The sequence below is a fragment of the Nomascus leucogenys genome, chromosome 5, assembly GCF_006542625.1.
Source record: "Nomascus leucogenys isolate Asia chromosome 5, Asia_NLE_v1, whole genome shotgun sequence".
In the NCBI taxonomy this organism is placed as follows: domain Eukaryota; kingdom Metazoa; phylum Chordata; class Mammalia; order Primates; family Hylobatidae; genus Nomascus; species Nomascus leucogenys.
In genome coordinates, this window is record NC_044385.1 from 70603470 (window position 1) to 70675298 (window position 71829).

Genomic DNA, 71829 nt, shown 5'->3' on the forward strand with positions numbered 1-71829 from the left:
GCAAAGCTCCGTCTGTACTAAAAATACAAAAATTAGCTGGGCGTTCTGGCAGGCACCTCCAATCCCAGCTACTTGGGGGACAGAGGCACCAGAATCATCTGAACCTAGGAGGTAGAAGTTTCAGTGAGCTGAGATCATGCCACTGCACTCCAGCCTGGGTGACAGAGTGAGACTATGTCTCAAAAAAAAAAAAAAAAAAAAAAAGTAGGTAGAGCCTGGAAGGTGAGTTTCTTACCAGGAATGTAGGAATGTCTGTAGGAAATTAGGAAATGGGCTCTTCTCTTCCAACTACTTCTTTAATCATCAAGCCATGATTAGTACTGTATTTGTTTTGTTTTTTTTCAGAAAGGATGGTCTTATGTCACCCAGGCTAGCCTCAAACTCCTGGGCTCAAGCAATGGTCTCACCCCAGCCTCCTGAGTAGCTGGGACTATTAGTACTTTCTCTAGGTTTGGGCAAAAGAGAGTGTGCTTGTTGCTCCTCAGTTTGCCAGATTTAGCAAATAAACCACAGTTACTAATTAAGAATAATTAATTCTTAATTTCAGATAATGAACAATTTTTTAGTATAAGTATGTCCCATGCATTATTTGGGATGTACTTATATTTTAAAAGTTTCATCATTTATCTCAAATTCACATTTAACTACGTATCCTGTACTTTATTTGTTCCATGCTTTAGAGGGCTTTACATAATATAAATGCACTTAAGACAAGAAAATAATAAATATAGTAAAAAAAAAAAAATACAGGGCACTCTGGTATTTGTCATGCATGTCTGGTGTTCATCAGTGGCACAGCATAACTTGTAACCCTAAACATTCTCTTTTATAACTAAAACATTCCCATGGCTAACACTGTTCAGGCTCCACAGAATCACCTGTCCACCCCTCTTGCACTTTTGTCCTTGAGCTAAAAAAGAATTTCGTCCAAATGCCATGACGGCTTATGGGTTGGGCCACTGCCAAGGTCCGAGGCAGATATGGCTTCAAAGTACTGGGAATTTTTGAGTGATCTTCCTTTCAGATAACATGGGTGACATAGACTCTGACAAAGTTAAATATAGTTTCACTGTAGTGCTGAGTGACCTATTTGTGCTCAAGAGCGTGGTTCTGGAGGTAGAGTCAGTACCCATGGATCCCATATTCATGTATTCAACCGACCATGGATAGAAAGTAGGAAAAAAATAAAAAAACACAACAGTATAAAATAATACCAATAGGAAAATAATACAGTATAACAACTGTTTACATAGCATTTATATTGTATTAGGTATTATAAATAATCTAGAGATGATTTAAAGTATACGGGAGGATGTACCTAGGTTAGATGCAAATACTATATCATTTTATATCAGGAACTTGAGCATCCACTAATTTTGATATCTATCATGGTACTGGGACCAATCCCATGCAATTACTGAGGAATGAATGTACTTGTAAATTAGTGGAGCATTTGTGACATTATGACAGGAAAACATTTTGCAATATTAAACAAATTTGTATATTTATAAATACATGTATGACTGCATAAAACATGATAGCAATTCTTTATGTTGGCAACTAGATATGTGTTTAATGCTGGAAATGCAGATAGATTTATTTTTATGAAATATTTAATAGGATTTAAATATTTGCAAAACTAAATCATTTTAAATCATCAGCTGTATTTAGATAATTTTGATCTAAAAGTTTGGTATTCATTAACTGTTGTCAGTAACTTGCCTTTTAACTTTAAAAGGTAATTTTGACTATTTTAGGAGAAAAATAAATGGCTTAAAATGTATATAAAATAATTCTAATTTTTCACATTTACATTAATTCACCTTTTAAGTATAGTTTAAATAAAAATATATTTGTAAGTATTTTTAATCTTTTATATCACTATTATGAAGTGAGCATAAATGATGTGAAAATCTTGATTAGAATAAAATAGCGACCAAGCTAAAATAGGTGAGAAAAATAAAATGTATGTAGTGATTATATAAGAATCATTATTTAAGCCTCTATTTATTATTTATGTAAACATTGCCAGTTCATCAAAAGATGACCTAGACATGTACAATGATAATTAAATTCAGTAGTGTGTAATATTTTGCCAATTATTAGTCAAGTAAAAACAACAGCTTAACACATATTTTTAAATTTTGTTGCTATTTTGCACGCTAGGCAGACAGTACATTTTATTCACCAGTTTGTTAGCTCCATTAATAAGTTTTCCATGCTTAGACAAAAGGGCTATGCTTCTTCTTTGGAACTCTTGCTCTGGAACAGCCTAGATTGCCCAGGTGAGGAAGGGAGCCGGCCCAATACTTTTATCTTCCCTGAAGGGAGAAAAAAAAAGACATACCAGCGGGCTCCTGCACTTTGTCGTCGAGGAAGTCTAACTCTTGCTGCCTCATAAGACCAAAGACTCCTCTAGACTCTGCTGAAGAGGCAAGGTCAAGGTGGCGAGCATGGGATTGGAAGGAAACATGGAAGGGCAGGGAGAGAGCCTGCTGAGTCCTGGGATGCTCAGAGAGGCAGCGCTTTCTTCAGAGGGGCCTGGAATCTCTCCTAGGAATAGAGTTAGAGGGACATGTGTCTGGAGTACTCTGCAAATGAGGCTGATGAGGCCCTGCACGGCAGAAATCCTGGCTGAGGATGAGCCCAAGGCCGGGTGAGGAAATGTGATTGGAAGAGCAAGTGGAAGGCTGTGAGAAATCACCTACACTAGGTCTAGGTTGGCATAAAAAAGCACTTTGCAGTGAAAAAGGTCCAAATATCCCTTCCTTGGGTGGCGGCCCTTCACCTCCATCAGCAGGCCCAAGTGCCTCACCCCACAGGCCTGCCCTGGACACTAGCCTCCCAGCTTCTCTGCCTGGGGCCCACTGAACCCTGCAACTACATTGGGTAGTGGGCAGGGGGTGCTGCCAGGGGTTCCCCATGCTGTTTCTCAAGCACATGCTCTTCTCTCTGCCTACACCCACTCCTTGACACCCCCTTTCTGTTTCTGGTGGACCCCCATGCACCTTCAAGACCTAGCACAGTGCCACCTCTCACCCACTGCCATCCCAGAGCAGGATGATGGCCTTCCCTGGGCTCCCCTGGGGTCACACAGAACGGATTCTACCCCAGTGTTCGGTCATCCTTTAGTATGGAACACATTACACATTAAAGGTTCTGTCTCCAGGAAACTGTGAGTGTTTGAGGCTCAAGGACCCTTTCATCCCTTGTTCCCAGTATCTGTCATATGTTCCTGGCATGTAATCGACAATAAATGTCTATTGCCTGAATTGATCATAATCTTCCTTGATCCTCATTATACCAAGTAGAAATTGGCATATTATAATATCATCTCATTTGTGTAGGTGAAAACGAAGAAGTTAAGTTCATTGACCAAGGATCTCAGTGCTGTATTCTGGCTTCTAAGGCCACAGTACAGGACTTTCTACTAAATTGTGGGTATTAAATTAAATGGTGCTTTTTTTTTTTTTTTTAATTTAAGGAGACTCTGTTAGCTGTGAATTCTGTTTGAAGAACAAAGGTAACAAGTGGTTCTCACCTTGAAGCTGTGGAGCAATAGACATACACTTTGAAGCATTCCTTCACCAATGAGAATTGGTTTTGAGCCTTACCTTTTGCCTAAGGTTGAGTTGGTATCATTAGTTGGGAAATAATTACACAGTGCGGAACATTCATCCTACGAGAGTCTTTGTTTTGTTTTTTTAGTCAACCCTTTACAGGAAGTTGGTTTTCACCCAGGTAACTGCTGCAAAATATTTATCCAGGTAAGAGAAACATTCCTCAGCCAATCAGAGACATTTCTTCTGTGTGACTTCACCCACCTCATTACCGTTTACTACTCCGGCCTTGTAATTACCTTCAGAAGGGAACACATCCTGTTTCTGCTTGCTCAAACTCTTTGACTGACATTTTCTCTGACTTTCCAGAACTGTGCTGAGAAGTCTCGGTCAGACAGGTAATGAGGAGGCCTGGCTCTTTCAGTCAAAATGCGCCTCAAAACATGTGGGAGCACAGGGAAACTTAAAGCCATCCCTGAAGAGTCAGACCTACTCCTCAGTTGGGAATGACCCTCAGTCCTTAGGGGCATAAACACAGGGATGGGCAAGGAGACGACTACCCGGGGAGAGGCTCCAACCGGACATGGTAAATAATACCCTGAGGCGCACACATGTGCACCCTTCTCGCCCCAGGAGCAGATCTGAAAATCAGTAACACTGACGCAACATTTACATGGAACCTCAGCTGGAATGGTCATTCAAATCTCTGATAAGCTGCTTTTCTATCCATTGGTACAATGTAATAAGTGAAAAATCGGTTAGGAGTTTTAAAGGGCCAGCCTCAAATACCAGCTCTGCGTCTTTGTAGCAGTGACCTTGGGCAAGTTACTCAACTCACCAAACATGTTTCACTGTCCGTAACATGGGAATGACAGTATTTGTCTCACAGCTAGTGTGAAGATTCAATAACACAGGGTATGAAATGTGCAGAGCACAACTGTCTAGCACTGGAGCTGGCCGCCACCAAATATTAGTGTTCTTTCCTCTTTTGCCCTCTGTCCCTGGAGGAGGACATTGTAAGGACCTACCTGCTCAAGGAATGCTATTAACAGTTAATCATCAAGGAAGAGCCAGCAGTCACAAAAAGCAGGAGCTGCAAATTCAGCTTCCCATGAGGGCCAGGAAGGGGGCCCAGTTTGTGTGCAGGGGGCTACGACAAGTAGGAGAGAACATGCCCTTTAAAGATGCTTCTCAGGATTATTTTAAATACGTAGACATCTGGCCTGATGTTAGCTGAGCTTCGATTTTTTAAGAGAAGCAAAACTTCAAGATACTTACTTGCGAGTTGCCAGTTTTTAAAAGTTGAATCAAATTAAAATGAAAATGAATATTTTGTAAGCCAAATAAAACACATTCCCACAGGCTACCTGTTTGCAATCTCTATACAAGGTAACAATGCAAATGGTACAATACATTACATAGGGGACTGAACTTGAAAACCAGTGCAAACCTTGTTGTACTTGCATCATTTACTGTGATCTGTAATACCATACACAAATCAGATATGTGTTACACAGATAGCTGACATCTAATGAGCTCTTCCTGTGTGTCTGCATTACCTTATTTAATCCTAGCAATCCTATAGGGCAGCTGTTATTATGCTCACCATTTTACCGATGTGGTTTAGAGATAACTCTCCCAAGATCATCTATTTGTTAAGAGGTGGAGCTGAGATCAGCTATCTTGTGTACTCCAAATCCCAGGTTCCTCCACGCCACCCAGTGCCTAATGCTTACGTGACCTTGAAGAGTAAGGGAGCGAGGCCCAGGGAGAATCTCAATCAACAAGTTATTACCACCATGTCTCCTTGGCATAAATTTTTAAAGTGAGATGTTGCTGTTATCTTGGAGCAGAACATTTTCTGCTAAGGGTTGTTGCCTGGAGGTGTTTTCTATACTGCGTGCTCACCCAGAAGACTGGCTTTAAATATGCCCAACCAATAAACAGAGAGAAGCCTACACTTAAGAAAATTGGAGTCAATATTTGTTATGGCCCTGTAGTCCTGCAGACTAACAGGATGTGGGCACAGAAGCAGTCATTGGTCATGGAGTATGACACAGCTCCCACACACAGACTGCCAGCACCCTGGCCCACCCACCACCCCTGTCTGCTTCAGACACTTCAAGCGAGGATACAGAGTGGATTGTAGATGCAGCTCCTAGGAGGCTGAGACCTGTGGTGTGTGGGCACAGTCCACATTCCCACAAGCTTTAACACATGTCAAAAATAAAATATCACCAGTCAATGAAAACAACAGAGCTACCATTTTCCACCCAACCAATTGGCAAAATTTGAAAATACCAATTCTTCGTATCGTCAAACATGTGGGGGAAACGAGAATTCTTGCACATGGCTGATAGTATAAATTAGTTCAGAAAACATTTGGTATATTGAAAATGCGTGTGGCCTATCACCCAGCTATACCATTTCTAGCTATATATTTCTGGAGGAAATGTCCCATATGTGCACAAGGAGATGTGTGTAAGAAGGTTCACTGTAACATTCCATGTGATGTCCAAAGATAGAGGGATTAATAGATTTTGTGGCCCATTCACACTGGGGAACACTGTGCAGAAGTTGAAATGAATGAATTAGATTATCATAAATCCACATGGTTACATCCTGGGAACATAATGTTAAGTGAAAAAAACAAAGTCACAGAATGATAAATATAGCATGTCACCATCTCTGTGGGTGTTTTTAAAATACACTATTATGATATGTTATATAAGGAAAGAAAAAATGGCATAAATTGAAAGATGCACAATACATTTGTGATAGCAGTGACCCCTGGGGAAGGAAGAAGTGGAATGGGACTGGGAAGGAGAGCAAAGGGGACTTGGACTTTCTCTGAAGCAAGTACAATGAAACATGCACATCTGCTCCTTCTGGCTAGTGGGCACAGGGCATTTGTTACATTCTCTATTGTTTCTGTACTTACATACTTGTCCAAAATAAAAAGGAGAATGGTATCCTGAAAAAAGCACCGCTCTGGAAAGCAGTTTGCTCACCACGTTGGCTGCGCCATCTTAGCTCCCCCTAACTCTGGTGCAGGCAGCTTCCTTCCCAATCAGGGCGTACATCGCCTGTCTTCTGGTAAGGACCTGAGCAAGTATTGGGTCCAGCCCAATTCTGGGGTCAGTTATTCAGTGAAAGTCAAGTGTAACTTGAGGTTTTAAAAGGAGGAAAGTAGGCCGGGCGCAGTGGCTCACGCCTGTAATCCCAGCACTTTGGGAGGCCGAGGTGGGCGGATCACAAGGTCAGGAGATCGAGACCATCCTGGCAAACACAGCGAAACCCGGTCTCTACTGAAAATACAAAAAATTAGCCAGATGTGGTGGCGGACACCTATAGTCCCAGCTACTCAGGAGGCTGAGGCAGGAGAATGGCGTGAACCCGGGAGGCAGAACTTGCAGTGAACCCGGGAGGCGGAACTTGCAGTGAGCCGAGATCACGCCACTGCACTCCAGCCTGGGCAACAGAGCGAGACTCTGTCTCAAAAAAAAAAAAAAAAAAAAGGGAGGAAAGTCTAGCTAGGATGTAGAACATTCTCAGCTGTATTTTAAGAAAGTTTTCTGCCGGGTGCGGTGGCTCACGCTTGTAATCCCAGCACTTTGGGAGGCCGAGGCGGGCGGATCACGAGGTCAGGAGATCGAGACCATGGTGAAACCCCGTCTCTACTAAAAAATACAAAAAATTAGCCGGGCATGGTGGCGGGCGCCTGTAGTCCCAGCTACTCGGAGAGGCTGAAGCAGGAGAATGGCGTGAACCTGGGAGGCGGAGCTTGCAGTGAGCCGAGATTGCCCCACTGCACCCCAGCCTGGGCGATAGAGCAAGACTCCGTCTCAAAAAAAAAAAAAAAAAAAAAAGAAAGTTTTCTAAGTTCTCTAATCTTAAAATACAGTCAGAGAAAGAGTAAAACTTCCTGATAAGTCAATATACAATAAATCCCAACATGGTGTGATAGAGTTAGGAATCAGACAGACCTGGACTTAAATTCCAGGATCATTATTTACTTGTTTTGAATCATTTGGCAGAGAAACATATTTGCATCTCAGTCTCCTTCACCATAAAATACGGAAAGGAATCTCTTCCTCATGGCTCTGTTGTGGGAACTTCACGAATGAATAAGGTCTGTCCTTATTCATTCCTCAGGCAAGATAGACACGTATAATCCTGACCATATTTCATTACCTCTAAGTCACACAGTTTCTTCCATTGAAGAATCTGTGAAATCAGGACCTACTTATAATCTATAGTATCTTAAAATTATAATTGGTGGAATTTTTTCTTATTTCTTACCACGAACAACACAAAAATATGTCTTATAATTAGTGAGGTTTCAATTCTATTAAATATAGTAGTTCTGATTTTCATCTTTCATATAGTAGGTATGTGTAAATCTAGATTAATCAGTAATGTTATTAGGCTATTATCTAATCTGTGTTGCCAACCCTGAGAAGAGCACTCATTAGAACTTGCCTCATTTTAATCAGTCATACCAGCCTTCCTAGAGAAAAAAAATAAAAGGGGTTCCCTCCACAGTGGAAGCGTTGGCCCTAGACAGGATGTATCCCTAAAATCAATCATCATAACTTCAACATGTTTTATGGTTCTCCTGAAAGACTGAAGGTAGGCAAGATAGGCATATCTGAAGAAAGCATTAAGTACAAAATAAAGCTGTAAAGAAGCCCCAAGCTCATCTTCAGATCTAGTTTCTTAATAAGCAACAGAAGTATTAGCTAAGCATTTTTGAGAAATGAGGAACAATTTGAATAACTTTTGAAACATAAAAATTGTAACTTGAAAATAAGTTATAAGTCCCAGAAAATGTATATAATAAGAACACATTATGCTTTATATTTATTGAAGATTTTTTCATCTATTTTATTTGATAGATTATCACAAAAATTTCATGAATTAAAAGAATAAATATTATTCTCTTTCTACACATCAGACAAATTAGGCGTGGAAGTAAGTGGTTTGTTAAGATCACATAGCTAGTAGAAATAGGAGTAGAACCCAGATGTTCAAATTCTCATTCTTTTTTTGTTTGTTTGTTTTGTTTTGTTTTATTTTGCTCTAACAGCAACCAAGGAAAAAAAAAACACAAAGGTTTTATTTGTGTCCTCTTATGGGCTTGCACACCAAATATTTTATTTATCTTGCTTTTCTGCTCACCCTTTCAACCTATCTCATAAGCAACAGCCCTGAATTTCTCTTTTTCTTTCCTTCCAATGTATGGACCCATAAAATCATTCCTTTAAAAAAATCTGACAATCTGCTGTGACAGTAAAAGCCAATGTATTCACTTTTGTCATATCCCAGCCTGGCAATTTGCCTGTATCTTCTGGCATATTCTAATGAAATTACTGCTCAACTTACAGTGTACTTCCTTACAGCCCTGAGTGAATTCCCCTGCCCCATTAATCTGTATTTTCATCTATCCAAGATGTCAACTTGATATCTTATTTTCCATTCTGCCTAACTCGCTAGTAACACAGTCTGTGAAACAACACATCCAATGGAAATTGCTCTGAGAAAATGTGGTCATAAACATATGTCAAGTTTATCATGTGCTAGGACTTTTTTTTATACAGTTCAGATAGGATTAGGATATATGTAATCAAAAACACATTTGTGTTTTTATTTTCAAACCAAGAGAGATTCCCAGAACTCTTTAAAGTAGTGGTTTATATCTTTAGCAAACTTGTTGTGGCCCATTGCTAGTCATTTATCCATTATTTTCTTATATAGAAATGACATAAGAGGATTAATTTGTATCCTGTGGAACCTCCAGCCAAAACAGTTGGTCAATAATAATTGCTACTTTTCATTGAATGCCTAATTTGCACCAAGTGTTATGCATTACTTGAGGAGATTATTATTAAACTGGTGTTACAAGTGATGAAGTTGAGATTTAGAGAAGTCAAGTAATTGTCTTAAGTCACCTAGCTAATAAGTAGAAAGTCAGGATTTGAACTCAAAACCTATACCCTTAACCACTCTGATATGAGTTTAATTTGATCTGAATTTCTATCTTTAAAAAAGGGATTGAAGGCCAGGTGCTGTGGCTCACACTTGTAATCCCAGCACTCTGGGAGGCCGAGGCGGGTGGATCATGAGGTCAGGAGATTGAGACCATCCTGGCTAGCACAGTGAAACCCCGTCTCTACTAAAAATACAAAAAATTAGCCAGGCGCGGTGGCGGGCGCCTGTAGTCCCAGCTGCTCAGAAGGCTGAGGCAGGAGAATGGTGTGAAGCTGGGAGGCGGAGCTTGCAGTGAGCCAAGATCACACCACTGCACTGCAGCCTGGGCAACAGAGCAAGACTCCATCTCAAAAAAAAAAGGGGCGGGGGGATTGAAGATTTAGAAATCTGGAATTCTGACTGAATGTTGAGTAGCTCTTTAATCTTACCAATGTTAGTGTGTTTTGGTTTTTATATATTCAATCAATTGGTACCATTTTTCTTTATTCTGCTTGGTCCTGGGGATAACATAGTGAGTAAAAGCTGATAAGGTATCCATCCTTATGGAGTTTACAGCCCAGAGGAGACACCAACACTAATCAAATCACACAAAAAAAGGTAAAATTACACTTTGGCCGGGAGCAGTGGCTCACATCTGTAATCCCAGCAGTTTGGGACGCTGAGGCAGGTGGATCACTTGAACTTAGGAGTTCAAGACCACCCTGGGCAACATAGAACTTGTCTACAAAAAATACAAAAATCAGCCAGTCATGGTGGTATGTGCCAGTAGTCCCAGCTACTGGAGAGGCTGAGGTGAGAAGACCACTTGTTCCTGGGAGGTGGAGGTTGCAGTGAGCTGAGATCATGCCACTGCACTCCAGCCTGTGTGACAGAGTGAGAACCTGTCAAAAAAAAAAAAATAAAATATATATATATACATTTTAACATCCTATACCACATTTAATCCTATGAAGGAGACATCTGGTACCTGTTCAGGGACCCTGACTGAGACCTGGAGGTCAAGACAAAGCTTTCAGAGTAGGAAATGTTGTGACCCACAATCCATGGAGCAAAGCCTTGGTTGCTGTTTCTAAAGCTGAGGAAACAACAAGAATAAGGATCTCCTACTGAGTCTGTGGTCAGTTCTTTTGAACGGAATCCAGTGCGTCCCCCACTGACTTGGTCTCATAGTAATTTTCTTATCACGAAAGACACTGTCTCCATCCCTTTTGGCTAAGCCTAAGTATGTTTGCAATAGCACACATCCCATTGATGGCTTGGACATGAAGGATGGTAGGGAGAATAGAGTCAAAGATAACTGTGGGCATAAACACGTGGGGATAAACATGGGCAACTAAGAACTGAGGACCATCCCTCACTAGCAGTAGTAGAGCTGAGCAGCAGAAAAGGTTTGGGGGAAACTTGGATTGCAATAATAGGATCCACTTTAGACATAGAGATTTAAATGATGGTAAAATATCAGTAGAAACACTTTGCAAGCCTGGGCAACATAGGGAGACCCTGTCCCTACACAAAGTAAAAAACAATTAGCTGGGCATGGTAGCACATGCCTACAGTCTCAGCTACTACTACAGAGGCAGAAGCAGGAGGATCACTTGAGCCCTGGAGTTCAAGGCTGTAATGAGCTGTGATTGCAGCACTGCACCCCAGCCTGAGTAACAGAGCAAGACCCTGGAAAGAAAGAGAGAGACAGAGAGAAAGGAAAGGAAAAGAGGAGAGGAGAGGAGAGGAGAGGAGAGGAGACAAAAAGGAAGGAAGGGAGGGAGGGAGGGAGAGAAGGAAGGGGAAGAGAAGAAGGAAAGAAGAAAAGGACCTTGCAGATTGAGGGGAAAAAGTATGATAAAATATAAAAATGGGGATACAATTGGAATTTATCTGCAGCCTGTAATAATAACCCTTTATAATTGCATCATCGTCGTCATTTCACATGGTGCTTACTATAAGTCTACACACATGTTAACTGTTGAAATCTCAGAACAAGCCTGTGAGGTGAGTATTGTTAACATCCCCATTGAATGGATCAGGAATCTGAGACCCAGAGTGTCTGTGGCACAGCCACAGCAATAATGCTGAGTTGGATCCAAACCCAGGCAAGCTGGTGCCCAAAGCCACATCCCTAACCACCCTAGTGCCTCCCTACATATCATGAGAGAGTACAACTCACTTTGACATCTTATTCCACACTTCATCCTCCCAGCAGCACCATGGAGGGAAAACTGTTAACCCATCTCTATAGATAGAACAACAAGGCCTTCCCAAGTCACAGAGTTCCAGATCCCAAACCCATGATTTCTGCTTCCAAATTCAGCATTTTTTCTGCTCTACCTCAGCTGCCCCTAAAAGCTAAAGAGCTCCTGCTTTAGGTAGCATGGAGGGAAAAGAAGGAATTTGCACAAGTGTTGAGGGGAAAAGAGGTGATGGTAAAGAATGAAAACTCAGAAGAAAAAAAAAATCCCAGAGAGCTTAAAACAGATATTTTCCTTGCTAGTAACAATCTGGTCAAATGATAACTGACCACCTTCTGTGGGCAGAACTAAGTTTGGTTTGGTGTTTGATGTTTGCTGAAGGGCAGGTACAAAGATAATGCTGATTAGACCTGATTCTTCCTCTAGATGAATTTATAATCTTATTGAGGCATAAGTTAGACCCTAAACAAAGATAAGCATTTTCCAGGGCAATGTGTGTCTCAGCCGGAGAACTCAAAAAGAGAGCAGCAGGATGTCAGCAGAGGCAGAAGTCCCAGCTGAACTGTCAGAAGAGCCTTCGGGAGGGCAGTGCGGCCCGAGTATTCTATTAAGAGAAGCATTTTGTGCTCTTGCCCTTCTGTTTATGTATACATAATATTTATAAGGCTCCTGAAGCCTTTTCTGACAATTCAGCCTGGGACTTCTGCCTCTGCACATTTACCTTGATCCTTTCTAGACCAAGATGGGAGAAAACTAATTCAAATCCTTCCCTCCCTCCTACTTTTCACCCTCCAAAATATGAAAGATAATGACAATGCCATGTGCTCATGTCTGTGATCCCAACACTTTGGGAGGCTGAGGCAGGAGGATCTCTTGAGCCCAGGAATTTGAGACCAGCCTGGGCAACACAGGGAGACCCTGTTTCTACAAAAAAATTAAAAATTAGCCAGGCGTGGTGGCACACACCTGTAGTCCCAGCTACTCCAGAGGCTAAGGCCGGAGGATAGCTTGGGCCCAGGAAGTCAAGGCTTCAGTGAGCTAAGACTGCACCACTGCACTTCAGCCTGGGTGGCAGAGCTAGACTGTGTCTCAAAAAAATAAAAAAGAGAGATAACAACAAATCATCTAACCACAACACTGAGACGGTTACTTGAGTGGCCTGCCCCAGAGTTTGAAAGTCCTTTGAATGAGTCCAGGGGCCCACACTCCAACTGTTAAACTAAGTCACAGAGTCCCTCAAGGAAATAACCTCCCTTTTAGGACTCAGCACACCTTGGCTGCAGTTAAAGAAACATTAGCCCATCCATGTGATTCCTGTTTCCCAAGAAGAAACTAACCCAACATGGACAACATCTGTAAAAGTGGTTTCCTTATCATGTTACAGGAATCACCAAAAGCTCATCTATAATCAGGAACCTTGGGTTTTATTTATTTTTATTTTTAAATTTTTGTTGTTGTTGTTTTCGTTTTTTAGAGGCAGTGTGGCTCTGTCACCCAGGCTGGAGTGCAGTGACTCAATCATAGCTCACTGCAACCTTGACCACCTGGGCTCCAGTCATCCTCCCACCTCAGCCTCCCAGGTAGCTGGGATCACAGGTGCATGCCACTGCACCCAGCTAATTTTTTATTTTTATTTGGTAAAGACAGGATATCACTATGTTAACCAGGCTGGTCTTGAACTCCTGACCTCAAGTGATCCTCCCAAAGTTCTGGGATTACAGACTACAGTCATCATGCCCAGCCTGAACCTTGGGGTTTTAAAATTCTGCCTACAAGTCCAACTGTATCAAAATATATGCCTGAAGTAAAGGCCATAAGTTTTACCAGTTCTTCTTCCCTGGATGTGGAATCCTATTTCTGCTATTGAATGGGATTTGTATACATTGAGTTCATTAAAGGGAATTATATAAGGGACCTAGAATAGGCAAATTCATAGAGACACCAAGTAGAATAGGGGTTGCCAGGGATGGGAGCAGGGGAATATTGGGAGTTAGTGCTCACTGAGTATGGAGGTTCAGTATGGGATGATGGGAAAGTTCTGGAGATGAATGTTGGTGGTGGTTGTATAACAATGTGAATGTACTTAATGCCACAGAGCGGTATGCCTAAAACTGGTTAAAATAGTAAATTTTACATTGTGTATATTCACACAATTTCTTTTAAAGAGTGGAATGAAGAGAATTTGTTTCTAAACCAGTTACTAAAATCATCTCCTAAGGGCCATAACAAGACAACTTTTTATGACAGACAAATTTTTTAGTAAACTTTTAGAAAATTCCCATAAGGAAGGGAAAGAAGAAATGATGGCTTTGTGCATAACATGAAAAAAAGTCAAACTGTTTGCTAGGAGGCATAGTATGAGTAATTCAGGTGAATCATGGCTGTTTCCTGGATTACTTAGGGAAAAACTCAGTTCCCAGAATGGTCACTCAGCAGCCTAACAGAAGTGCCTTGAGGCTTCCAGCCAATTGCTATGAGTTTAAGAAACCCGAGTCTTCAAAACTATTAGGTTGGTGCCAACGTAATCGCGGTTTTTGCCATTACTTTTTTTTTTTTTTTTTTTGACACGGAGTTTCACTCTTGTTACCCGGACTGGAGTGCAATGGCCTGATGTCACTCACTCTCACTCACTGCAGTCTCCGTCTCCCAGATTCAAGCCATTCTCCTGCCTCAGCCTCCCGAGTAGCTGAGATTACAGGTGCTCACCTCCACACCCAGCTAACCTTTTGTATTTTTAGTAGAGATGGGATTTTGCCATTTTGGCCAGGCTCATCTCAAACTCCTGGCCTCAGGTGATCCAACCGCCTCGGCCTCCCAAAGTGCTGGGATTACAGGCATGAACCACCACGCTCAGCCTTTGCCATTACTTTTAGTGGCAAAAATCACTAATGGCAAAAACTGCGATTACTTTTGTACCAACCAAATACATTTCGGTACCTAGAACAGGCAACTTCATAGAGACAGAAGTAGAATAGAGGTTACTAAGGGATGGGGGGATATTGTCTACTGGGTGCAGAGTTTTCCTTTGGGATAATGAGAAAGTTCTGGAAATAGTGGTGATGGTCACATAGCACTGTGAATGTACTTAACGCCACTGAATTGTATACTTTAAAATGGTTACATTTTATGTTATGTATATTTTACCATAGCTTTTTAAAAAAGGTAGACCACTTCAGCTATTTGCAACAATAAAATAAAGATCCCTTCTGGAAAAAAGAAAAAGTGAATCCTAAGGAAAAAGACCAATAAAGTATTGGCAGCTGGCCAGGCACGGTGGCTCAAGCCTGTAATCCCAGCACTTTGGGAGGCCAAAGCGGGTGGATCACGAAGTCAGGAATTCGAGACCAGCCTGACCAACATGGTAAAACTCCGTCTCTACTAAAAATACAAAAATTAGCTGGGTGTGGTAGCGCACGACTGTAATCCCAGCTACTCAGGGGGCTGAAGCAGGAGAATCGCTTGAACCCGGGAGGTAGAAGTTGCAGTGAGCCAAGATGGCACCATTGCACTCCAGCCTGGGCGACAGAGTGAGACACTGTCTCAAAAAAAAAAAAAAAAAAAGAATTGGCAGACATTGGTGGGGCAGGGGAGGGAGGGCATTATATTTCACAAAACACGTTATTACGGACATGAGGCAGCATTTAGCCAGTCAACTCTGCAGACATGTGTCCCAGGCAACCGACTGGCCCTTGTCAGCCAGAAGTTTTCCAAGTGGCCCAGTCCCTCTCTCGTTGGCCTCCTGTCCCCTTCCTCTTCCTCCTCCTGAACTCTTTAGAGTCCTAACTGATCATTTTCTGCCTTTTATTTTGGCAACCACCCACGTTGAATAAACAAAATACACAGGATGGAGGGGGATGGTGAGGAGGAGGCACATTTCAGAGTTAAGAAAACAAATAGCCAGCAAAGCACAGAAGACCACAACTTGATTTAGACAGGTTTAGCTATGGAAATAAGTGTCAGATGAGTTGATTGTTTCCAGACCTCAACAGGCCAGAGATGGAGAGAGCAAACCATACCATTTATCACAGCAAGTTCACATGGGGTGGAGTCAAGGTTAAGGAAATGGATGGGAAGAAACAAGAAGGGGAGTTAAGGTCCCTTTTCATTAAGTTGTCACTGAGAAGCCAAGTGTGTAATAAAGCTCTGCTGGGTACTGATTAGACTCTGTGGGTTTGGGCAGGGAAGGAAAAAGGAAAACCCAGAGTGCCCAGAGAACCGCAGGAACTGTGAAAGGGTGACGTAATACCAATCATGACGATTCTTGATGGAGCAGAGCAGAAAGGGTTGACCCAAACCAAACCCAGAGGCCCACGGAGCCACACAGCCACTCACGGAGACGTTCCCATGGGCTGCCCGGATGGGAGCATCTCCGGAGGGATGAAGAAGCAAGAGGAAATGTGGACCTTGGGGAAGGTAAACAGGCTCTTGCTCTTTGGCCCTCTTGGCCATCAAGAGGTAAAGAAAGACCCAAATGGACCTTGTCTTTCCATGAGCTCTTCACGGTGGCACGAGCACAAAGACAACCAGAGCCTTTAAAAAAAAAAACAAAAAAAAAACCAGCTGTGGCTGGCTGTATGTAGAAGGAATTCATGAAGGACTTGTTTTCCAAGTCAGATTATTATAACAGAGCTGCAGAATGAGCTACATGCATTGTAAGTCAAGTCTTCCCTTTTGAGAGCTATCCATATAAACATTAAGCTCTTTCTTATTGCATGGGGTCAAAATGCTAGATGTGCATTCAGGCAACACCATTCTTAATCTAGGACAACTTTGCCAATCAAAAGGCCACATGCCTAAGCGTCCTGGCCTTTGAAAGGTCTGTTAAACACTGTGAAAAGTGCCATAGGGACCATAGTCAGAGAAAGAGAGGGCAGACCAAGCAAATACAAACCAAGTGAACACACTCATGGAGTACCAATTAGGACAAAGGAATAAAGCCCAAAATGAGCCCCAAATTGCTAAAGCAAAACAAAGTTTAAAGGGAATCAAAAATGGGAGCTTCCTGGAGAACCAGGTTTACAAGGAAAATTGTGAACATCTGTTATTAAACCAGTAACACTAACATCATTAGCCACCATCAAGCTGAAAGAAACATATTTTTGCTACTTCAGAGCAAAGGAACAAAATACCTTCAGCTGAACCAGTCAGTTTTTTTCCTTCTAGACTTTGTTCCTTTAACTGCCAAACTCTGTGTACGATTTTTACTGGAGGATTATAATTAACTGTGTTAAAATGAAGACATTTTATTTTAACTTTTTGTGTCCTACATATTATCAAAACGATCGGGAAAGCAGCAGAAAATGAGTCCCCCTTCCTCACATACACACACACACACCCCACACACACATGCGCTCACACTTCTCAAGTTCATTGAGTACAGTTTTTGCATATGGAAATCATCATTCTCAGTTACCAAGCAACTGCCATGATTCTTGTTTCTATCTTCTGATGGTTCCTTTGTGTCGCCTTTAATGGAGAATTGGACTGGTTAGTGTACAAGGTCCTTTTCAACACCAAGATGCCGTGAGTCTATGAAGGAGGTGGGGTCATACACTGCCAAACAAAGAGCAGAGGGGCCAGACAACTCTCACCCTCACCCAATGCTAACACTGGTAGGGCCCTTAGGCAATCATGGTGCCAATTCTGCAGTGACAGGAAGGGACTGGGCATAGTTGAGGTTTACTTAATTTTATTTAAAAAAAAAAATGCTCTGCAAACACAACTTCAAGACATATTCCAGCCACTGTCCACCCTGCCCCACTTCTTAGCAGACTGTTGTCCCTAAGGTCCTCCTATATAGATACTCTGTAGCGGTCACCATCTGTATGCTAGTTTCTCAGCTGTAAACTTGGAATAATGATAACACCGACCTCTCTCTCCCAGTAGCAGTGGTGTGGGGATTGACTAATTAAGCCCTGTGAAATGCCTTGAAAAGTAGACAATAGGATTCTCTCCCTGTCAGAAAGAATTCACACTATTCCCCCAATGCTTGACCCGAGGGTGGCGGCTGTAGCTCATGTCACCCTTTGCTGATATTTTGTCACACTTGGACAAAGGGCTCTGGAATCAAAGGGCAGCTTAAACCACACACCCAATATCATGCCTAGAGGAATTCCTGGGAACTGGTTTGGTGTTGACAATTGCCCTCTGCTCTGAATCACTTCCTTTCTTCCTGCAGATTGACTCTTTTCCTAATTTTTGCTCCCAGACAAACTGGGTGTGCATGTCTGTTGCAGGAGAGGGACCATCGCTCTGGCCCCAGGCTTGTATTTCAGATGACATGAGGCCTCCAATGCTTTTTTCTACTGTGCACCAGGTAGCGATCCTTTCAGAGCTTCCTCTTCCTGCCCCTCACCTATTTCCTAATCTTGGCTCAGGTTTCATTGTGATATTGATCAACCTTAAGGAAATCCTTGACTAGCAAGCAGTTCCACCAAGATGAAGCCGGAGAAACCAGAGTGGCTCAGTGCTCACCACCTACATAATTACCCAGGAATGTTGTGTGATTAATAAGTTGCTGTGGTCTTGGTGCAAACAGGTCCCTGAAAACATCTGGGCTTTCCGCAGATGGTTTACTAATCCACATACATCACTGACAATAAGCTCTTTACAAAACCCTCTTAAAGTATATTGGATGTGACAGGTTTCCAGAATTTTTAGAAGCAGGGATCCTAGGTTTAATGTGCTGATGTTCGGAAAGGCTGGTGGCACTCCGAGCATCTGCATAGCTTCTTCTGAGTAACCTGGTGATGAAGTTATTGCAAAGGTGTGGACTTTTTTAAAATTTGATGTGACAGAGATTAAAAAAAAAAACTATGATGAGGAATAAGTTAATGGAGTCTATTAAACATGTATGTTCATGTATTTAAAATGGTAATCTAACTTTTCATTTCGATCAAAGGAAAATAACATAGTCAATTAAATGAGGGCTTAAATTATCTATTTTAGATGGCTGTGTCACAGCTTGCAGTATGAACCTGCTTTGTGTATCTAACACAAGTTGACATGTTCTCTAAATGAATGAAATGCAAATTATATAAACCACTGAATAGATATTTAGTGTAATGAATACCTGAATCCCCCTAATCCTTTCAATCTTTAGGTCATGATGCTAGTCTGTGGGGATACCATGATGAACACACATGGTCTAGGAAGAAGCTACCAGTGCAATGCCTATCTGTCCATTTTCTCCTCTGGTTCCTATTGTGACTCACAGACTGTGGAAAGAAGTGACCTTGATTAAGGATACGGCAAATGAATTGACTACTTAGCACACAAATTCATGACCTTGGCCTCATAAACATAGCATTCAATCAAACTAGTAAAGTCTATAAACAGAAAGAAGTAATGCTACTTACCCAGAATTGCTTGTCCAATGTCACATAACTATAAAAAAAACTAGCCTGAACATACTCATGTACATTATGGAGGGAATATAAAGTGATAAACCTCTCAACTGGAGAAAGTGAGGATAATCTGGCAATGTCCGTCACTTCTATGCACGTAAATTTTGACCCAGTGAATTACACTTCTAAGAAGTCCTCCAACAGGACTTTCCATACACATGCGTGTTTGCAAAAACACATATACAAGGCTGCCAATTTATAGCAGCAAAAAACTACAACAATCTAAATATTCATCCATAGCGAATTGGTTGAATCAATTACAGTATCATCACACAATGCAACACTATGTGGTCATTTTTAAAGAATGAAATAGATCTAAATGTAATGACATGGATCATCTTTTTTGTTTTTTCTGGGTCTTGCTCTGTCACCCAGGCTGGAGTGCAGTGGTGCAATCTCGGCTCACTGCAACCTCCAACTCCCAGGTTCAAGCAATTTTCCTGCCTCAGCCTCCTGAGTAGCTGGGACTACAGGTGCTCTCCACCACGCCCAGCTAATTTTTGTATTTTTAGTAGAGATGGGGTTTCACCATGTTGGACAGGCTGGTCTTGAACTCCTGACCTCATGATCTGTCTGCCTTGGCCTCTCAAAGTGCTGGGATTACAGGCATGAGCCACCACGCCCACCCTGGATCAATCTTTCTGAAGTATTATTAAATGAAAAAAAAGCAAAAATATGGTGCAGGTTATAATGAATAACACGATACCATTGAGATTTTTAAAGGGATTAAAAGAATTTTTTAAAATATACACAAATGAGCTTTTAAAAAAATAATGTTTTTAAAAATATATGATGCACAAATGAGCATATAATATATGCACATACATCACAAATATATTATGCATGCATGCTTGAATATACATAGACACCTGCAGAAGTAGTAACAGAGGTTGCTTTGAATTTAGTGTCAGGGATAACAAGAATCTACTTTTCTCTATATTCCTTTGGTATGGTAATGCTTGAATTTTTTTTTCTCCAGAATTTTAGAATAATTAACAAGATAAAAATGACCTGAAAACCTTTGTCCCCATGTCCTGTCTGCCACTTCAGTGGCTCCTGGTGCTCATCTGTGCCTACAACACCCAGTATGTTTGAGTGCCTCAAATGGACTCCAAACTACTTGAGGGCAGGGACTATGGCTCATTTGTTTGGACTTTCCTTGGTCAAGCTCTGTAACTTCTGTAAACCTGTTTTCTCAATGGTAAAATGGAAATGATCCTAATAGTGGTCGCTGATATTTATTAAGTAACTAGCATGGGTCCAGGCTGTGTGCTTAGTGCTTTTAATGTGGATTATTTTATCCAATCTCAAAACAACCCTGATTAGTTTTGCTATCATCCCCATTTTATAGATGATAAAAGAGACTTTTTATTTTTATTTTTTATTTTTATCCTCTCACCTCAGCCTCCCTCCCACCCCCCTCTTCCCAAGTAGCTGGGACTAGAGGCATGTACCGCCATGCCTGGCTAATTTTTTTTAAATTTTGTGTACAGACAGGGTCTCATTATATTATGCAGGCTGCTCTTGAACTCTGGCCTCAAAGATCCTCCTGCTTCAGCCTCCCAAATCACTGGGGTTACAGGTGAGCCACCACACCTGGACAGGAAGAAAACCTGTGTCATCAAACTAACAAGTGGAAGTGTCAGGAAGATGTGTCTGTTTCCAGGATGCATGTACATTTATAGGGCTGTGGTAAGAAGTGAGAAAGTGCAGGTGAAGTGTCTGGCCCTCAGTAGGTGTTTAGGAAATGCTAGATATGATTGCTGATGTTATTCCTGCCCTACCAGGAAACTCGTCCAGCCATTAAAACCATGCACCTGATTGAATAGAAATAAAGTGGCTTTATCCTGAAATAACTGATGAAATTATAGCAGACACATGGCCACAGCTTGGGCTCAAACATGTGGAAGCATCTCTCCTCTCTTCAGTTGTGAGTGAATTGCCATAGGAGGTCATTAGGGAAAGTACTGTAGCAGGGTGTGTTTTTTTTCCTTCGGGATATGATGGTTTTACTGCTATTAATAACAGATGTGGTCAGGCAATTACAGACTTAAGATGGTTGATCACATCTTGCATTTTAAAGCTTAATCTGATCACCTCCAGGGTCAAGGAATTACATAGCTATCATAATGGATAAAGTCTGTCTTGTGCCACCACTTGTGGACCAAAGTTCAAGGCTTTGAGGTATGAAATATAGTTTATCTTTGTTCTGCAGTGTGTGGGGGAGGTGGGGGTGGCGGGGCGGGGTGAGGGAGAAAGAGAGAGAGACAGAAAGAGAGGAGATTTATTTTCTGTGCATGTATAAGCTGAGAGAGAGAGAGACAGGGAGAGAGAGATTTATTTTCTGTGCATGTATAAGCTGCTCCAAAGCTCAGCTATGAGGGTGCCCTGTTACCCTGGCTCCCATTCAAGTTTAGCTAGTAAAGCTACTTTTGGGAAAAATGAGAAGTCAGGAGGCCACAATTCTGCCTTCAGGTCTGCTACAATTCCCTTTGCAATTCTGAGGCTTTTACTCATTTGTGAAATTTGGACAATCTCACGACATTTACTTGTCCTCTCCACAAAACCTAGAGCTCTCTAAAGCAGACACTCTTCTAGCAACCATTGAATTCTCAGTGTCTAAAATAGTGTCTGGTATATAGCAGACACTCAATAAACACTAAACAAATGAATAAATGACTGTCTGGGTTTCCTTCCAGTTACAACATAACATGATTCCATAAAATCATAATCTGGTGCATTGAGTTGACTCCAATGCATGTGGCAGATAACATTTGCTGTCAGCTTTCTTGTTTTTCTCTGCCCACTGTTGAGACATCTTCATGAACATTTCCACCAGAATGTAAGTAACATGTACAAAAGGAGATGATCTGAGATTTGCCAAATTTTCCTCTTCTCTAGCAGTACTGAAAATGGTTTGGAAAAAGAAGAAAGTATTCATTTGAAGTGTCGGTGATCTGCTGGTTTTATTTACACAGGGTGTGCCTGTCAACCACTCCCATCTATAATTGAGACCAGCCACCCACAGCACCTGTTGCCAAGGCCTCTATACTCCGTTCCCCTTATTGAGAGAAGGTGAAGAGAGACCACTAGCTAACAATGTGTGAAAGCTTCAAGTGACATGACAGTCACTCCATATCTGGAAGGGGAAATGACAAGGGAAGACATTCTGGTTTTTTGTTTGTTTTCATGTACATGAGTCAGTGTTCTTGGTTGTAAATAAGACAAACTCACTCTGGCTGATTGAAGCAGAAGAATTTATTGTAAGGATTTCAGGTACCATGGAATAAAAAGGATACTATCACTGGTTCCACCATGACTGCTAGGTACTACCAGTCTCTAGAAACTCGACCACCAAGATGAATTTTAACGTGTCTCTGTCTTTGCACCACTTGATCAAGATTCACAGTTCCCAAAAGGAGAATCTCATTGGCCAGATCACACGCTACCCTAGCTGTGAGGGATTGGGAGACCAAGTATGTGGCCCCCTTATGGTCCACGGTGGGAAAGAAGGTCCTAAGACTCTCACAGTGATGGAGTGCCCCAAATATAAAGAATGTTTGCATGCTGGTCAGCCACAGAAAAATGAGAGATGTCCAATGCATCACAGTTTAATAGTGTAGCATCATTTATAAAGATGGGTAAAACTCAGTCTGTACAGCCACACATCCAGTGCCCTAAGTGGGGCAGATTTATGATTAATGGACATAGGCTTGTTAGGGTTTCTTGCTCTAAAGGCTGAAAATTGGCTGGGCATGGTGGCTTACACCTGTAATCCCTGCATTTTGGGAGGCTGAGGTGGGCAGATCACTTGAGGACAGGAGTTCAAGACCACCCTGGCCAATATGGTGAAACCCCATCTCTGCTAAAAATATAAAACTTAGCCAGGCATGGTGGTGCATGCCTGTAATCCCAGCTACTCAGGAGGCTAAGGCAGGAGGATCGCTTGAACCCGGGAGGCAGAGGTTGCAGTGAGCCAAGATTGCGCCACTGCATCCCAGCCTGGGCGACAGAGTGAGACTCTGTCTCAAAAATAAAAATAAAAAAATAAAGGCTGAAAATTTTACCAGCCAAAATTAAATTTTAACCAGTTAGCAGTTTCCTGGTACTTTGCCCATAACAATTTTAAAAGTTGTGGTTGAGCACTGCATGCTAGTGGCATATTACAAAACTCCATGCTGCCACCATAGATGAACCCAGGGGAAGTTCTCCTTAATCAAGTTTCCATTTTCCCCTCCTAAGTCCTCGAAAGAGCAAGACGACTCCGTGCTTTGCTCCTTCCTAGTCTAGTAGTGACTCTGGAACTCCAGGAACACAGCTTATAGACTTTAGCCCCAGCTCCCCACAGAAGGGTTTGGAGGCTGAGTTTAAGAAGGGCCAGGATCCATGCTGGGAAACTGCTTGGTCCATGATGGTGATCCTCAAGGCAATAAACAGGACTGAGACCTGCAGAGGAGCTGGCCTGACTGCAGAGGACAAAAACAGGGGTGTGAGTAGATAAAGTGGAGGTCACAGCACGAGGCTTCTTCATGCAACCAAGGACATAAAAAGTTGCAGCAATTTCACTTGCAGGAATCTAATTCCAGTGTTGTGATATAGGAGAAACCAAAGTGTTGTCTCCCACTCTCACACAGCCAGCACACTTTTAACACCAGATGTGTGGGGGATGTTTCCCCACACACCAAGCATTTCTGCAACAGTCACCGGCTGGGTGTCCTTTAATTCAATTCAATTCTGGCACTATATACCTGGAAATAGCAGGGGCTCAGGGTTTGATCCTATGAGACTGCCCCCCATTTCAGATGCCATTCCCAGGTAGTAGGTTGTCTCCTGTACCTATGACTGCCCAGCTATAAACTGGAGTTTCCCCAACCCACTCCTTGTTTGGACTAATTTGCTAGAGTGGATCACAGAACTCAGTGAAACACTTTACTTCTGTTTGCCCATTTATGAGGAAGGATATTACAAAACATATAGATGAACAGTGAGATGGAAGAGATGCACAGGGCAAGAAATGTGGGAAGGGCTGTGGTGCTTCCATATCCTCTCTGGGCACGCCACCCTCTAGGAACCTGATATTCCGCTCTCCAGAAGTCAACAAACCCTATCCTATGGGTTTTTATACAGGCTTCATTGCATATGTCTGATTGATTACATCACTGGTCACTGGTGATCGACTTAACCTTCAGCCCCTCTCCTCTCTGTGGAGGTCTGGAGGGACCGGGTGGGACTAAAAGTCCCAACCCTCTAATCCTGCCTTGGTCTTTCTGGTGACCAGTGCCTATCCTGAAGCTATCTAGGGGCTCCAAGTCACCAACCATCTCATTAGCATACAAAAGGTAAGGTATTTTCATCACTCTGGAGATTCCAAGGAATTTAAGAGTTTTAGGTCAGGAAACAGGGACTACAATCAAATACATATTTCACAATATCACACGCAGATGTACCTGCACAAGTACATACTGACCTATGTACAGGGATATTCACTGAAGCATTGTTGGCAACCACAAAAAAAAAAAAACTGGAAATAATAATCCATGGTTATATCAGTTCAATATATTACTGTATAATCATACTATGAGACATAACACAACTACAAGAAAGAGGTCATATATAAGTGATATGATAATGTTGATACATTAAGTTAGAAGAGCACGTGGCAGAACAGTTTGCATACTACTATTCCATTTTTTTTTAGAAGGGAATATACAAATAGTCTTGTATATACTAGAAGGGCAACCTAGGAACCGTGGGAACTTTTGGGGGAGGGTGGCAAAGAAAGAGACCTTTACTTTTCATTTTCTATCCTATTTCTGTTTGACTATTTACTGTGTGTATGCAGTCTACTCATAATTAAAACAAACTAATTTAAAATGCTGGAAAAGTGAAGCATAGCAGGAAAAAGGAGTCAAGGGTAAAGAAAAATTTTCCCCAAAAGGGGCTTCTCTCAGTTAAGAACACTTCTTAACTGTACTCACTGAATGTGAAGACCCAAAGAGAAAATAGTCTCTGTCTGTATCTTTTCCTTAATGTCGCTCAGAGCCAGGCCTCTACTCACCTGGTGAGGACCCCGGTCAGTCTCCTGCCCTGGCATTTGGATGTGATCTGAGAAGAGTGAGTCAGGTAAAGGAACCTTCTGGACCACAGACAACAGCCAGGCTCAGCAGGGATCACTGAGGTAGGAATCCCCCCACCCAAACCCCTAAAAAAGAGCCAGCAGTTATTAAAAACATGGGACTAGAGTGGGACGCAGACTGAGTTTATGGTCGTGTTACAACAGTGGTGATGCTAACAGTTAAAAGGCCATGGAAGCTTGTTTCAAATTAATTGGCCTGTAGAGTAGAGAAAAAAAAATGACCCTACTAATGATCCTAGGTAATTCTGTCTTCTAGGTTACAGCAAGCAGCCCCCAGAATGGCCTTTATTGAAGCCTGAGTGACAAGAAGCCTGTAGCGGGGTGAGGGGGACCTGCTTGGAGAAAGGCCCCAAAAGAGATGAGCTCTCCCTAACTCTCCAATGACATGAGAAAATTTTACTCACACAAAATTTCCTGGAAACCCAGCCACCTCCCGCTGCAAGAGAAGGCCTAGAGATGCAGTGGCCAGAGCCAGCCTCAGGCCTTCTTCCCCATGCTGGGGGTGCTGCTGCTTGCCTTCACCTCGACCCTGTATCCCCACTTCCCACTGCCCCAGATCTCCCAGGCTGAATGTCCCCTCTTCGCCTCCACTCTTCTGAGCTTCTAAGAGCTAACTCCAAGTGAGGAACTGAACCCCTTCCACCCCTACCTCCCTAGGCAATCTGTAGAGCTCTTGAGCCCTAATACCGTGTCTGGGAGGCACGTAAACGCTTCCATTTTTATCCTTCCACTGCAGAAAATGCCCAGTTTAGTCTGGGAGACACTCAGACCCCTCGGGACAAGGGTGGCTAGAGAGAGGTCCAAGCTGCCCTGGGTGGGTGGGGAGTCAAGGCAGGCCAAAGCTTCAGATTTAGACAGTAACCACCAAATCCGACCTGGGCTGCAGGTCCAAGGCCTCTTCCTCTTTCCTGCATGCTTCCCTCTGCCGCTGGCCCATCTTCCACTGTAACCCCTACAACTACCAAAGCAAAAAGGCCTGTCCCAACTCCATCCTCACCGCCCGATCCCCAACCCTCAGGGGATCCCGCTTCATGTCTCCTCTTTATTTTACAACACGGCCCTCCTTGCAGCCCTCACGAAAAGTTCTGCAGTGGGGTCCCCCAGCGTGGGGCCCTTCCCGAGACCCTTGAAGAGAACGCTCGTTTGGTGGACCACACTCGGGCAGCGCGGGCCCGGGCTTGGCCTGGTTCTACTTGTGTCCTGAGGTCCCTGACCACCGCCTTGGGTCCAGCCCTCGTCCAGGGGGCGGCGGTGCAGGGGAGACCGCTCGGCCCGGCCTGAAGCGCGGCCGCCCTCATCCCTTCCCCGGGGCTGGGGTGTGTCACCGGCCGACAAACTCAGAAGGGGCCGTGCCCCCGTCCCCGACGCGCTCACAAACGCCGTGGTCGCCCGAACCTTCGGCCCCGCAGCATTCGGCTACAGGACCGCGACACTGCAGGGCCCCGGCTCTGCGCGCTGCGCTCCGGCCGCTCAGCGCGGGAGGACGCGCGGTCGCGCCTGCCTCGGTGGCCGCGCGGGGTAGGTAGCTGCGGGGACCGGAAGGATGGCGAGGAAGTCGGAGAGGGTTTCCTGAGATGAGAGATTACTTCCGTCCGGGCTGCGGCCTCTCTCTGGAGTCGGCTAGCCGGGGCTCGGGGAGCGGGGTGCGCGGGGCTCGGGGCCGCGCCTTGCCACCTGCAGCGCCCGGGTGGGCCGCGGGGGCCTCGGCAGGACGCGCTCGGCCCTGTCGCAGGAGCTAACGCGGGGGGAATCCTTGCAGGTGGGAGCATTTCAGAGCGCCCAAGCCATGGTGGCCAAACAGCGGATCCGGATGGCTAACGAGAAGCACAGCAAAAACATCACCCAGAGGGGGAACGTAGCCAAAACCCTGGTAAGGCGGGGTCGGCGCCGGCCGGGCAGAGCCGGGCAGCGGGGCGGGGTGGGGGCGGAGGTGGGGGCGGGGCCGGGCGGGTAGCGGCGCAGGGTCCGGCCTCCCGGCTCCCGGCCCGCCCCTTCTGCGGGGTCCTGCAGAGTCGGGGCTGAGAGCTGGGTTCAGGGCGGCGCGGTCCGCTTGGCGTCCTCGTGGGCGGAGAGGGCCCTGGTTGGTCGTGGCCCCTCTGGGAGTGGCCGCCTGGGCTACCAGGGAGGCGCAGAGGAGCCCTCCTTCCCCCCCCCGCCCCCCGCCCCTCCCCCCGGGAGACAGCTGGGCCTTGTCCCGGGGAAAGACGGAAAGCCTCATCCTTAGGGGCCAGTTAAGTCAACTGCATGACACAGAGCCTGGAACCTAGTATGTTCTAGAACTTTTGTTGATTTGTTGAATGACTGAATGAATGAATCAATGGCTAAATGGAGGCCACTTGTCATCTCCTCCTCCCAGACTCCACCTGTCTTCCCTCCCCAACAGATTTGCACCAGGACCAAGTTTTCTTTCCAGCCCCTTTGTGAGGGTTTCCCTGGAGATGTTGAAAGGGCTTAAAATGGGGAGTGATATTTGGACCCACATTCCCTCCAGCCTCCTTTTTCTCTTTTACCTCTCTTCCAGTGAGACCTCCCTCAGCCCCTAGGCAAAAGTCTAAGGGCAGCATTACTATTCTTTCCACTCGGTGAATTCAGACTCATTCTCATGGTATAACTTTAGAGACCAGTTTATTGTCAGGCATTCGGTGTCCCTAGAACTGTAAATTGAAGCTTTGTAACTGGACTTTTAAGTAAAACCTGTGCCTTACACTCAGGAGTTTCTTTTAGCAAAGCAGATTATCGTCAACAGAAAATGCGAGGCCTGTGACTTTGGACATTCAGAGGCATGAGTCGCATGGGTAGTTTGGTGAAGTTGGTCTCCAAGTATGTGAGCAAAGGCCCCTGGGATCTGTTACCCCATACAGTTAAGTGGAAACCAGCTGAAGCTTGGAGTTTGGCTGGGAAAGCTTGCAGATTTGATGAATCAATTCCTTTTAGCCAAAGAAACTATACTGGTTTGATTAACTAAGCAAAAAGCTAGATCTGTAATCATCACACCAGAATTCTTGCAAAACCAAGCAGTATTATGGCACAGAAACTCTAGGATCAAACTCAACTCTACTCAGAGCTTTATATACAAGTCTAAGTATAACTCATCTCTACTCAGAGCTTTATACACAAGACCTAAGTAATCCTTAAAATTCTCTCATTTAGGAATTAGATCACTTAGTTGTGATTAGGGCAGCAAAATGCCAAGATGCCATCAAATTGGAACCATTTTGTCACATTGATTTATGTTTTCCTTATTTTTACTGAGGAAAAAAAAATGGCTGCCCAGGTTGACATTGAGAAGCAACTTATAATTGATGTTAAGGCATGCAGGGTTTTATATCCCTAAGAGATCAATTCTTCCTTCTCAAGAGATCAGATCTGCTAACTGACACAGTGAAAAATAACTAGTCATGTGGCTCTTTTTCATGAACTAAAAAACCAGAGTTCAGTTGTCAGATCTCAGTTGACAGCTTATCTGATTACAAAAGAAGAAAACAAGAACTAATTTCTAAGGCTATTTTATCTATTAGGTTCTGCAGACTCAGTGTCTGCCACCTCAAGTTTTTCAAGAAGACTGGAAAATGTTTGGGACCCAAAACAAAAATTATTGGCTCCAAAATAAAATAGGAAAATGGAAAAATTGGGAAAACACTGTTTAAATACCTAGGAAAGGTACCAGTCACCTGCAGTTCAACTCAGTGTTCAGAGCTACATTTAAATTATATTTAATGTACAGTATGAGTTCATTTTAATATGCTCTGATATGTCATGGGGTGGCCCCCAAGAAACTCTCATAGTGCCTTGCGCCTATAAGAGTTTTTAAACGGCCCAGCTGAATTTGTAATGAAAGATTTCCAGACCAAGCCACAATCAATGTTTGCTTTGCATTGGCTGGGGGAATTTTGGTTAACGTTATTGTAAATAGATGGCTATCCAATAGAAAAATGAAATTTTCTTTCAAAGAGAAACTTGATAAATCCTAAATCTCATGTTCTCAATTACAAGTCAAATATGATTATATTTTGTTAAAAGTAACTTGCAAAAGATCACTATTCAGGATGAAATTCATTAAATGGAAACAAGTATAGATTCCAACTGAAAATTCAGACTAATTGTTCTGAAATAAACATCTTTAATTGTATGCAGATGCCTCAGTATTTTATTATTAGCTAATAGCTTACGGATAAATTAATATTATTCTCCCAGATAGCAGACTAATCCAAGAAACAAGGCCGGGCAGGGTGACTCATGCCTGTAATCTCAGGACTTTCGGAGGCTGAGGCGGATGGATCACCTGAGGTCAGGAGTTCGAAACCAGCCTGGCCAACATGGCACAACCCCGTATCTACTGAAAATACAAAAATTAGCCAGGCGTGGTGGTGGGTGCCTGTAATCCCAGCTACTCAGGAGGCTGAGGCACGAGAATCGCTTGAACCCGGGAGGCAGAGGTTGCAGTCAGCCAAGATCGCGCCACCGCACTCCAGTCTGGGTGACAGAGCAAGACTCCGTCTAAAAAAAAAAAAAAGGAAACAGTGAAATGGAATAATCATTTTGTGATTATACAGTAGTAACTTCTCCAGAATGAATGGGGAATTTAAATTTCAGAGTTCTGAGTTACCCTACTGGTATCTTAATCACAGGGAAAGCCATTCCCTGAAATTTTTGGAGCCTCAAGAAGTAGCAAACTCATGTTTGGGGTAAACCATGTCATTTGCAGAATCGCTACTAGTTTTCCCCACCTTTTCCAGCCATAGAGTCAGGTTTATGTGAATTGTCCCAACGGGATTTTGCTGGGCACCCCTTCTAAAAAGTAGTCACCCAAAGCTGTCAAAAAAAAAGATATATGGGTACTATGATCAGCCAAAGTCCCCAAATAATGTTGATTCCCTGGAGAATGTCATCCAAAAGGTTTTTGTGTTATATGCTCCAAGCTCTACATGCTGATCATCTGTTTTTTCTGCATATGAAAAATAAAGGACTCTATTTGGTATCTGTCCTGGGCGAATAATTCATTACAGGCTCCTGAATTCACTTATTAGCTTTGCTGGAAATAGAGAGAAAATGAATTTTTTTATATAGCATCAGTGGCACAACAGCAACAGAACTGGTTTCTGGGCAACTGTGACAAGTTCCTGGGAAGGTGGTGGAAGAGGGTGGGAAGGGCGAATGTCACACTTTGTTCAGGTAGCTTTATGAATGTTGTTTACCGGATCTGAACTTGGCCTGGCCTTAAGGGCCAAAAAATGGCACAGTTATCTTATGCAATTATTTAAGACGGATTTTGTCCTCGTCTGATTAAGAGCAGCCACCGATTCCTTTGCAGTGTGACTTGCTGGCATGTAAGTGGTGGTAGATACAGGCTTAGTAAAGGACAGAGAAGTGAATGTCTTAATCCTTAGTCAAAGTCTACCTGCCGTTGACACTTTAATCCATATTTCTCATGTAGGAGAGATACAGGGATAATCCTACACCAATTAGGAATTAGTACTAAAAAGACAATATCCTTCCTAGAACCTGTGTTTACTCTGCCTAACCTAAGAAATCTTATTTAATGAAACTTGTATGTTTATTTGTTCTTTGATGAACGTTTATTATCTTCTATGTTTAAATTCTGTGCCAGGCATTTCTATACATTACTACATGAACAAGACATAGTCCCTGCCCTTGTGGGGTCTGTAGTCTCATAGACAGATATTAAACACATTATCACAAGAATAAATGTAGACCTACAAACTGTGACACATGCTATCAAGAAAAAGTATGTGGCCATACAGGTGACAAGTGGACCCAAGTGAGGTAAAAGAGAAGGGCTTTTTGGTAAGCTGAAAACTAAAGAACTGTTGCCTTATCTATGATAAAATAAATTCCTTTTTTAGATGAGAAACCAGTTTATATTTACGTTAGCCTACAACTTAATTTTACATATAAATACAACACATCATAGATTTTACAGTTTTAATATATGATAAATTTTCTAGGAAAGCAACTACAATGAAAATCAAAGGAAGATTATCCTTTTTTAAAGAAGTTTTTGTGAGAAACATTACTAAAACTTGTTCAACATTTCAAAAACTTACACCCTTGATGATAGCACCACTCGTTTTTTTTTGAAACACTATTACATACCTTCAGTCTGAATGTCTGGCTGTGGTATTTGTATGGATATGAACATACTTTTTAGCCCATATTTTACAATGTTGAATATAATGTTTAAATGTCAACAACATTTAATTGAAATCTGGAATTGGGTTTTATGAGATCAACCACAAATCAATACTTATGAACATTCCACTCTACCAACACGTTTTTCTTTGTGTGTTTTGCATGTGAATTCTTTAACGTGTGTTGAATGCAGCCTATTTTTCAAGCTAATCAGAAAATAATTAGTGAGTTTTTTGGGTTTTTTTTTTTTCACTCTCCCATTCTATTTGAGAAATTCACTTCTTTTCTGATGCATCTCTCAGAAAATGTTTGTTGTTCTGACTGATTTGGGTTTAAGGACCAAGCCCTACCTGCACATAGACCTGGAGGTGTTGTGGAGGGAAGATCTTATTATGTCTGTGCTTTTGGTTTGAAAAAGCAGGAGGTCTGTAGGGCTTCATTCATGCAGTTTTGACAGTCCCCTTCTGCTTCCCAGAGAATTCAGAGACTTCTCCCAAGTGCAAGCTTTATTAAGGCTTAAGAGCTTTATTACAAAATGCTGCTTCACTCATAACCATTCACAATTGTTGTGGTGCTTCTATTGTTGCAAGGATTTCCACTGTACTGACTTCCTAATTTGGGGGTATGTAAAAGGTTTTCAGAAAATATCTGTGCTCTCTGATCCTGCTTGGAATTCACAGATGCAGAAACTAAATATTGAATCTGTTAATGGAAAACACCCAGGCTTTGTAATGAGGCAGACCTAAATTTGAATCCCAGCTCTTGCTCAAGTTAACAAACTTTGAACCTCAGTTTCTCAACTCCAAAATGGAAATAATAATACTTGCCAGAAATAATGAATGCAGACTGCCTAGTATAGTGCCTGGCACAGAGCATACCTCAGCAGATGGAAAGTTATTATTAATATCATTTTGGTTCCTAAATCACCATATTGGTTTATGTATTCATACCATATCTGTCCCCAGAATATTTAAGACCACCAAGTTCACTGAGTTACAGGGATGTTAATAAGGTTATTGATGAATTTTTACAAACCTATCTCAATCCTTTTAATGGACTTCATTCATCTATATCTGTCCACTGAGGAATTGAAACCAAGTCTGTCTCATTCACAGTAGAATCCCCAGCACCTAGCACAATGCCTAGTGATACTCAAATAATTGTTTATTGAGTCAATGAACCTAATCTTACTTTTTCCCATTCCCTTTTAGAGGCCGCAAGAGGAGAAATATCCTGTGGGACCATGGCTGTTGGCACTGTTTGTTTTTGTTGTCTGTGGCTCAGGTATGGGTGTTTCACTGAACTTATATCCCATGTTCTCCACTGGACTTTGAAAAACACACGTTTTCTTCACAAAGCAAATAGATGAAAAACATATTGGTATGGGATTCAAGTTTATCACTGCCTTAAGCCTTAATCTTAATGGGTTTTGATTTAGTTTCTATTCCAAATATAGGTAGAGACAGAATTGATACACTATCAAATCCTAATCATAAAATGATTACACTGAGTAGTTAAAGTGGCTGTATACACTGTAGAGTTCAGTAAAGTCTTTTTGTGCAGACATAGCCTTAAAAGGGCATTAGAACAGAAGGTGAAACACCTGTCTGCCTGTGATAAATCCACATTCCGAGAAAGGGAGAGGCCTTATGCCTTATGAGAAAGTTCTGCAGAGCTCCTAGATACAACTTCCTAGATACAACTGAGCCTTTGACCCAAGCCTTAAGGTATGGGTCACCTGATGATGTAAGTTGGCAAGTTGAGAGCTTTACTTACACACATGCAGATACACACATACACACAAATGCAGGGAAGATGAGCAGAAGCATTGTGCCATTGTTTCTAGTTACATGCTGAACTAGCCTTGACATGGTTCCTGATCCCCATATGTTGGGTCTCAGAAATCCTTGTGAGTGGAGGTCACTTCTAACTACACAGCATGCCTTTAGGGATTCCCACCCTCCATCATCTCACTGTTAACTGAGGGCAGGAAGGCAGGAGGTCCACATCTTCCTGCTCAGGCTTAGGCCTCCCAGCAAGACAGCCTCTGCCCCAATGACAAGAGAAGCCCATGACTAAAGATGAATCATGCATTCAAACCTAAAATCATGAAAATTAAAAAAAAAATTTAAGATGGATCAGTTCCTTTTATCTTCAAGAGACCACTCTTCCAAAGAAGCAAAAACTCTTAGGAGGAAGGAAGGATCCAATGTACTTGGCATTATTGTTGCTTGTGGCTCAAATATTTTAAAGATGATTTGGCATTCCAAGATGAGAAAATCTTACACTCAAAGAAACACAGTTCTACTCTATTCCCAAAGAAGTATCTTTAAGGATGTCTTTTAAACAGCTGTTTACCCAATCCATGTTTGAATACTTCTTCAAAAAGCCTATTCCATGTCTGCTGGAATTCTATTAGAAATGTCTCTTCTGTTTTGAATTACACTATGCTGTCTTCTCAGCTGTTCAGATTTGAACTCCTAGGGTAACACACAATGGACTCATTCTCCTCTTAGCACCTTGAATCATCAGATATTTTAAAGATGACTGCCTGGTGGCTCCTTCTGCAAACTAAGCTTCCCTAAATCTCTCAACCTTGCCTCATAAGATGTGGTTTGTAGACTCCTCTTCTGGATCTTCTCAATGACTTTATTAAAGGGTAGCATTTGGCAGCGCATGCCTGTAATCCCAGCTACTCGGGGGGCTGAGGCAGGAGAATCGCTTGAACCCAGAAGGCGGAGGTTGCCATGAGCCAGAGATCACGCCATTGCACTCTAGCCTGGGCAACAAGAGCGAAACTCTGCCTCAAAAAAAAAAAAAAAAAAAAAAGCCAGGCGCAGTGGCTAACGCCTGTAATCCCAGCACTTTGGGAGGCCAAGGCGGGGAGGATCACAAGGTCTGGAGTTCGAGACCATCCTGGCCAACATGGTGAAACTCTGTCTCTACTAAAAATACAAAAAATGAGCTGGGCATGGTGGCACGTGCCTGTAGTCCCAGCTACTCGGGAAGCTGAGGCAGGAGAATCGCTTGAACCGCAGAGGCGGAGCTTGCAGTGAGCCGAGATCGCGACACTGTACTCCTTCCTGGGTGACTGAGCGAGACTCCATCTCAAAAAAAGAGTATAGCATTTGCAACTGCAGAAGGTGGTCTAGAGGCAGTGCGACCACCACAGAGGCAGTAGGATTGTCACTGCCCTTGATTTTGCTCACCACTCTGCCTCTATTAATGTGACCCAGGCTTGCAGTTACTCTTTAACAGTTGCAGCACATCCTTGACTCACGTCTAGCTGATGGCCAGCCAGGTGCCACCCAGCTCGTACTCACATAAACTTCCTACAATCCCGGAAACACATCTACATACCCCTTTATCCCAAAGTCTTTCCTGTCTGCATCACATACTATTTTATTTTACTCATGACCCTCATCGGCAGTTGCAGTTATTTAGTTTACTTACTTATGTTCATTTCCCTCCAGTAGGATATAAGCTCAGGGGAGGCAGTGTTTATTTTTCATTAAATTTGTAGATCCTAGTTTAGTATTTAGCACATAGTTAGTGCTTAGGATGGATGGATGGATGGATGGATGGATGGATGGATGGATGGATAAATGGATAAAGCCAGATATTCCTCATACTGTAGATATCTAGTTGACCTTTTTTGAGACCTAATATAAAACTTTATGCTTTTTTTTATTCTCAAAGAAGAATGATTACTTCTATTAAAATTTTAGGCTGGGCGCGGTGGCTCATGCCTGTAATCCCAGCATTTGGGAGGCCGAGGCGGGTGGATCACGAGGTCAGGAGATCAAGACCATCCTGGCTAACACGATGAAGCCCCGTCTCTACTAAAAATACAAAAAAATTAGCCGGGCCTGGTGGTGGGCGCCTGTAGTCCCAGCTACTCAGGACGCTGAGGCAGGAGAATGGCATGAACCCGGGAGGCGGAGCTTGCAGTGAGCCAAGATCGCGACACTGCATTCCAGCCTGGGCGACACCGAGACTCCATCTCAAAAAAAAAAAAAAAAATTTATTGTTGGTTATCGTTTATCTTTTTATGCCATGTCCATAAAGTTCCGAAACATAGATTAACATGTATAATAAATGGCTTACTGATATTACATTATAGTATATAATATGGTCAATGACATTACGTGAGATATTCACGTATTGTCCTTCATTAGTAATGTGTAAGTCCAAGCACTGTGCAAAATTGCAATGAATATGGTACATTAATGCAGCATTTCCATCAATACCTACATATTCATCTGTGATGCATTGCCTCAGATGATCTGTCTCTGCTTTTCAACCAAGAACAAAATAAAAACAAACAAATAAAACTATGCCTTTATCATACTACAGGAAAATAAAGATAATAAACCTGTACAAAAAGGTTAGCTATGTTTTCAGGCTGTATGACCAGTCTATAGATTGTCAGACCTTGAACTTTAAGCCTCTGATCTACTTACCCTTTTTTCCCAGCGTTATGGTCTCTGAAAGTCTATTATTCTTCCAAGTCATGATAAAAGTCTAGACTTGGAGAAACCCACAGAACACAATTAGAGACAACCTCTTTCAGGTTGACTTTGAGCCTCCATGCAAAACTCATTCAAGCAATCATCATGTCTTGAGGGTCCCCTCTGTGCCTGGCACTGTGCCGGGCTTTGGAAATACAATCCTGTTTGGGTACTTGCAGGCATTGGGAGAGGCAGATAAGGAAGCTGTCAGTTGCAGCCCAGGGAAAGCTCACTGCGATAGTGACAGCTGAGTTTACAGGGTGCTTGGCTGGCATGGATAAGGAACTTCTAAATCATACTCAGCAGAAGAGAAAGTTTCCAAGGGGAGGTGCTGTTTGAGTGGAGTCTTGAAGAACAAACAGCCAGACAAAGGGTGTGAGGAAGGTGACTCTGCATGGGAACACTATGTGGCGGTGGCATGGTGGCTTCAGAGAATGTGCTGGGCTCAAGAATATAAGGTGCTCAGAATGGCCAAAGCCTACTCTCAGGCATCCCTGAGCCCAATGACCATGCCACCTGTATTGTCAAGGGTCTAAGTAGATAAAGATATATATAGGCTTCAAGATACACAGTAACTGTGGCGTTCTCCAGTCTGCCCCCTTAGGCCCCCTATAAGGGAAAAAGCCAGTAGAGTCATTTGGCGTGGCTTATTTTTCTCAAACCCAGGCCAACTCTCAAAACCCATCTCTTCCTTTTTGAAGGGCTTTAAAAACTATTATATGGCCTAAACTTTTGCCTGGCATACCAGCCCATACAGCAGGACCTGTATCTTTCCCTCTTGGGTAAATTGGGACATTTGCTAACAAGCATCTGTTGGAACTCTCCCGGTCTCCAGCGGTTTTCCAGGGATTAAGTATGTTAGCTCCACCTCTCTGGAGGTTTGTTTTTGTTTTTTTTTTGTTTTTTTGAGACAGAGTCTCATTCTGTTGCCCAGGCTGGAGTGCAGTGACGCAATCTCGGCCCACTGCAACCTCCACCTCCCAGGTTCAAGCGATTCTTCTGCCTCAGCCTCCTGAGTAGCTGGAACTGCAGGCACACGCCACCATGCCCAGCTAATTTTTTTTTTTTTTAGTAGAGATGGGGTTTCACCATGTTGGCCAGGATGGTCTTGATCTCTTGACCTCGTGATCCACCCGCCTTGGCCTCCCAAAGTGCTGAGATTACAGGCGTGAGCCAATGTGCCCGGCCACCCAGGGGTCTTTTAATGATGCTGATTTAAAGCTTTCTAGTTATAAAGCCATTTTGCTTTTATGGAGAGGTTAGACATGAAACAAGAGTTGAGCCATCTTACTTTCCCTGTCTTCTGTTAACATGCTATCATGATCCCTAAGTAATGGGCCTCATCCCTTTTTTAATCATAACTAAAAATAATTCACCACCACCTTTTTTTTTTTTTCTTGCCAACTTTAGCAATTTTTTTGCAATCCTCAGCTCAAGTCGGGCACGGTTCTCACAGAAATGTGTCACTCTTCTCAGCTTGTCCTTGGTACTGTGCCCTTCCTTCTATCTTTGTACATGTCCTTTTCTAAACAGAACATGTCATGGGAAACACAATAGCTCCTTTAGATCTGTCCCTGTTGCCACCTCTCTGGAATTAGTCACGATTCATTTCTTCTTGCAGAGCCGACTATTCCCTCGAGTTTCTCCCGTTTTAGGGTCACAGGCCATAAGTGCCTACCCTTCTTTTCTCTACATTTAAACGAATGTGCAGTCCTCAAGTCTAGCCCATTTGTCAGCTGCTTTGCTTTAGGTAATGAGCTTTCTGGTAGGTGCTGGGATAGTTGAAGCCCTCATCAGTGGTCTGTCTCACCTCTGTTCCAGCTTTGTAATCTGAAATAGGAAAATCCCCTACATCTCACATCTGCCTGTTTGCAGCATGCACACCTGCACCCACACACCTGCCCTGGCCTGCAACACTCAGGCCAAATGCACTGGAGTGTCTTGTAGGATCTCCACATCTCTGCAGACAGATAGACCCTTTTCCTGTTCCTTTCTATTAGCTCTCCTTTGAACAAGATACACCCCTATGCCAGGCTCAAGTTCCATTTCACCCAGTTCCAGTGGGAACTTGGAGGTCATATGGCCTTTCTTTGTGTTCACGTGGTTGGTTACTCTTATTTTGTATGTTTTTATACAGATGCTAAGGAAAAAGGCGAAATCTTCTAATATTAATAAAGATGTTGATCATTGATGTGAGTCTCTTGGAAGTCTCACTTGCTTTCATTACCTTACTCCATTAACCCACTTTTCTCATTGGTGATTGGCTGGGCAAAGTGCTCTTTTTAGAAATAGTGCCAGTATACCTAGGGTAAATAAATATTCAGGTCAGGCAGACAGTAATGAATGCACATTTTATCTGTTTTTCTGGCTGTCTTCTGGGAAAGAGTTAGGACTGGTAAGAAGCTGGCATTTAAGTATGTGCTCACTTATTGGTCACCCTTTCTCTGTTTTATGTGGAAAAACAGGTTAACAACCCTGTAAAAAGTCTACAGGACCCCTTTCTTATAGATAGTCGTGGGTCACTGCCATCACTTGCCTCCTGCTTCTCAGTTTTCTCCTGTGGGTTCCTCCTCCTCTGCATGTGCCTTTCATGGCCGCCATCCTAATAAGAGCAAGATAATGAAAAGGAAGGAATGAAGACTGAGAGAGTAGTGAGGGGACACAGTCCAGGCACCCAGAGACCCCTGGCATAAACACATACTCAGGGAATGCCACCCCTCACTGCAAAGCCAGATGGGAGCAACAGACCTCCCGGGGCTGCCCCACGCCCCCCAGATCCGAGCCCACCCCAGCCCTGTTCTGTCTTAGGCACTTGGTGGAAACCTCTAATACATTGCCCTGGTGAGAGGGAGTTTGGGGAGGTTATCTAAATACACCCTCTTCAGAATAAGCAAATTTCTACTTTCCATGATTGCAAAAGTTCTCTTAGGCAAGGGACTGCTTTGAAAACTGACCAACTGGCACTCAGAATAGGAGGCCTCCGAAGGGAGGATAGTTTCAGGATCTGCCAGATGTCAGTTTCGAGCCTAGATTCACTTTTGTCAGCTGAATGACCTTGGACAAGGTATTTACTCTTGGTATTGGTTCCCTTATCAAGAAAATGGGGATAATGAGCAGCCCTCCCAAGGTGTCCTGGCATTGAGCAGCTCCGGGCATCTAAGTGCAGGCCCATAGCAAGCTCAAAGCCTGCAGCTACAGTCACCACCACCTCTGTCCTTGTAGCCCTCATGGGAAACAGTGGCACCACGGGACCATCAGTTGTGCTGTGGGGTGCTTCAACTCCCACACGCCTTTCATCCTTCCAGGCTGCATGTTCAGTTGCAGACTCGACCTCTCACATTGGTCTCAATCTATCAGCAAGCCATGGTCCCTGCCTCTTCACTCCACGGATGAGTGGGAGCAATGTAAGTGATAACACTTTGGATGCATGAGGCTGTTTTCCCATGTGATAAAGCATCAAGTCTTCCCCACAGAGGGAGAAGGAACACTAATATGCAGACCACAATCAATGAACAGCAGTTTGTCCTTTAATTTGAATGTCAGGAAAAAAAAATGTGAGTTTCATTTCCTTAAAGCAACCCTAATCCACCACTCTTTTGCTGTAAAAGTTATCTTTATGAGATACAAAAGCTTTGGGAATAGTATATTCTTCTGAGACACGGTATTACCCAATTAGAACATCTCAGGGCTGTATCTTGTTTCATTTTGTTTAATTTGATAACCAGTTTTTTTTTTCCTTTTTGAGACAGTCTCACTGTTGCCCAAGCTGGAGTGCATTGGTACCATCTTAGCTCACTGCAGCCTCCACCTCCTGGGTTCAAGTGATTCTCCTGTCTCAGCCTCCCAAGTAGCTGGGACTATAGGCATGTGCCACCATGCTCAGCTAATTTTTGTATTTTTAGTAGAGACAGGGTTTCACCCTGTTGTTGAGACTGGTCTCAAACTCCTGGCCTCAAGTGATCAGCCCTCCTCGGCCTCCCAAAGTGCTGGGATTACAGGCGTGAGCCACCGCACCCAGATGGCTTTGTTAATATATAGATTATGTAAGAAATCAAAAACCCATTTCTTAGTCAATACCTGTTATGGGTCTGCTCAGATTATTAACCCAAATAGGCCAGAAACTTCTTATCAAACCTTAGCCTGGGATTTTGTTTTGCTTGAATCTGTTTAACTGGCTGGATTTGCCTCTACTTGATCTACTAGGACCCAGATCCACATCGAAGGCCAAGAGATTTCAGTGCCCTCATAAGAGACTTTGCCCTTTTTTTCTCTCCCCTTTTAATACAAGTATCATCTTCCATTTCTGCAGGCAGTGGGACCTCTTTCCAGATAAGCAGCTCATCCTGGCTCTGCCAGTCCCGGGTTTTGAAACCTGCCTCTTTGGAGAGCTGTTTGAAAGCTTCTGAAGAATGCTTGCTTTTATCTCAAGACTCAGAGGCAAGCATTAGCTGGAATATCTGTCTGAGACTGTTCCCCACAAAGATACTGTCACACAGATAGGTCAACTGCTATCTTCTCAAGGCACTTGCAGACTTGACATGCTTCCCCGGCCCATTCATGGACCTAGTCACTGCTGTTTGTGCCCAGAGCCCTCTCCTCTGGGCGTTTTCTTTCCCTTTTGTCCCCAGCTCTTGTATGAGCCTTACTGAGAAGGACTCTCAGGCTATACCAATGCTTAGTGGGAAAGTGGGCTGCAGTTGATTGGTAACGTCTGTCCTGAACACGATATGGCTGGCAAGGCCACGTTCTCATCTCTGCTATCCTTAGCCTAAACTTTTTATAAGGTTATTGCCACAGTATTCACAAGACAGCTGTCTTCGGCATTTCCAGCTTTCCTCTTTGACCAGAATGCCTCCTGGACTTGGTGAAACGAGGGCTTTTCCTTAATATGCTACCTGTTTGGATAATTTTATTTAGAGTCAGCCTATACATGCTTCTTGTGGTCTCACAATATTATTTACCTTTTCTGAGCTCTGGGTGTGATACCCCACACTGACAGGATGCAGCAATCTGAGACGCCACTCTTTGCGATGCGGTTGTGTTTCTCTCTGTCCTGATGCCTCAGGGATAGTTTCAGGCAGCACCAATGGAGTCACCATCTAATTCCCATCATCCTTTGACTCTCAGAGGGAAACTCTTAAATACCAGCCATGCTCCAGTTCCCTCCCTCGGCTATTTCTCCCTCATGTATTCCTAATTTCAATTTTATTTCTCTTTCTCTGGCCAACCCTGATATTCATTTCCTAATTAGAGATTATGAGAATTGTAATGGTGACCAAAGCCTGGCTATTCTTGAAACTGACAAATGTTTATTCCCATCAAAGGGAAACCTCTGGGGTAACAGGATTAACTAGTGACTGTTATTTTCTTCACTGTTTCCTATAGTTTCCAAATTTATCAATCAGCATATATTACTTTTATAAGCAGAAAAAAATGTGTTTAAAAAAACTCTAGACTAGTGGTTTTTGGTCTTTTTTTTTTTTAAGCTGCAGAACTTTGTTCAGATCTTAGAGGGAAATAAATGAAAGAGCAGCTGTTCTGGTTGAAGTGAAGCCTGTGTATGTTTCTGTTTGCATTCGTGTGTGTGTGTTTGTATATGTGGGTTTTTTGTGTGTGTTTGTTTCCATGTGTGTGTATTTGTGAATGTGTATGTGTTAGTGTGTTCATGAATGTGTGCGTATGTATATGCATGCATATGCATGCTTGCATGTGTGTGTGTGTATATGTACAGCATATCTCCCTATGTTGCTGGATATTATGACTTTCTCATCGCCAGAAGGGAGCACACATCTGGACTCTCTTTGCCCATCAAATAGGAAATTGTGCCTGGCTCCAGGGCTGGCCTCTGTTATTGCAGAGTTAATGCCTTTCAACAAAGAGCCTGTGAGGTTTATCAGGCACCATCCGTTGGGAGTCACTCCGCCGTTTCTGGGCAGGGACATTCCTTTCGTCTGTCAGTTAACAGGCGGCACTTTCCCCCTGTATTCTCCAGGGCCTCTGCCTGCTGTGGGTTGGGGGAGGGCAGAGAGATCATGTCACAGACAGGTCCTTTTTCAGGACAGCCTTTTCAGAACAGATGTGAAGAAGTGATTCTCTGAGATGTCCTTGGCAGGACCTGAATCCTCCCGTTCTCCCAGCCTTGTGTTTTGGATGGTCCAGGTCTCTCCCTGTATGAATGTGCTGGAGGCCTCTCCATTTCTGGAAGGGCCACACCCAAACTTTCCCCAGGACTGGCTGTTCTGTTAAGGATGGTGTAGAAGAAGAAAAGTACAAGTCACACACATGCCAGGGACATATGGGAAGGCAAAGAGACACTCTTTTCAGTGCTCTCTCTTGCCACTCCCTGTGTGGCCACCAGTTTTGTGGCAAACTGTCTTTGAGCCCAAAGGTTGAGGAGCCAGAATGGAGCCTTTGCAACAACTAAGAAATGTTTCTTTGTGAAATGTTAGCTGCTCTCTGAAATCTTTTGGGGACACAAAATTTGAGGAAGGTCTGTATTTTGTGGTGTATTGGGTGAAAGCCACCACATTAGCACGTGCACATGCCATGGGGGGAAGTTAACATGGTTGCTAAGAGCTACAACTTCAGGGCCAGACTTTGTGTATTTGAAACCACCTACTAGCTATGTAGCCTTGTCTAAGATACTTACACCGACTCTAAGACTCAGTTCTTCTCTTCTTAAAAGAGGATGGTTCTGGTTCCTAACTCCTGGGACTCTCAGGACTATTAATCCTGAGGATTAACTGAGGCAATGCATGTGGAATGTTTAGTGGAGTGACAGTATTGGCTTTATAAGTGTTTGCTGTTCTTGTAATTATGTTTATGGTCTTGCTCACACTGCCTTCCCAACTCTCCACCTCCCTGGGAAGGTCCTTACCAAAGCTCTGAATGCTTAAGAGGGAAGAAATAAAATTTTGCCCATTTTGGTAGCTTTGCTTTTTGATGGTGAGAAAATTTGTAGTGGGTGAGCATCGCACTGAGATATTGAGGAACCTCCATGAGCCGAGACCAGCGGCCCCCTTGGATAGATAAAGGATAGGGTTTGTAAACCAGAAAGTCAGTGGTGTCACCTCTGCAGAGATAGTTAGAACTTCTCTAAGTCTAGAAAGAATTCTTTATAAACTAGCCCATGAGGGTGAGCAAGATCTGTTCGTACAACTGTTTTGGCTACCATTTATTGAGGACTGACTACTTGTAATGCCAGGTCCTACACATACATCTTCCCCTCTGGTCACACAGTCCCTGCAAAGATGCCATTACACTCATTTTTCCAGATCACAAAACTGAGGCTCATAGAGGAAATTGGTCAATGTCCCATAGCTAAAAAGTGAGAGAGCTAGTCCCCAAACCTACTTCTTTCAGACTCGAAAACCCACCTGTTTTCCATTACCCTGCATTCCCTCTCTCTTACTGTTTCCCTAAAAGTTCTATGGAGCAAAAGTTTTCCACCAATTTAGGCCTTTAGCATATGACTGTGTATTGAAAAAAGCTCCTGCTAAAACATCCCCTATTTTTCCTGCCAGAAAAAGTGTGTTTTCCAGAGGTTCCTGATGTGCAGCCATCCTGGGTCTTGCTCCCAGATGGAGAAAGACTTGACCCAGCCACAGGCTGCCTCTTGGTTGGGCCACTGGTGTCCCCACCCACCCGCCCTGGACACTTGCGCCAGGACAGACTTGAATTCGCCATATTTGCAGGTCAACCACATAAATTGGCCTTTCCTGGAGACTACCAGAACTTTCTCAAAACTGTAACATCCAGAGGGAGTCACCCCCCCCACAAGATCGGCAAGTGAGATGTTTAAGGAACTGGCCGGCCCTGAAGGAAAGACTGAGGCCATTCTTCTGCTCTGGAGTTCATCCTTGGGATCTGAGATGCACAGCCTGGAGAAGACCCCTCATCAGCCATCGGCTCCCTTAAGGTGACCTGCAGCCTCCTTTGTGCCCTGGGGGCATTTGGGATTGCATAGAAGCTCTCTTTCAGAAGTGTCTTTCTGCTATTTTAATGTGGATAGAAAGCTTTAGGTTCTTTGCTAATAACATCTGGGTTTTAATAGCGCCTCCTTACCCTGCCTGTCTCCGGCATCTCTCTTTTTTCCCTCTTCTCCATCTCTAGAGAAGCCACCAGAAAATGGCATCTTGCTTTTGACTTTCTTTGTGCTGATTCTTTTAGAGAACTTAGTGATCCACTTTGCAATGTCTTTGTCTCCTAATATTTCAGGTTGTTTCTCAGAGGGCCTGTACTTTGCTTTCTACCAGCTCTTTCATCATTTTCATTTTCTTTAATGAAAAATAAGCAAAACTGTATGATTTCTAGGTTGTCTTCTTCTCCTAAAGGATATTCTTCTTCCAGCCTCTCTTAATCTCTCTTCTCAGCAACTCCCTTGATCTCTTTTATCATCAATTTATTGTCAATAAAAGTGGCTTTAGGAAGCCTCCTGTTATCTGGCAGGGTTCCAGCTTTCTGACACTTTCCTATGGGACCCACTTGTTATGTCATCCCTGTGTCCTTCTGGCACTCCCTCTTAGCTGGGGAGGGCCAGTCCCCAGGGTGAGAGTGGGTTGGGATGGCCCATTATCAGGCCTTTAGGAGTTTATGGTCTTGTACTTCCCCTTTGAAGACTGAGCTTTAGAGACATTTGGATCTAAAGGCAGCCATTTGATGCTGACTCTTTGGGTTTGCAAAGTAGTCATTTGAGGTTTTAAAAATGTATTTTCCTCTGTGCTCTTTGCAATCGTTCACTTTTCAGTAATTCAATAATATTTACAGAGGACCTACTTTGTGCCATACCTGGTCCCTGTTATCCTGGAGCTTATAGTCTAATGGCAAAGAAAGATGAGTTAATCAAGTAATCACACCAAAACACTTTCAATTCAGCCACGAAACTTACAATTTCAGCCATGAAACTATGTAAAGGAGAGGCACATGGGGCTATGAAATCATATAATGCAAAGGACTGGTGTACTCTCAGGTAAGTGGTTCTCAAAGTGTGGTCCCTCGACCGGCATCTCAACGTCCCCTGTGAACTTGTTAGAAACACAGATTCTCAGTCCCTTAATTCCAGGGTTTGGGGGGAACGTGTCCAGCATTTGTGTTTTAACCTGTCCCCAAGAGACTGTGATGCATGCTCAAGTCTGAGAACCTCTGCTCCAGGTGATCAAAGAAGGCTTCTCTGAAGACATTAAATTTTGATTGATGAAGGAAACTAGGGAATAGGGTGGGGTAGAAGTATTTCAGACAGAAAGAATGGCATGTGTAAAAGCCCCGTGGTCTCACTCCTGTAAATCCCAGCACTTTGGGAGGCCGAGGCGGGTGGATCACCAGATCAAGAGATTGACACCGTCCTGGCCAACACAGTGAAACCCCGTCTCTATTAAAAATACAAAAAAATTAGCTGGGCATGGTGGTGTGCTCCTGTAGTCCCAGCTACTCAGGAGGCTGAGGCTGGAGAATCGCTTGAACCTGGAAGGCAGAGGTTGCAGTGAGCCGAGATCGCACCACTGCACTGTAGGCTGGTGACAGAGTGAGACTCCATCTCAAAAAAAAGCCCTGTGGTGAGAGCAGGGAGCTTTTGAAAACATGAGGGAGTACCCCAAGCAAGGAGAAGAGTGATATAAGGTGAGTCTGACAGGTCTGGACAGGGGCCAGGATGTGCAGGTCATGGAGACCTCATCAGGGATTGGGCAACGGGAAGCTTTTGATGTGCAGTAAACATGAGAGTGACAATATATTATTTGCTTTTATTGAAAGGATAATTCTAGCTACAGTATGGAGAAAGGATGGAAGAAGAGCAAGAGTCAAGCACTGGGAGGGCCTCACTGGGGTCTTGGGGAGGATGATGGTAACTTGGACTAGGGTGGCTTCTGAGGAATGGAAAGAAGGGTGCATAATCACAAGATTCCCAGGTAAAATCCACAGGTCTTGGTTATCAATTGGGGGTGTCAGGAAGGACTGTGGTGTTTTGAGTCTACATGCAAGATGGAAGAAAATGATGCCAGTTTTAGCAGTGGGACAAGATCATGAGAAGGTCCTGTTGAGTCCGAGGTACCTCTGAGCCACCCAGGTGTAGATATCAACTAGATAGTGGAAGGTGTGCTGGAGCTCAGAGAAGTCAGGGCTGGAGAAACACATTTGTGCATCATCAACAGCTAGGTGGCAATTCAAACTGTGGGCTGGGAGGCATTGCCTAAGGAGAAAGAACGTAATGAGAAGAAAGCCAGTGACGTTCATTGCAGAATGTCAGCGCTTATGTTTAATGGTCAAGTGGATTGTTTCCTCTAAAACAAGTTTAGAGGAAGCATCCAAGAGAAGGAGGAAAATTAGAACCTAGAAGACCATGGTTTCACAGAGGCCAAGGGAAGTGAGTTTCCATCAGGAAATGCCCAGCTGCGGGTGAGCAGGGAGTAAGGCGAAAGAAGGTGGAAGAACGCCTGTTATACTAAGCGACTCAAAAGTCATTTGTGACTTTAGCAAAAGATATTCAATGGAGGGAAGAGAGCAGAAGCTTAAATGAGGTGGATTGACGCGAGAATAGCAGGTAAGAGAGTGCAGAAAGTGAGCATAGACAGCTCTTTAGAAATGGTTGTGAAGAGGAAGAGAGGGCCCCGTGGATGGGGATGTGGAGTCAGTCAGATAGCTCTGGTGTATTTGATTCTTCAGTGGGAGTGCTCCTAGCATGTTAAAGCCTAAAGACTTTGTTCAAAGGGGGAGGCTGAAAAAAGAGAAATGGGATCATCTAAGGTTACCAAGGGCCAGGATCCTTGACACAGGTAGGAGGATGCAGAGGCTTCATGGGTCTGGTAGCTCCTGCTCTCCCCTGGACTTTTCTGAAACTCTGGGACCTGCCCACGCCCTGATCGCCTGTCCTGGAATGCCTGCTGTCCCTCCCTTTCTTGGCATCTCTCCTCCCCGCTGTCTCGCCTGCCCACAGTTCCTATCCTGCAGCCTACTCTGCTGTTTTCTCAGCTTTGTTCACCCACTGTTAAGTTATTAACTTGTCAGGGTCTAGACTCCCTGCTTCCTTTCCCTCTTTTGAACTCACTGCTGGCTCCCTTCCCATTTACCGCCTCGGAAAGTCAGCATTTGGAAGGCTGAGGTTACTCTGCAGGTCAGTATTGGCAGGTACACAGAATTACAGTTAATATAATTAGTATAAGATGTGTAAGTTTTCTTAAAGACAATGATACAACTGAAAAATAAATAATAAACACAGCCATCTCTCTGTTGTCTTGTGGAGGTAAATGGTGAACTTAAAAATTAGACTTTATTCAAAGTAGTGTCTCCAAGAAGGTTCATCTGTGAACATGTTAAGTATCGTTGGACTCTTATATGTTAACTCATGGATTCAATTATGATCAGGAATGATCCTCAGTTTTTAAAGCAAACTCAGAGAACTAGGTAAGTTGTTTTAATATCAGTGTCGCTGTTCTGAGACGTGCAAACTTTATCTTAGATTCTTTCTTTTTATTATTTTTATTTATTTATTTATTTTGGGATGGAGTCTTGCTCTGTCGCCCAGGCTGGAGTACAGTGGCGCAATCTCGGCTCACTGCAACCTCCACCTCCCGGGTTCAAGCGATTCTCCTGCCTCAGCCTCCCAAGTAGCTGGCACTACCAGGCCCAGCTAATTTTTGTATTTTTAGTAGAGACAGGGTTTCACCATGTTGGCCAGGATGGTCTCGATCTCTTGACCTCATGATCTGCCCACCTTGGCGTCCCAAAGTGCTGAGATTACAGGCATGAGCCACGCACCTGGACTGTCTTAGATTCTTTAAAGAGATTTGTAACAGTTCCTTAAAAAAGAATTGCATGGTTTCTTATTATTACCTCGAACTTTTGAAGTTATGAATTAACTTAATATGGGGGCTACATGGACTAAGACACAGATGGTTTCCTATTTGTTGACTTACATCCTGCTGATAATTTTTTGTCTAAGGGCAAGAGTAAGTGAGAAGTAATATTTCTGAGCATCTACTTATGTCATCTTATTTATTCCTTGCCATACTTTGAGGTACTTATTATCCACAGTTTTACAGGTAGAGAAAGCAGGGCTCAGAACTGTGTAGTAATTTCCCAAAGTTCATAGCTTTGTAGGGTAGCAGATAGTGCTAAGCGCTGGTCTGCATGCTGGGACAGGGAGAAGCAGCAGTTGTTGTAGTCATAGTAACAGTGATGATAGCAGTAGCTACCAGGCAGGGAGTCCTCCATGTGTGAGGACCCTTCCTATGTGTCATATGGTTTAATCCCTATGACAGCCCTGCAAAGGCCATGATCCTCATTTTACAGAACAGGAAGCAGCCTCTAAGAGGTTAATTATTTGTCCAGTCACACAGCTTTTCAGCAAAGAGCTGATATTCAACGCAATTCCATCTGATCCTAACTTTCTGCTCTAAAGTCAACTTGTTTGTCAGGATTAGCGATAGTTCCCTGATCACAAGAACAAAGTCTGAGGCATGGTAGGTGTAAATTTTTTTTTCCTAATGTTGAATATACAGCTGCCTCCTGGCATTCCTATTGAGCCAGAATACAGAATGTTTATTTAGTTTTTACTCCTTGTGAGCCTTGGTGGGGAGGAAAGGAACATCAGATATTTCTGCAAGCTTATAAATTGTTGTAGGGTACTTTCTCTTCCAACTGCTCCTGTTAAGACCCACCCAAGGCCAGGCATGGTGGCTCACGCCTATAATCCCAGCACTTTGGGAGGCTGAGGTGGGTGGATCACGAGGTCAGGAGATTGAGACCATCCTGGCTAACACGGTGAAACTCCGTCTCTACTAAAAATACAAAAAATTAGCCGGGCATGGTGGTGGGCACCTGTAGTCCCAGCTACTCGGGAGCCTGAGGCAGCAGAATGGCATGAACCGGGGAGGCGGAGCTTGCAGTGAGCTGAGATCGCGCCACTGCACTCCAGCCTGGGCGACAGAGCAAGACTTCGTCCCCACCCCCCCCCAAAAAAAAGACCCACCCAAGAACCCAAACTTAGCTAAGAAAACATCTGAGCACATCCAGAATTAAATATCCAAGTTGTTGGACCAACACCTTCACCATATCTACAGATGAGTCCCTGACACTCACATGGAGCTGATTGACTCTGATTTGACTCATAACTCTAACAATTTCTGTTTTCAGCTTAGTCTACAGCAACAAAATAATAGTAGAGGGCCCACTGCAGATTGGTGTAGTAATACTAGAGATGTGAGCAGAGATGAAAAGAAAGAGACCCAAAAAATGACCAGAAGCAGAAATGGGAGCCCAGAAGTACAGCTGACCAGAAGCATTTCAGTGTCAGATCAAACGCTGCCTCCTCTGTAACCAGATCACAGCACGTCTCATCAGTTACTGGTTTTCATTATGGTGACACTGAACACTCATGAAAAGTTAGCATTGAAATATGATGGTATCTCCAATTTAGAAAGGTAGTGATGATGGGTACAGTGTTTTTAGGGGGGAAAAAAGCCAAAAAATGCATTCATGTTTGTCTCTTAAAACCCAGCTGTCCAAGAACAATTCCCCAAGGCCCTGTGCATCATTTCTCTTTGTATCCTTGAAGCGCGGTGTCTGACACATAGGATGTGCTCACTGATGCCAGATGATGAAACCTGAATGACTTGTTTCCTAGGGTTCTGGATAACTGTTTTACCGTGGATCCTGGATGTATTCCAGGATGACTTTAAGAAGGCGAGAAGGGGTAAGACCCCTGAGAGCTCAGTGTTTATTCTGTTTTTACACATGGTTGGATGAGATGATACCCACCCTCCTTCAAAAAAAAAAAAAAGCCATTCAATACATGGTAGTTACTCTTATCATTACCATCATCTTTGTCAACACTGACCAAGGTTGCTCAATGGGGAAGATGTGAAAAAGAAGTTGGGATCTTCCTCTCCTGGGACACATTTGAAACCCAATAGCTGGAAACAGGCTGAAGCTATGTAACCAGCTCTCATCCACATGGGCAGGGGTCCCAGGAGTTCTCTGTGGGATTACAAGCTACCCACCGCCTTGACAACCCCAGTTATTAAAGGTTGAGCCCTGAGTAAATTAGTGCCGCTCTCCATGAGAGACAGCTGCCTTTCAGAGAGTTCCAAGCAGCTGGAAGATATGCACGCATGGAGGGTTCTGGGCAGCCAGAGGCCGGGCCCCGTGGGCTGCTCTGAGCACCTGGTCTGCCTTCCCAGCACAGGGCACATTGTTTTACAGGTCACAGCCATTTTGAAAAGGCAGACTCACTGACCTGTTTAATGAGTGCAGTTTCTGCACGAAAGCCCATATCCCTCTCCCGGGCAGCCCCAGAACTTTGCTGGGGAAGGGGGCCAAATCTCCTCTCAGTGCCTGAGGGATTTCTGGCCTTAACTGCTGGTGGAATTAGCAGGAGTTATCTATAAATCCCTGAGGCATCCATCAGCCGACTGAGCGAGGCTGCCTTTTTAAAGAAGTTCACTGACCTCTTGTTAACTTAACTCCTCGTTAGGAAATATCTAATCAGCTGTGAGCTAACACGTCAGGGCCCAGGGGTCTGCAGAAGCCAGGCTCACTGTGGGCTGGGTTTCCAGCTGTGTGTAGTCTGGTGTCTGAGCTGTGGTGTTTTCCTCTTTTCAGCTATCTTTCAGATCATTCAGAGCATAAGGATGGGCATGTGAGAAGGCCAGGGATTTGACAGCACCTCCCTCCCACTGGAGGGGGGAGGACAACGGAAGCGGTCAGCCAGTTTCTGCGGGAAACAAGCAGGCCACAAGGAATAGAAAAAAAACGCTCCCCCACTTGTTCCCTGATCACTTCATCATGGATGTCAGACCAAATTGCCTTCTCACAGGACATCTTGGTGCATCCGTGTTCTCAAGCGGAAAGGACATTTTGCTTTTCTGTTGGCAGGATTAGTAGCCACGCGGGTCGTCCGCAGCAGTGCTGTCTTTTTGGTTTTTCACTTGGTTTCACTAATGCGTGCATGTGGCCCTCTGAACAATCACTGGTTTACTTTCTATGGATACAATCTCTCCTCCATTGAGAATTGGTTTTACAAATAAATGTCTTCATTCAACCTTATACCATGTGTGGGTTATAGTGAGAAAACTAAGGTGAAGAAAATAGCAGAATAGCTCAAGGAAAGTTGGGAGGTGGGGAGACTTGGTTATGCAGTTGGAGGAGGGGCAGGGAATATGTGGGAGGGGAACCAGAGCTAGATTTACTCAGCAGGTCCCTGGCCAGACCCTCAAGATCTTTGCCTGAATGAAGCCCTGGGCAGTTCTAATGACCTTGCATTTTCTACACATTTGATTCTTCTTTTTTTTCAATATTTTTGTCTTGTTTGTTCTTCTCTTTTTCAGTTCAGAAAAGGCATGTACAATGTATGTGAAGGTCCGATTAGTCATTATCTCCTCTGTGGTCTGCCTCAGAGCTTAGCACAGAGCAGATGTCCCAGGCCTCTTGGTGAGAACCATCCAACCCCAGGGCCCAGCCTCAGCCACTCCAGAGCTCTGGGTAAATCAGGAGCCTTGCAGCCCTCTGGGGGATCGGCTGGCAGAATGGGGGGGTGAGGCTCTCTCCCTGGCCAGCCTTCCCCACAGCTTCTCAAAGCATGGTGTTGCCAAAGGAAGTTACAGGGACAGCCACAAGATCACTGGTAGGATTAGAGCTGGTCACCCTGCAATATGAAGCATGCTTTTTTTATTAATTTCCATCTTTGCATTAGCAATTTTTTTCATTCACTAACTTCATGAGAGCTTTAAAAAGGAAAGTGACAGACATGACCAGGGTCTCTCTGGACCACTTAACAGGTTTTGGTTTTAGTGGCACTGCTTGAATTAGGGGGCTTTTTGTTCATTGGAGTCTTTAACTTCAGACCCTTTAGTGATGTTCTTTCAGGCTTTCTTTTCTCCCAAACTTTGAGCTCCCTTCCAAAAGCATCCCTTCCCCCTTCTTCCTCCTTTCTTTCCCACTAAGAAGAGAGGGTAGTCAGACTGCTCCAAAATCAGCAGCCCTGGGAACAGTCTACCACCGCGTGTTCCCTTGCCACTCCCACTCCGCAGCCCCCAGCCCCTCGCAAAGTGGCAGAAGACATTTCCAGCCACTCAAGGGTGGCACACAATAGATGCTCTCCAAGCTGGTCCCCTCATCCTGTTGGCTCTGACTGTCCTCTTCTAGGTCACCGAGTCAGACCAGTGTGTGGTGAGAGATCAGCCCTAAGGGATCCTGCTTGGGGCCTGGGAGCCCACGCTGTCTGCCAAGAGGAGGAAAAAGAAAGGCTCCTTGCCTTCAGGTGACTGGGTCTGTGCTCCCACGTGTCTCTTTCCAACTCCCACATTGCCTAGACTTGATTTGAGTGCAGACCTTCTCTTTCTCCCTTAATGCCCATAAAAGCGAACCTCCCAAACCACCAATAGAGGCCATTACTGGCCTGAGCTTTGTGGTTCATCCTTTATCGGACAGAAATTTTTCCCCTAATTTGGCCTTTCCCATAACAGCAATAGTCAAGAGGGTGATTATCCCCATTTCAAGGAAAGGGAAACTGAATCCTGGCCACAGTCCATTCCAGATAGACCCTGCTTGTCCCCAGGTGACAGGTGCGATGGGCTGAGCGTCGTGGGCTGTTGGCTGCCATCCATAAAACTGTCTAAGATTGATTTCTCTCCCCAGGATCTGCAATCATCCACACACTGGCTTTCTATTAGTTTCCAGGTAGCCTCCCTGAAGTACTTGTATATGGCAGTCTACTCTCCCTGGTGACTTTTTTCATCTGTCCTCTGCAAGCAGACATGAGAGCTGTCTTAAGGAAGTCAGGGCCATTGTTGATCTATATTGTACTGCAGAGATGACAGCAGTTTCCCTGTGAAACCTAGTAAGAAATACGCAGCAGCCCAATGCACAACGTACCCTCCAAAACAAGTTTTACAGAAAGAATTACACTTATCCCTACCATACATGATGCACTCTGATTTTCTTCTAGTCTATTTTTTGAATTAAAAATTAAAAATTTCTAGTCTATTTAATTTTTTGAATTAAAAATTAATTCAAAATGGTTGCATCCTCAATAACTGATTTTATAACCCATGAACAGATTTCAACCACAGTTTAAAAAACACTGCGCTTCAAAAGAAAAGCCCTCGGCTGGGGACAGATCAGCAGGGTTCAGAAAGCAGTAAAGTTGGAACCCCACTTTGCATCCTGGTGAGAACTTAAAGTCCCATCTCAGTCACAGCCAATCCGAGGCTCCAGCGGCACATGAAAAGCAACTTCTTTTGGGATTGAAGGCACATTGGCAGATTCTGCAGAGAAAGCTGGGGGCCAGTTGAGCCTGTGGATCCAGCACCACCTTGAATCCATAGAAAGACTGTGAAATTAATTTCCATTTATTTCATAAATAAATGTCCATGCTGGCAGGTTCAATTTGTCAGCATTCACTTACTGGGAATCACAATTACTTAGGACGGGCGTGGGGAATTCTTAAAGGTAGGAATCCACCCCAAGCCTGCTGAAAATCAAACTGTCAGAGGAAGACATGCATAGGTTTTGCGTACGTGTTTTTTAAAAGGTGTAGAAAATTCTGATGCCGCCCATCCACCAATGAACATTTGGGAACCAATTCACCACCAGACTTAGTGTAATTAAACCAAAGCAGGGACCCAGAGGCAATGCCGCACACCCAACCCACCACATTCAACCTGATCTCTGACAGCTTCTTTCTCCTTTGACGTTCAGAAGCATCTGGGGGCTCCTGGGGGCTCAGTGGCGATGATACGCTATGTTTGGTTTTGCTCCAGTCCTTGCGTGTGTCTGTGGCCACAGACTGGAGCACAGTGTGCTTACTACTTGACTTGACTTTTGAGGCTCTACAGAGGAGAATAATCATGTGTTATGGAAAGGCTAAGGTCTTTTTCTAGGTCCCCTCCCCCAGGACATCATCACAGGTCAAACACTGTTTCTGGGAAGGCCAGTGCCCCTTGAAGGTGCTCCCTGCTTCAGAAGTGCCTAAACACAGGAAACATGCCCTCAGACATGGGGGCTGCACTTTGTTATAAAACAGTTCTCATCCTATCCAGACACAAGAACATTCTAACATAATATCCCTGCAGTTCTTCCACAATTGGTCCCCAGAGCTTTGGAGGCAAAATGTCATCTGGGTGATGTCCTTTATCCTACAGCCATCATCGGGCTTCAGCTGCAAGCTGTGAACGTATATTAATCGCTCTCAGCAGCAGGTCCCTTTCTTCGAGAAATCTTCAGGTCCTGAGGCTTCCATCTGCCAGCCATGGGCCATGACTTCCTCTCTAGGGGTCAGCAAACTTCATCTGTAAAGGGCCAGTAAATATTTTAGGCTTTGCAGGCCATATGTTCTCGAGACTGTTAAATTCTGCTGTTGTAGCTTGAAAGCAGCCATTGACAATATGTAAATGAATGACCATGGCTGTTACCCAGTAAAACTCAATTTAAAATACAGGTAAGGCCAGGTGTGGTGGCTCAGGCCTGTAATCCCAGCACTTTGGGAGGCCAAGGCGGGTAGATCGCCTGAGGTCAGGAGTTCGAGACTAGCCTGGCCAACATAGAGAAACCCTATCTCTACTAAAAATACTAAAGTTAAGCTGGGCACAGCAGTGGGCACCTGTAATCCCAGCACTTTGGGAGGCTGAGGTGGGTGGATCACCTGAGGTCAGCAGTGCGAGACTAGCCTGGCCAACATGGTGAGACCCCATCTCTACTAAAAATACAAAATTAGCTGGGTGTGGTGGCACATGCCTGTAATCCTAGCTACTCAAGAGGCAAGGCTGGAGAATCACTTGAACCCAGGAGGCAGAGGTTACAGTGAGCTGAGATTGCACCATTGCACTCCAGCCTGGACAACAAGAATGAAACTCCATCTCAAAAAAAAAATTAGCCGGGCTTGGTGGCACATGCCTGAAATCCCAGTTACTGGGGAGGCTGAGGTGGGAGGATCCCTTGAACCAGGGAGTTTGAGGTTGCAGTGAGCTATGATAGTGCCACTGCACTCCAGCCTGGGTAACAGAGCAAGACTCTGTCTTAAAAAAAAAAAAAAAAGAAAAATCCCCAGGTATAATCCAGATCTAGTGAATCAGAAACTCTGGGGGTGGGGCCAATAGTATGGGTTTTAGAAGCCTTCCAGGTGATTCTTCTGCAAGCTCAAATTGGAGAACCCTGCTCTCAGACTGGTGCCAAACCCGTCTGCTCCAGAGAGTTTTTGGTGGTTAGCCATACCTCTGGACAGTCTCTTCCCCTTCCACCCTCACAAATTTAAGTACACCCTTAGTACTTAATTAACTCTTATGTACCTAGAGATTTGCTCTCAGCTTGTTTCATGTTTATTTTGTCTCCTAGTTAGATTGAAACCCGTTGAAGGTACAGTCTGTGTGTGACTCCTTCCATCTCTATCCCGCCACTGATCGATTTTAAGCATTTAATAAAGGCAAGGAAGGCCTTCACCTTTATTAACTTTTTTGAAAAATCTGTGCTTAACTATTTTCAGAATTTTCAGCCCACAATTCACTTTCAAAAATACACATTAAATGCCTACTCTGTGCCAGGCCCTGTTTTAAGGCACAAGTCCTGGCCTTCATGGAACTTATATTCCAGTCAGGGAGACATAATAAGCACATAAATTATCAATAAATACTATGAAGAAAAATAAAGCAAGATAATACAATGGCGACTGGCGGGGTGACAGATTTTAAACAGCCTGGTCAGAGCAAGGCCAAGAAGAGAGCACTGCAGTTTTAGGACCTAAAAGAGAATATGCAGGCCTTTTATGTTCTCTCTTTACAGATCAAGCCTAACAGTACTTGTTTCAGTATTAGGCAGGTTAGAATGCCCTGTGCTGCAGGAACAACAACAAAAGCTCAGTGGCTTTGCAGGTAAACGTTCACTTCTCTCACACACAAGTCGAATGCAGGCTGGTGAGGGCTTCCCTCCACGTGTTGGCTCAGTTGTCCGGGTTCTGCTGCCATCCCAACACTAGGTCGCCTGTGCACAGAGAAATGCCGGAGGATGACAGCTCCCCCTTTTAGTGATTCACTTTTTCATTTACAAGAAATCTCCAGGTGTGTTTTGCCTCAGCCAGTCCTAGGGTATGGCAGGTGACACCTCCGACCCTCTCGGAAGCACACCCAGGGCGGAGGGAATGATGTTGGGAGAATAGTAGAAATTTCTTCGGTTCCAAAATCCGTATTGCTTCCTTATGGGAAAGGGCTTATTTTTCCTTGTTTTCCATCTGGCTATTACCATTTTGATAGCCTCTCTTCAGGCTAGATAAGCCGGGGGTGTCAGGGACAGATGAGAGAAGAAAAGAGGTACATTTCTGGTGACAAGGCACAAATAGGCTTGTCAGGGAGCGAGACGCACACGCAGGATAAGGGCTCTCCGTGATGTGGAATGAGCCTGTCTTTGGAGCTCGGTAAGGCGGAAAGCCAGGTGGGCTGGAGCCCCACCCTTTCCTGCGCTCCCAGGCTGAGGCTCCTGAAGGCTTCGGGAGCACAGCAGCACCTTGTTGACCCGCAGCACCCTGCCTGCTTGGCCTGGTCTCTTCACGCTGCCGCTCAGTGCACAATTGAATTTTCCTACTGAGGAAGTTGGTGGCTGCTGGAACACGCAACGATGTTCAATATGATGATGAACAAAAAGTATCTGCAATTAGACGTAACTCCACAGCACTGGTGTTTGCTGTCTCTTAAAGGAGGTTATTTGGAAAAAAACGAAGAGGAGTTGATGACATTGTTCCGAGCTCTGCATATGGGAACATTTGGACTTTTTACACAGTAGGAAAACATTTCATTTGTCCCCTGCCTATACAGCCCAAGCTCCTGTCTGGGTGTTTCTTCCTATTTTTCAGCAAGTGCTGCAAATAGGCAAAGGATGGCAAAGGAACAGCAACCCTCCCCTGTGGATCGGGGCCATTCACGGTTAGAGTCACCAAACCTGTATTTCAGGGGACATCTTTCCAGCTCCCAATCTCCCAGCTTGGCCGGCTGCCCTGAAAAGGGACTGAGACTTGGCTGTGGGAAAGACATGGCTCCCTTTCAGGCTGAGTGAAACCCCTAAGAGTCTCTCCCGTTTTCTAATATCAGGGCTTGCTACCCGAGCTCATTGTTTGTTAGTGTTGGAAAAGTTTCCTGCTGCTTTCCAACCTGGCCCATCTACCCCGGGGCTGAGAAGGGGAAAAGTCGCTGATGTCATAACCCAGCTTGATTTTGCTGCCAGTGGCAAGGGGGGTGGGAGGAAGCCAGCGAGCAGCCTTCCCTGGGGCAGCAATGACGGCAGGAGGCCAAGGCCGGCCAGCCGTGCAAAATAGGCTGCAAATCTTCATAACAAAAAAGCCACCCTTGACAACATATCCCTAGGGTGCGGGGGGCCTCTTTATGCCTTTGTCTATCTGTATGTCTCTCTCTCTCTCTCTGTCTCTCCATTTCTCTGTGTATTTTTCTGTCTCTGTCTCTCTGTGTCTGTTCCTCTCTGTCTCTGTTTCTGTCTCTTTCTCTTGCTAAGGAACAGCTCTTGCCACTTTATAGTGGCAAGACTACTTATTCTCTGTTTTGAAATGCAGAATATGCCAGGGATTGGGGTATCTAGCACATCACCTCTTCAGACTTCATGCACTGCGCCCACAGTGCCCCGCTGCAGGCCTGTGCTGGGCTGGACAAGCCTTCCCTCCATCCCTCCCCAGGCCTAGGTGGCCAGTGTGCCCTCCCTGCAGAAGCCGGTCTCCCTTCCCCTCTCCCTCCATGCTCCCTACTGACCTCTTCCCGCAGCCAGGGAGCATCTGGGGCAAATGCAAACAGTTCTTTGGTCTGCTTATTTGCTTTTCTTAGTGCAAAGGTGGAGGAAGAATGTGGTTAGTGCAGCCACCATGGCTGCCAGGGACAAAGTCGGTTCTGGGGAAGCGGAGCGCCAGAGCTTGCCAGCCCAGCAGCCAGCCCTGCTGGAGGGCCCCCAAGCCAGGATCCTGTCAGTCTCCATCTAGAAACCATACAGAAAGCACTTTTGTGAATGTTAACCGAAAAGGTCCCCCTGTGATGGCTGTGCTGTAAATCAAAGTAGACAGTGTGGGGTGGGGGCGGGGCACACGTCTTGTCTCTGGAGCCATCACAAAGCAGGGAGGGGGTGCTCCTTCAACTCTCAGGTGGGGGCTGGAGCTCCCCGCTAGTCCATGCTAGGGAAAGGTTTTTAGGGCCTGGAGTCACCCAGGACCCATCTCTGTCCAGGGGCCGCTGTGTAATATTCACCATTAATCCTACACATCTGGGAAGCATTCTCCTGCTAAAGATAAGATAAAGTCCAAATGATTTGTGTTGGGGGCTGGCTGGGGGGCTGGGGGGAGGCCAGGCCTGGAAGGCTGGGCGCACAGGAGCACCCTAACCGGCAAGCAGGGGACGCAGCCTCCGCGGCAGACTCCCACAGTCTGTCCGTGTTGCCGGGCAGATTCCCTAAGCATGGTGCACTGAGGTGCAGCAGGGAATCTGGAAAATTATTTTGCTTTACACAATGGAGACTGTGTTATTTAAGTTTAAAATACCATGGGGGAGGAAGGTAAGCATAATCAGCTTTATAAGAGAACAAGCAGGCAGGGGAGCTTTTCCCAGATTCCACCCTTTTGTTAAATCTCTGAGGTTTCCAGAATGTAGTTCTTCCTCGCTCCTGCCGCCTCCCACCTGCCTTCCTCACTCTCCCCTCTCCCTCTCTGCCTTTCTCTGTGTCTGTGCCTCTATAACAATAAAAATCATCAACGCAGCCATTGCTGTGAGCAAGGTACTGTTCCAAGTGCTTTTCAGATCACGTAACCCCCAAAACTCTATGAGGAAGGTTCTGCCTTCTTCTCTGCATTGCACTCTCTTTCTCTCCTGCTGCCTCTGTCTCTCTCATACACACACTCACCCCCTGACACACACACACACACAAACACACCCCTTAGGCCTCTCTGTATCACCTCCACACACTCACACACATACCCACAGTCTTGTCCACACCGATAAGATGCAGTTCACCTCCACCGGGAGGGACAGCCTCAGAGCCTAAAGAACGCCAGCCTTCGCACTCCTGCGCTCGGAGGTTCTCCTGAGCTACCTGAGGCTGCAGTGGCTCTGAAGGCCTCAGTACTCAGACCTCCCTGAACTTGGTTCAAGATCGTGAACAAGAAAGCAAGCTCTACTCCTGCTGACTCTACCTGCCAGGCTGCCCAGCCTAGCAGGGCCAAGGCAGGGTCTACTCTCTCTTCTGTCCTTGGCACTGCTCTGACCTTTGAGGGGAGAGAGAGGCAGCCAGAGGTGAGAGGGAAAACAAAAGAAGACTCTGGTTTCCAGCAGCAGCACTGACTAGAGAACAGGGAAGCAGGGATTCTGGTCCCGGCCATGCCCCTCACTGCACCTGGACAGCGGGCAGGACATTTAGTCTCCGTGGGTTTTCATTTCTCTCACAGGAAGATGGATTATCCCCATTTTTATTTTAGAGGCAGTCAGAGAAGCCCAGTGTAAAAATACAAAGGAGGGGCAGACTCTGTGCAGCCCAGCCTTCACCCTCCTTCTGGAGCAGCCCTTTCCAGACTTGCTCACTGAATAAATCCTGCTGGGGCACAGACTGTGTGCCCATCCATGGCATCAGGGGGTGCAGTGCCGAGCACCACTCCCTATTCCCCAGAAACTTATAGCCGAGAGGAGGGAAACAGGTGAGCCAATCAACACGCTCTCCCTAATGGTGACATAAACTAACAAGGGGCAGTGTGCAAAGCACAGTGGATCAATTCAAGGAAAAGGGAGCTAAAACTGTCTATCTACTTCTAGGAATGTCCCCAAAAGAACTGAAAGAGGGACTTGGAGAGATTCTTGTACAGCCATGTTCATAGCGGCGTTATCCACTATAGCCAAGGGGCAGAAGCAACCCAGGTGTCCACCGACCGTAGAGGATGAACGGGTAAACTAAACGTGGCACATCCATACCATGGAAAACCATTCATCATTGAAAAAGAAGGACATTCTGACACATGCCCCCACATGGATGAACCTGGAGAACATTATGCTTAAGCGAAATAAGCCACTCACAAAAAGACAGATACTGTGTGATTCCACTTGCGTGAGGTAACTGGAGTGGTCCCATTTATAGAGACAGAAATGAAACAGTGGTTGCCAGCAGCTCAGGGGAGGAAGGAATGGGGAGTTGATGTTTCACGGGTACAGAGTTCTGGTTTGGGATTATAAGAACATTCCGGAAATGGGTGATGATGATGGTTGCACAATAATAAATATATTTAATGCCGCCAAATTGTACACTTAAACATGGCTAAGATGTTAAATTTATGTGCATTTCACCACAATTAAAAATAATAATTTTAAAAATTGTTGAGTATGTGTCCAAAAAGTGGCCAGGGTTTGGCAAGGGTTGAGGGGGAGAAGGAGAAATGACGCTGCCCAGACCACTATGATAAGGCCCGAGGCCTGCCTCCGCTCCCCCGGCGTGAGGCCAAAGGGCCTTTGCACATGCTCTTCCTTTCACCCAATGCTTTTCCCCTCAATATTTCCATGACTCAAATTCACTCAGCTCTTTCTTCAAATGTCACTCCTCAAAAAGCCCTCACTGACACCACTATTATAAAGCATGTACATGCACGCGCACACACACACACACACCACACACACACACACGCGCACACACACACACATTCTGCCCACCACGTGCTGTAGCAGATTTCTGCACAGCACTAACCACCATCTCCTATGCTGGTATATATATCTTTATTTATTTATTTTCTGTTTCCCCAACTAGAATATAAGCTTCAGGAGGACAGGGGCTCTGTTTTGTTCACTGTTCTCTCCCCTATGCTTGAAAGATTGTAGGTGCTCATATGAATTCGAAGGATGATGCGGAAACAAGGAAATGGGGGTGTCTGCCCAGCTTGCCAGGGCTCCCCTTCGGAATTTGAGCCCAATGCCCCCACCTGGCTACAAGCCCACCTACTGAGGCTTAGCTTTTTTGCATTTTTCTCTCTCAAGAACCTTGCAGGGAGGTGATGACAGGGTTTGGGAATTTGACTCAGAATCACAGCTACATAATATCTATGATCATCTTCTACCTTTTAACTTGGCCTTACAGTTTAGATACCAGGAGAATGACAGGGAGTGAATTAAGAGGGGAGATTCCATTTTAGCGAACATACATAACTCAGTTTTTAAAAAAGAATCATACGATTTTTGAGGTGGACAAGATCACAGACTTCGGCTGAGTTTGAAGCATTGAGAGAATATCCAACTGCAAGTGGGTCGCAGAGCCCTGGCGATGCGGATGGGCCTGTGTTGTGCATTCAGTCTAGTCCTGCACATAACCAGGGCACAAAGAAATGTGTTTGCTAAAGAGAAGCTGCTGGTGCCAGCAAGGACACAAGGAAGTGCTCCAGGAGGCCTGAGGCAAGCTCACCTGATTAGCCTCCACTTCAGGCTCACCCTGAACCCTCATGGGCGCGGCTGGCTCTCAGGGCCTGTGGTTCCTAGACACTAATGCTTATGAACCTGATGCTTAAAATTGCTCATGGACATCGACATGCATTATGAACTCCAGGGCCGGGCGTGGTGGCTCATGCCTGTAATCCCAGCACTTTGGGAAGTCAGTGCGGGTGGATCACTTGAGACCAGGAGTTCGAGACTAGCCTGGACAACATGGTGAAACCCGTTCTCTACTAAAAATACAAAAATTAGCAGGGCGTGGTGGGGGGTACCTGTAATCCCAGCTACTTGGGAGACTGAGGCAGGAGAATTGCTTAAACCTGGGAGGTGGAGATTGTAGTGAGCTGAGCTCTCGCCACTGTACTCCAGCCTAGGCAACAGAGCGAGACCCTGTCTTAAAAAAAAAAAAGAAGGACTCCAATCTCCTCACCTCCCCGCTCCCAAATTAGGTTTACCTAAAACAAAGCCAACTTTGAGTAAGAGTTCTATGCAAAACTGAAGATAGAATGGCAAGTTCCTTTGCTTTTTTTTTTAGATGGAGTCTTGCTCTGTTGCCCAGGCTGGAGTGCAGGGGCGCAATTTTGGTTCACTGCAACATCTGCCTCCCAAGTTCAAGTGATTTTCCTGCCTCAGCCTCCTGAATAGCTGGGGCTACAGGCGCATGCCACCACACTCGGCTAATTTTTTGTATTTTTGGCAGTGATGGGGTTTTGCCATATTGGCCAGGCTGGTCTTGAACTCCTGACCGCAAGTGATCTGCCTGCCTCGGCCTCTCAAAGTGCTGAGACTACAGGCATGAGCCCCCTCGCCTGAGCTCCTTTGCTTTTTCAAGGCAATAAAGTCAACTCCCACTAAATGCATTGCCACTGCGACATTACTGCATCCTCATTCATTGTGCCTTCGAATTCTACTTCAGGAATCACAGATTCTCCAACCTACAGGGAAAGCTAAACATCATTAGGCTCGTGCTTCCTAACCTGTGGGTTGCTATCATTTCGTGTGCCGTGAAATCAATGCAGCGGACCATAATGAGAATTTCATTTGAAAATTGAAATAGAGCAGAATGAAATAGAAAAGACCACAGGGCATTGCACATAGAAAAGTAAGTCTTGCTTCATGAAATTTCTTGTTCAGTTATATATAATTACAATGTGTTTACTGCATTGCATTATGAAATGTTTCTTACTATGAGACCTGGTCAAAAAAATTTTGAAGGCTACTCCTCTGATCCATTTTCTATATAAGTCTCAATACTCCCATATCTAGCTGATGTTTAATCATTCCATAATCCATGAGCTTATTCAGTACCTGTGGTGTGGAAGGCACTGAGCTGGATCCTGGGGCAATGAGGATGAACAGGACACTGTGTGTCACAGTCCAGGCAGGAACCAGGGTGGTGGAGGGCACACCCCGATTGGGTCGTAAGAGAAGAGTTTAATAAAGGAAATATTTATTCAGTGTGGGCAGAGTGTAGGGAACCCTAAGGAGATAGTGCAGACTTCCAGGGCCATGAACAGCAGAACAAGGCAGGCAGGGCTGAGGGAAGGGAGCTGCTTCCAGAACCTGAAGCTATGTAGGGGGGGGACTTCCTGACAGAGAGGCTGTCGCCTTTAGTCAGGAGGCCACCAGCTCACAGGAACCCTGTAGGGAAGCTGCCAGAGACACCAAGAGCTCAACTCTCATCTCCTGCTGATGATGAGCCACATTGGCCAAATGCCCCCAGAAGCCAGAGGGCACAGGACCCCAGGGTGCCATCCACATGGGAGAGCAGTGGGGAAAGGGTGGAGGGTGGATATGGAGGGCAGACAGACAAAATCACTGCCTGCTGGGAACTTGTATTGGATGGATGAGAAGGCACATCATCAGAAAAACCACAGTGGTGCCATAACTTATGCTGGAAGAGAGGTATTAATGACGACTTCCGGAAGCACCCAGGAGGAAGCGCTTGACTCCTGGGGAGGTTAGGGAAGGCTTGCAAGAAAGAAGTCCAGTGTTCTATCTCCAAGCATCCTTTCCTTTGAAGAGCTGCCTTCCCTGCTTCCCTCCCTCCACGTGGTCCTAGTAGGATCTCAGAACAGTGCCGTCCTTCTCTGGTACAGGGTAGCAAATCAGAGTATGCTCCTATTCCCTGGCCACAGCCCCTCAGAGTCTTCCCTGGAGGTCTTCCACTAGTGACAAAAACTGTCTCTTGCCTCTGAATTCAGGAGACTGAGAGGCTGTACAGTTAAAACTATTCTGCCATCTCCTCCTGTCCCAATAAGCATACATATTCAACTTCGGAAAAAATTGGGGTGGGGCAGAAATTTTACTGGGACATGTTTTTCACTGAGGGTTACCTTCTAGTTGGGCATATACTACTGTATTCATGTTGATTGTTTCTCTTTTTGTTTGAGTGTGAGTCTCTGTCCTTGCAGTCTTGACGCTGAATTTCTGTCCTAGCGTGCCCTGCAGGTGCAGAAGCATGGAGAGGAGAAGGCACTTGGCCTGGTGAGGAACCTGCTGGGTGTATGGCCTGGCCAGAACCCAGGGTGCCTGTGAATGGGGACCTAGGAGGAGGCTGTCACAGTGAGTGTGAGTCAGATCATGAAAGGCTTGGGTCAGATGGGGAATGCATGAGTATTCATTAAGGATTTTAACAGAGGGGACACACACAGAGGTGCATCTTAGAAAGCTCCCTCTGAGAGCTGTGTGGAAGATGGGTGGAGGTGAGCCAGCCCGGAGGAAGCCATGAGAGACACAGCAAGCACCAGAACTCAGCTGGGAACCCTAGAGCGGCTCTTGGATCCCAGAGGGACTGAGTAAAGTACAAGAGTCTACAATTAGTAGCAAGTTTCCGGTTTGGGTGGGAAGGTGGATGGTGGCATGAATGGAATCTTGCTTCCGTTTTTTCCCACATCTCATAATTTTGAGGGTCTTCTCCTTCCTGAAAGCATGATCGCTTTCCCCCTGAAAGAATTCTGAGTTTATCCATGTCCTATAGAAGACACAGGGCCCACAACAGAACAATACTCCAATGGAGGAAGGCACCATCACACACTTTTATGAACACAGCCCATGGGGCCTGAGGATTTTCCTGGAAGCCATCTCACTGTGAGGGCTCACATGGAAAACAGTATTGTCTTAAAGCCCTGAGGTTTTTTTTCATGTAGGCTCTGGATCATTTTTTAATCGGCAAGTAAATATTTTTACAAGTGGTAATTTTTGTGTGCGTAGGCAATTTTTTTTTTTTTTGAGACAGAGTCTTGCTCTGTTGCCCAGGCTGGAGTGTAGTGGCATGATCATGGATCACTGCAACCTCCGCCTCCAGGGTTCAAGCAATTCTCCTGTTTCCGCCTTCAGAGTAGCTGGGATTACAGGCGCGTGTCGCCATGCCCAGCTAATTTTTTGTATTTTTAGTAGAGACAAGGTTTCATCATGTTGGCCAGGCTGGTCTCAAACTCCTGGCCTCAAGTGATCCACCCTCCTCAGCCTCCCAAAGTGCTGGGATTACAGGTGTGAGCCACTGCACCCGGCCAATAATTCTTTTAAAACTACCTGAAATGCTGACCTATGTCATTAAACTTAGCATGTCTTCCCTACATCTGAAGACTACACATCTCCAATCCTTTGAATCCAATGTAATTCAGCAAGCAGTATGGTGTGAAGATTCTGGAATCCTTACTGTGGAAGATGTCTGAAAAGGACATGTTCTACTGTTTTGAAGCAGCTCTCTCCAATGTGGCAGAGTAACAGTGGGGGGGAGAGGGGAGGGAGGGAGAGAGAGGAGATAAAGATCTTTGGAGCACTGTCTGGTTGTGAAATGTTGTGTGGAGTGGTTGCTATGACTTTTCAAGGTTCTGGCGATATTTTACCTTGAGGTTTACCATATATAGCATCTTCCCAGCTCAACATGTCTGAAAAGCTTTTACCATGTGAACTTCTGATTTCCTGTTACCCGTCTACACTGTGGATAATTCATGACTAGTTACTGGCCCTTCACCTTTGTGATCTTTGCCTTAAAATGTGTCCCCTGACTCTACGGGTTTGTACTGTCCTCGGCTTTCTCTTTTCTGGGGCTGCCCTTTTGTTTACTTCCAAAAACCTCATTAAGTTTTACAGAGGTACCTTACAGGCGGTGGTCATAGAAAGCAGGCTTCCTAATACACCCTTTGCAAGTTTTGTGTAAACTACCTTAAAACTCACTGTTTCCTCCTTCTCCTTTCCCTCCCTGCTTTCAGTAAACTCCCACTTCAGGTCTCATCATCTCAAATTGTTTCTCCACCAGCCTCCTTTGTTCCTCTTAGATCACCATTTTTGCAATCTGAGCAGACAGGCCCTGGGCCAAGCGGTGTGTCCACCACGTCACGTGGCTCCCTCTTTCTGAAGATCCAGGGGGATCCTGACACGGAGATCTCAGGATGGGGAAAACTGTGTACTTTCAGCAGATCCGCTCATTCTACTGACATTTCCCGAACACCTACTCTGTGTCAAGCACCCTGAGAGGGATGGAATGGTGACTAGAGAGAAGACAGGCCCACATTTACAGGCAGGCAAGGGGAGCGCACGAGGAAGCCTCCGGCGACTGACCCAGGGCGGGGAAGAGTCACAGAGGAAGGGGTTGGTGAGCAGAGCTGGGAATGACGAATGAGACAGCACACAGCTGGCCCCAGAAAGGGAGAAATTTGGTTTCTCCGTGCTGTGGAACTGAAGAGCTGGCAAGAGGAGAGGAGGGTGTGAGACAGAGGAAGGGGCTGGGATTTTATCTAAGAGCCACAGGAAGCTGTTGAAAAATTCTAAGCCAGAAGCAATGCCATCAGACTGATCATCTTTCCTTCTTTCTTTGATAGCTTGGAAGCAGGAACTGAATTTGCAGCCCACTGCCTGCAACTCTTGGGGGCCACCATTCTGCTGTTTGAAGATTCATTCACCCTGCCTTCGTATAACTTGACCACTCTGTCCTCGTTTATTAACTCTCCTGGTACTGAACGCATCTCCACAAGCCCCACCAAATACGAATAAACCACGTTGGCACATTTACTCTCATAACAGCCCTTGAGTTAAACATTTATATCTCATCTTACAAGGAAGGAAATTGAAGCCCAGAGAAATTCAGTGACTCACCCATGGCCTTAGAATTTTTTCATTCATTTCTGGAACTTGTTCACTATCTCGCTTCCTCAACTGACTGGAAACACAACAAGGGCAGCAACTGTGTTTGCAGTGGTCATGGGAGTGCGCGCGCCTCCAGCACAGCAGCTCTCACGCCGGGTCCCAGGCTGGGCTGCTGACCCAGTGACCCACCGACCCTCCCTTCTGGTAACACTGGGAACCAGCCAGGGTCAGAGTCGGCGTCAGAGCCGGGGCTGCCGGACTCCTAGACTGGAGCACCCTCCACTCCACTGTCTCCTCCCGCCTGCCTTCGATATCCATGCTTCTAAAGAAGATCCGGCATTTAACTTTCAAGTATTTAGGGTAACTAAAACCAGGTTCACATTTGGTTGCCCTTAATGCTAGATCCGGCCAGGCGCGGTAGCTCACGCCTGTAATCCCAGCACTTTGGGAAGCCGAGGCGGGCGGATCACCTGAGGTCAGGAGTTCGAGACCAGCCTGGCCAACATAGTGAAACCCTGTCTCTACTAAAAAATACAAAAATTAGCTGGGCATGGTGGCAGGCATCTGTAATCCCAGCTACTCTGGAGGCTGAGGCAGGAGAATCACTTGAGTCCGGGAGGCGGAGGTTGCAGTGAGCCGAGATCATGCCATTGCATTCCAGCCCGGGCAACAGAGCAAGACTCCATCTCGAAGAAGAAGAAAAAAAAGCTAGACCCAGAGCTGAAAGGAACCCAAGCAATGATTCTAATCCAACCGACTCATTTTACGGTGAATAAACTCAGGCTCAGAGACTGCAGTGACTCCCCAATGTCATGCAGCTCCTTACCAGCGAGGCGTGGACTCAGCAGTGTCCCCGGGTGCCTCCAAGTGTCCTATACAGTGTTTACTGTGTCGCTTTGTTCATTCAGAGACATCACGAGTAAATGTTTAATTCAGATTGCTTATAAAACTCGGTTATTTATATGCTTAGATATAGGTCTGGTGAGAATTTATTTTAAAGAGATTTTAAACCACAGCCCCTCTGCATCATTTTGCCTCAGATACTCAGAATCGGAGTGAGAAAATATTCTTGCCCACCGAGGCTCGTCGCTGTCCTGGGGCCTCTCCCCGCTCACTCACAATTCTCTCCCTGGGCTTTCACATCCACCGAAGGTTTCAGCCACCACTTACAACCTGCAGAGTCCCAAACGGTCATAACAATAGCTAACACGCACCGAGCATGGCTCATTCAATCCTCACCAACCTAATGCACTCCACGCTACAGAGGAGGAAGCTGGGGCACAGAGAGAGGAAAGGAATTGCCCACAGTTGCAGGCGGTGCACTGGGATGCGGCAGGGCCCCTTCCCCAGGACAGAGTTATCCGTAAAGCTCAGCGGCAGCCCAGGCTCCTCCCCATCCCCAGCTCTAAATCCCAGTGACCAACTGCCTGCTGGTTTCCCCACAGAGCTGCCCCATAATCAACTCAAAACTGAACTCAGCTTCTTGACCCTGAACACGCGGGTTGCCCACACAGCACCAGTCGTTGTTGGCCCTCCCTTCCTTTCCTAACCCATCACATTCCATCCACCCTTTCATTCCTAAATATTTCTCAGACCCGCTCCCTCCTGCCAGTGTCCATGGCTACAGCTGCCCAAGTGGCCTCTGTGCTGCAGTATCAGCCGTGGCCCCTGCCCAGGCCCTGGCCCCCAACCAACACTGCCCCACAAATGTCAACATAGGATTCCCAAGGAGTCTGGGCACAGGCCTGCCTGCCTGCCTCAGCTCTCTTGGTGGCCCCGGAGCCTGCCGCCTGCCGTGTTGCCAGCCTCTTCTACGGTGAGCAGCCTCGGCTTTGGCTGCAAGACCCAGTTCCCTGAGAGACTGTCCCAATTCACGCAGCTCTGCTTTTATACCTCTCTTCCTTCCTTCCCCTTGTATCCCCTCCCTCCCCTCATCTCCAGCAGAGATAGTCACTTCTTCTTTAGCTCCAGCAGGCTACCCCTTAAACTCACACTCACCCAGGACTTTCTCTAGATGACAATTGTTTACTTGCCTTTCTCTGCTCCCAGGCAGTAGGAACTATGTTATGGCATCCAGAGCTATACAATATATAGAGTAGTTCCATAGAGATCTCATCACATTCAGATGCATGGGTGGAGTAAAGGAAAGAATGAGAGGCATTGTGATCCTGAATTTGATGGGTCAACTTGACTGGGCTAAAGGATGTCAAGATGGATGGTAAAGCATGATTTCCGGGAGTGTCTCTGAGGGTTTCTGGAAACGATCAGCATTTGAATTGGTGAGCTGAGTAAAGCAGGTGGCCCTCCCCAGTGTCAGTGGGTCTCACCCAATCCACTGAGGGCCGGAGTGGAACAAAGACAGAGGAAAGAAGAGTTCGCTCTCTCTGCTTGAGATGATTTATCCATCTTCTCCTGATTTTGGATGTCAGAGCGCTGGGTTTTCAGGCCTTCAGACTCGTGCTGAATTACACCACCAGCTTCTGTGGTCCCCCAGCTTGCAGACAGCAGATCGTGGGACTTCTCAGCCTCTATAATCACATGAGCCAACTCCCATAATAGATCCCCTCTTATATTCCCCTCTTACATATGCCTATGTATATTTGTTTATGTATATGTATAGTATAGTATATGCATATGTATTTGTATATGTATAGTATATGTATATGTATATGTATATGTATATGTATATGTATATGTATATGTATATGTATAGTATATGTATATGTATAGTATAGTATATGCATATGTATTTGTATATGTATAGTATATGTATATGTATAGTATATGTATATGTATTTGTATATGTATATGTATTTGTATATGTATAGCATATGTATAGTATATGTATATGTATATGTATATGTATATGTATATGTATATGTATAGTATATGTATCCCATTGGTTCTGTTTCTCTGGAGAACCCTGACTAGCACAGGCATAAAGCCCTACCGATCAGCTCCGCACACACTGGGCCGGCCCATTTCTGCTGGGCTCTCAGCCTGCATGAGCTACTCATTGCTGTGACTGTGACAAGCATTCCTGACCAACTCCTCCCCCATCAAAGCCCAGCTCCCTTCTGCCTCCAGCATCACCCGAATGGGGCCTCCACAGAGCCCAGGACATCAGTCCCTCCCCTCATCCTCACCCGAAGGGCATCCCTCAGCCACACTGGGAAGAATGATTGGAATCTGCCTGTTGATGGTGGGGCAGAGGGGCCCAACGGTCCAGGAGGGAGCTACACACATGGTTTGCTCTGTCTGATGAAAACAATCACTGGAGATTTGTGTAGTGAAGGTACAAAGGTACCCTAAATATTATTTACAACTGAGATGTGATTAGCCTCTGAAAGGAAAGGTTTGTAAGGCCGAAGAAGAGCATCAGGAATTTAAAACATGTAAAGTTAGCGAATTCCAGAAGGCTACAGTTTTAGCGAGATAAGCCTGTGTTCCCTGCAGGAGTCACCTGAGTCCTCCTGCTGCCACCTCTGCCTCCTCCATGTGAGAAGGAGGAAGTGAGAGCTCTGGAGTGTGGAAGGGCCCAATGAGCCCAGTAGTCCTTAAGCCCCAGGAGACACTCACCACTCTCGTGTCCACGTCTCAGTGCAGATGGCAGCCCAGAAGCCTTGCTTGCTTATAACAACAGTAAATAGGAGAGCTGGGTAGGACCTGCTTCACCACCAAGCTTGCTGCCTTTATTTAGTGGGAGGAGGAGCCTCAAGTGGGGAGCCACCAGGCCAACTCCCGTCCAGACCTTTCCAAGTTATTTCCTTGAGGATCAAGGATCATGCCACTGCACTCCAGCCCTGGCGACAGTGGGAGAGTCTGTCTCAAAAAACAAACCAGGTTGTCTTATTGAATTCACACTGTTAGGAGATAGATGATAAATTTGAATTGAGCTCTAATTTGGTGAAGAAATTATTTTTTGGGGCAAATGCACTGGTCCTTCTTTCAGACACAAACTTACCATTCATTTTCTCAAAAATAAATACATCTAGCTGAGCTACATAATATATGCGCCCTGCAAGAACTTTAGAAAACCTAGAAGAGCACATGGAGAAAATAGTACTCATCAGGAATCCCACCAGGCAAAGATGAACAGTGTTAACATTTCATGGAAGTGCTTCTAGCATTTTTGATGTATATTTGTTTTAGCTTTCCAAATTGCTGTTGTACAGTAATACTCTTTTGAATCTTGGTAGCATTTGGTTTTGCACTTTTTGCAATATGTTGCAGATAGTTTCTTCTTTTTTTCTTCTTTTGCTTGGTTTGTTTGTGTTTTAATTATTCTGTTTTGCATTATTGTTTAAAACACCAATAAACATTTTATATACATATCTTTATGAAAAATAATTATTTTCTTAAGAAAAAATTTTAGCAGCAGGATTACTAGACCGAAGTATATGCACGGATTTAAGGTTTGGGGTACATGTTGCCAAACTGCCGTGAGGAAATGTGAAGCCAAATGCAGAAATGCTGTGTGTTTCCACACACTCTCAATCAACTCGAGGTTTTATTGTTCTTTTCTCCTCATCTCTAAGTTGATACACAGCCCAGAAGACAAATGGGGAGACAAACAAAATGCTTCAGCTGATTGCTGGTAATGCAAGGTATTTATATAAGGATTTCACTGAGTTCTTGTCCACTGAGGTGAAAGGAGAAAATTCAGAGTTGAGGCCTGCTTAAAGGCCACCAAGCCAGGAGCCTACTCAATCCATTAGAGCTTCTGAATCCAGTCATTTTTTTCTGGAGACAAATCCTGCATGGTCTTAGGCAAAGCAAACGACTTGTCTCTACCATTTCCTTCTGCAACCAAAGAACCAAAATTATTCTAAACTCCAGTAACTTGGTTTCCCCACCTGATCTTCCTGCAATGGTTTCAGTCACAGGCTCAGGAGGGCCTGGTCTCAGGTATGCCTCTTCCTCAGCGACCATGGCCTTTGCAAGAATAGCAGGTAAGGAGGCTGAGGAAGTTCATAACCAGGGATGGAATTCAGTGGCTGCATGAATTTGGATGGGGAAAAAAAAGGCATATTTGTTTCACTAATCTTTAATTGTCACTTAGATGATAAATGCAGCAGGCAACAGGCCATACTAGTGTTAGCGGTTTTGTGACTTTGTCAACAGAAGAAAATCATAGATGTTTTTAGATCTATTACAGTTGTTGCAGAGATTTTTAAATGTCATTAAGCTCATCACGGCTTTGAAATTACAGTAATTAATGAGACCTGATAGTAGATCTTATTATTTAATGTGTTAATGAACAAATATATCTATGCATTTCTTAAAACATTCAGATAACTGTATTTTAATATAAATGTTTTCTTTGTGATCCCATATATTCATATTTTAACATTTAAAACTTTGTTCTAAGGGGTTC

The 71829-nt window shown here is 44.7% G+C and overlaps 1 protein-coding gene and 1 long non-coding RNA gene across 4 annotated transcripts; one reads left to right on the forward strand and one right to left on the reverse strand.

The window, feature by feature from the left end:
* The first annotated feature begins 26009 nt into the window (after positions 1–26009).
* Positions 26010–50976, forward strand: SERP2 (stress associated endoplasmic reticulum protein family member 2). 3 transcript variants are annotated; one of them, XR_004030162.1, is made up of 5 exons: positions 26010–26797; positions 27039–27149; positions 32641–32713; positions 43635–43858; positions 50533–50976. XR_004030162.1 is itself a non-coding variant. In XM_030813345.1 (4 exons), exons 2-4 carry the CDS (start codon positions 27066–27068, stop codon positions 50571–50573), a joined length of 198 nt encoding a protein of 65 aa, XP_030669205.1. In that variant the 5' UTR covers positions 26035–26797; positions 27039–27065; the 3' UTR covers positions 50574–50976. The 3 variants fall into 3 exon arrangements, 1 of the variants encoding a protein (XP_030669205.1); XM_030813345.1 differs by lacking the exon at positions 43635–43858 and having other exon boundaries at positions 26035–26797; XR_004030161.1 differs by lacking the exon at positions 26010–26797 and having other exon boundaries at positions 26808–27149.
* A 2536-nt stretch (positions 50977–53512) lies between these two features.
* LOC115835184 lies at positions 53513–59252 on the reverse strand. The gene is made up of 2 exons (XR_004030163.1): positions 58881–59252; positions 53513–54218 (listed from the first exon to the last, which is right to left on the reverse strand). It is a non-coding gene; the product is annotated as an uncharacterized LOC115835184 (long non-coding RNA).
* Positions 59253–71829: the final 12577 nt, after the last annotated feature.

What these genes read in the sequence shown, in the direction of transcription:
- SERP2 (XM_030813345.1), top strand. Translation starts at nt 27,066, where the DNA reads ATGGTGGCCAAACAGCGGATCCGGATGGCTAACGAGAAGCACAGCAAA. An exon ending in GGAACGTAGCCAAAACCCTG is followed by an intron (nt 27,150 to 32,640) that starts GTAAGGCGGGGT and finishes ATTCCCTTTTAG; the next exon opens with AGGCCGCAAGAGGAGAAATA. An exon ending in TTTTGTTGTCTGTGGCTCAG is followed by an intron (nt 32,714 to 50,532) that starts GTATGGGTGTTT and finishes TCCTCTTTTCAG; the next exon opens with CTATCTTTCAGATCATTCAG.